This window comes from Mixophyes fleayi, chromosome 12 (assembly GCF_038048845.1).
Source record: "Mixophyes fleayi isolate aMixFle1 chromosome 12, aMixFle1.hap1, whole genome shotgun sequence".
Classification (NCBI taxonomy): domain Eukaryota; kingdom Metazoa; phylum Chordata; class Amphibia; order Anura; family Limnodynastidae; genus Mixophyes; species Mixophyes fleayi.
The window spans coordinates 54033342-54105430 of record NC_134413.1 but is presented as its reverse complement, the minus strand read 5'-3'; the positions used below and the strand labels follow the sequence as shown (position 1 = coordinate 54105430).

Here is a 72089-nt window from a genome sequence, read left to right as displayed (position 1 = left end):
CTTCAGTGTGTACTTCCTCATCCTCACACATTATCAATTCGTCCCCGCTGGACTCCACAATCACAGGTCCCTCTGTAGTCTCTGAAGGCCATTGCTGGTCTTCATTGAAGAATTGATAATTCATTTTGATGAACATCATCTTCTCCACATTTTGCGGAAGCAACCTCCTTCACCGCTCACTGACCAGGTTCCCCGCTGCACTGAAAACTCTTTCGGAGTACACACTGGAGGGGGGACAACTCAGGTAAAATAGAGCCAGTTTGTACAGGGGTTTCCAAACTGCCTTTTTTTCCTGCCAGTACAAGTAAGGACTGTCTGACATGTCTACTTGGATGGTGTCAGCAAAGTAATCCTCCACCATTTTTTCAATGGTAACAGCATCCAATGCAGCGACAGTAGACATGTCAGCAATCGTTGGCAGGTCCTTCAGTCCGGACCAGATGTTCTCTGCATCCCCGCCAGCAGGTCGTTTAGGAAATCTCAGCTGTTTCCTCGCAGCCACAGGTGTGGAAGAAAATGAAGGAGGAGCTGTTGCCATGTTACGGTCCTCTTCAGATGACAATCTCCTGATCAGCAGGTCTTTGCACCGCTGTAGACTTGTGTCCGCCGGAGACAGAGACACAACATACGCTTTAAACCGAGGATCGAGCACGGTGGCCAGAATGTATTCCTCTGACTTTAAAAGACTGACCACCCTTGGATCCTGGCAAAGCGTATGAAGGGCTTCATCCACAAGAGCTACATGCTTTGTAGAATCGCAATTCTTTACCAGCTCCTCCCTCACTTTCTCCAGCTGCTTCTGCAACAGCCTGATCAGGGGAATCACCTGACTCAAGCTGGCAGTGTCGGAACTGACTTCTCGTGTGGCAAGTTCAAACGGCTAGAGAACCTTGGACAACACGGAAATCAATCTCCACTGCGCTTGACTCAGGCGCATCCCCACTCCTTTGCCTATTTCGTAGGTGGGTGTGTAGGCTTGAATGGTCTTTTGCTGCTCCTCCATCCTCTGCAGCATATAAAGGATGGAGTTCCAGTGCGTCGCATCCTCTTGTTTGAGGTGATGGCAGGGCAGGTTCAGGCTTTTTTGATGATGCTCCAGTCTTCGGTAGGCAGTGGCAGAATGGCAAAAGTGTCCCTCAATTTTGCGGGCCACCGCAAGCATATCCTGCACACCCCTGTCACTTTTAAGATAATGCTGCACCACCAAATTTATTGTGTGGGCAAAACATGGCATGTGCTGGAAATTGCTCATATGTAATGCCCGCACAATATTACTTGCGTTGTCCGACACCACAAATCCCCAGGAGAGTGTAAGTGGGGTAAGCCACTGCGAGATGATTTCCCTCAGTTTCTCTAAGAGGTTGTAGGCGTTGTGCCTCTTACTGAAAGCGGTGATGCACAATGTTGCCTGCCTTGGAACGAGCAGGCGTTTTGGAGATGCTGCTACTGATGCTGCTGCTGCTGTTGCTGCGGAAGGCGATGCATCTACCCAGTGGGCTGTCACAGTCATATAGTCCTTAGTTCGCCCTGAACCACTTGTCCACATGTCCGTGGTTAAGTGGACAGTGGGTACAACCGCATTTTTAAGAGCACTGAGGACACTTTTTCATACTTCTCTGTACATCCCGGGTATCGCCTGCCTAGTGAAGTGGAATCTAGACGGGATTTGGTACCGGGGACACAATACCTCCATCAACCGTCTAAGTCCCACTCCACTGATGGCGGACACGGGACGCACGTCTTACAGCAACATAGCTGTCAAGGCCGCAGTTATCCGCTTTGCGATAAGATGACTGCTGTTGTACTTCGTGCTCATGGCAAACGACTGTTGTAAGGTGAATTGCTTAGTGAAAGACGTGGCGGTTTTAAGACTTCCCCTCTGGGAAGATGACCGACTCCCAGCAGCAAGAGCAGCAGCGGCAGTAGTAGGCGTGGCGCTGCAGGATCCTCCGGAAGAATCCCGGATTGAAGAGGACTCAGTCATGCCGGTGACATGGCCTGCAGGACTATCTCCAATCCAGATCGAGGAGGAAATTGACGAGGAGGGTGTTTCTGGTGTGAATACAACGGCACCAAGGGATTTAGGTGTCCCTGGACTGCTGACGGTCCTAGCCACAGTTCCTGAACTAAACACAGATTTATGAAGGTTCTTCAGGTGTCGTATAAGGGAGGATGTCCCTAGGTGGCCAAGATCCTTACCCCTGCTTATTACAGCTTTACATAAGGTACATATGGCAATACATTTGTTGTCTGGATTGGGATAGAAATAATTCCAGACCGAAGAGGTGGATTTATTGGTCTTCTGGCCAGGCATGACGATGGGCTTTTTCATCCCATGGACAACAACTGTTTCCCCCCCCTGGTGCCTCATTTAATAAAACCACATCGTCAAGTTCCTCCTCAGCGCCAGCTACATCAATATCCTCCTCCTGGTGTACAACATTGACACCTTCATTATCCAAATCTGGATCTGCACTGTGGGTGATCCTTCCAGCATATGCATAGGGCATGCTGCAAATGGTGGAAGGAGCCACCTCTTCCTATACAGTGATGGGAAGGTCAGGCATCGCAGCCACCAACACCCTTGGACTCTTCTTGGGGATTTCTGATGCTATGTCTTTAGAAGGCAGAGTTGTTTGCTGTGTTTTTGATGACAGCTTAACTCTCTTAAATTTTTTAGAGGGGGGGGGAGGGTGGCTTAGATCGTTGTGTGAAGTTGAACCACTAGTCATGAACACGGGCCAGGGCCTAAGCCGTTCCTTGCCACTCCGTGTCGTAAATGGCATATTGGCAAGTTTAGGTTTCTCCTCAGATGATTTTAATTTCTTTCTTTTTATCATTTGAGTGACCTTTGGCTTTTTGGATTTTACATGCCCTCTACTATGACATTGGGCATCGGCCTTGGCAGACGACGTTGATGGCATTTCATCGTCTATGTCATGACTAGTGGCAGCAGCTTCAGTATAAGGAGGAAGTGGTTCTTGATTTTTCCCTACTTTATCCTCCAAATTTTTGTTCTCCATTATATGCAGCACAAGAGAGCGTACCCCTAAACCACACACACTCGGCAAAGGCTTTAAAAATTATATGCGGCACAGGAGAGTACCACTGGGCTGGAGTTATACAGCAGTACCACTGGACTTATACGGCAGGATCAGTGAACTTATATAGCAGTACCACTGGACTTATACGGCAGGATCAGTGAACTTATATAGCATTACCACTGGACTTATACGGCAGGATCAGTGAACTTATATAGCAGTACCACTGGACTTATACGGCAGGATCAGTGAACTTATATAGCAGTACCACTGGAGTTATACGGCAGGATCAGTGAACTTATATAGCAGTACCACTGGACTTATACGGCAGGATCAGTGGACTTAAACAGCAGTACCACTGGACTTATACGGCAGGATCAGTGAACTTATATAGCAGTACCACTGGACTTATATGGCAGGATCAGTGGACTTAAACAGCAGTACCAATGGACTTATACGGCAGGATCAGTGAACTTATATAGCAGTACCACTGGACTTATACGGCAGGATCAGTGAACTTATATAGCAGTACCACTGGACTTATATGGCAGGATCAGTGGACTTAAACAGCAGTACCAATGGACTTATACGGCAGGATCAGTGAACTTATATAGCAGTACCACTGGACTTATACGGCAGGATCAGTGAACTTATATAGCAGTACCACTGGACTTATACGGCAGGATCAGTGAACTTATATAGCAGTACCACTGGACTTATACGGCAGGCTCAGTTGACTTAAACAGCAGTACCACTGGACTTATACGGCAGGATCAGTGGACTTAAACAGCAGTACCACTGGATTTATACGGCAGGATCAGTGAACTTATATAGCAGTACCACTGGACTTATACGGCAGGATCAGTGGACTTAAACAGCAGTACCACTGGACTTATACGGCAGGATCAGTGAACTTATATAGCAGTACCACTGGACTTATACGGCAGGATCAGTGAACTTATATAGCAGTACCACTGGACTTATACGGCAGGATCAGTGAACTTATATAGCAGTACCACTGGACTTATACGGCAGGATCAGTGAACTTATATAGCAGTACCACTGGACTTATACGGCAGGCTCAGTTGACTTAAACAGCAGTACCACTGGACTTATACGGCAGGATCAGTGGACTTAAACAGCAGTACCACTGGATTTATACGGCAGGATCAGGGAACTTATATAGCAGTACCACTGGACTTATACGGCAGGATCAGTGGACTTAAACAGCAGTACCACTGGACTTATACGGCAGGATCAGTGAACTTATATAGCAGTACCACTGGACTTATACGGCAGGATCAGTGAACTTATATAGCAGTACCACTGGACTTATACGGCAGGATCAGTGGACTTAAACAGCAGTACCACTGGACTTATACGGCAGGATCAGTGGAGCAGTACTACTGGACTTATAGGACAGGATCAGTGAACTTATATAGCAGTACCACTGGACATATACGGCAGGATCAGTGAACTTATATAGCAGTACCACTGGACTTATATGGCAGGATCAGTGGACTTAAACAGCAGTACCACTGGACTTATACGGCAGGATCAGTGGACTTATACAGCAGCACAGCACAGGACAGCACCACTGGATTTAAATGGCTGTACCACTGGACTGGACACAGGACAGCACCACTGGAATTATGGCAGCACCACCACTGGACTGAGCAGGACAGAGCACAGGACAGCACCACTGGACTGAGCATGACAGAGCACAGGACAGCAACACTGGACTGAGCAGGACAGCACCACTGGACTGAGCAGGACAGAGCACAGGACAGCAACACTGGACTGAGCAGGACAGCACCACTGGACTGAGCAGGACAGAGCACAGGACAGCACCACTAATGAGCAGGACATAGGACACCACTAATGAGCAGGACATAGGACACCACTAACACACCCTCCCTCTTCCCTCTCCAATGCCCGAGTGAAGATGGCGGTGGCAAGCGGGGGAATAATATGAATCCGGATCTCGCAAGATCCGAAGGCGGGATAATGACATTTTGCCTCATTCTGAGTTTTGCGATCGGTGGGAATACCCGAACAGTGCTCGGATCAGGCTCGTATCGGCACTGTTCAGGGGTGTTCGGATTTGACAAATCCGGACCCGCTCATCTCTATTTCTAATACCTGTTTACATAATGCACTTTATAAAATATAGACAGCACAAGCAAATAATTTATATTATATATTTAATTATCTTTACTCTAGTCACATATAGCACATTGATTTTCCCATATTGAGATGAAACCTCATGACAGTTCAAGTACTTACATAAGTAAGTATAAACTACCTATGTATCATTTTCACAAGGTAGTTTTTTTTATCCTGTATATTGTATTCCTGGACTCTGCACAATCCTCAGGGCACGTTCTCTACTTGATTGCCTCTTTTATCATTTGCACAGGAAAAAATAAAAAGAGCAGCACTACGATCTTTGGGAAACAGCTTGATATTTCCGAATTACTAAATATTTTTTTAGCACCTGAAAAGATATATCTTTCATGGTTTATAGAGGCTCTTTTTTCACTGGGCCTATCATTCTAACATCAGTATTCTATTTTACATATAGTGCAAATGGCACTGCCAGTATATACATTGGGGCAGCTGGAAGCAGTTTTTAGTAAAAATTGCATCAAAACTAAACCTAAAAAAGTTTTTGGTATCACTTATGAGTTACATTTGCTTGTGCACTGTTGTATATTATTTGATCAGCGATCAATATTAGAGGTAGGTCATCGACCGGATTGTTTGACTCTAGTATCTTGCAATGATGTGCTTTGGAAGAATTATCTTGTGTGTCTATTGATTTTACGTGTTCTATGATGTGTGCTTAAATAGCTTTATTTACAACTTTTTTTGTATCAATAAACTTTTATTGCCTGATGCTTTGACACTAATAACAATTTTGGGTATACTCTGCTATTCATTTTTGTAGGTAAATAATTCAGCTTTATAACAAAGAGAGCACCCATTTTTCACAGTGAGCGTATATAACTGGGGACGAGGGAGTTACATGTCCACCTGTTAGAAATGGATCTTTATGTATTTCTAAGACTATGCACTATATTTTCAGTATTTATGATATTTTAGTATGATGAGTAAAAATGATGAGTAAAAAGAAACAATGAGCTCATTTACTAACCATAATGAAAAGTGCACCTATGCAGGCATTAATATGTCCATTTGTCACCTAGTGCATAGGCTGCACAAATGCAGGTCCAGCTGGAAATGCACATGGAATAAATAGTAAAAAGGTTACTTCAAAGTACTGTCTACCACCAATTTATTTTTCATTTTACAACAAAAAGAACATATTCAGCACAAATGGTTACAATATGTGGTTACAATATGTAGGAGCAAACACAGCAAATTTGAAGTAATTTTTTTTTTTTTTTAAATACATTTTATTAGTAACATCTTATCTTGAACAATATTACAGAATGGTAAAATTCTTGTGAGGTACATTGGTGAGATAACATATGCACATATAAATTGAGCAATATATATGACACTCTCTCAGTGCTTTACAATATAAACTCAGCTTCGTGTTGGTATGGTACCATGAAGATGTTATTTTATTTTGGGTTGTACAAACTTGAAGTAAATTTTTAATGTTTACATATTATTGTAAATAATAAGTTACCCACAATAATAGAGTAGTGCATAACAATCAAAGTACTCCTTGTGTAGTTCTTACAGTTATCTTTCTATTATGCAGTAAGTGCGTTGGCATAATGCAATGTGTGGTTATCGGGGGTATCTGGCACCAAGACGTCAGCAGCAGATCCTTTAAGTTCTGTAAGTTGCGAGGTGGGGTCTCCATGCCTCAAACTTGTTTTTCCAGCACATCCCACAGATGCTTAATCAGATTGAGATTTGGGGAGTTTGGACGCCAAGTAAACACATTCAACTTTTTTTCATGTTCCTCAAACCATTCCTGAACAATTTTTGCAGTGTGACAGGGCGCATTATCTGGCTGAAAGAGGCCACTGCCATCAGGGAATACAGTTGTCATGAAGGAGTGTACTTGGTCTGCAATAATGTTTAGGTAGGTGGTAAGAGTTATAGTAACATCCACATGAATGCTAGGACCCAAGGATTACCTGTAGAACATTGCCCAGAACATCACACTGCCTCTGCCGGCTTGCCTTCACCCCATAGTGCATCCTGGTACCATCTCTTCCCCAGGTAAATGATGCATATGCACCTGGCCATCCACATGATGTAAAAGAAAATGTGATCCATCAGACCAGACCACCTTCTTCCACTGCTCCATGGTTCAGTTATAGCCCTCACATGCCCATTGTAGGCACTTACAGCGGTGGACAGGGGTCAGCATGGGTACTGTCGAAGTCAGCAAACTGGATAAAGTCATTTCAATTAAAATCGAGCAAACTTGGTTGTCTTTGTCTGAAAAGATGCGTACGGTACGCTACGGCGTACAAGGGCACGCTACGGCGTGAAAGGGCGTACGCAGCTACTACACGTGGCAGCAACAGCATTTGGTCTTTTACCATACATTCGCACAAACACGCATACTTATAAAATAGTACACATTAATGGTAGTTGCAACACATAGTCATTTATGTCGAAATATAGTAGTATTTATGTTTTATATTAAAGTTATATGCATATTAGTGAAATATATGGAACAGGTTGAAGGAATCATATCATTTGTGGTATCATAATAAACCTCTTAACATTTGACACTGTTTGGTTCACTCTGCGAAGGAATCGCAGAGTGCATACGCAAGTTATGAATGATAAGGAATTATGAACTACTTAAGACTAAGGAATCTTGGCGGGAAGAGCCGAGCATACCCCCTGGAGAGATGACCCCCTCCTTTGGATTCCTTAGGATGAACTAGCCAATGATTGACAACCCCTTGGACCTTCCTGAGACCTGGACCAATAGATGCAAGCTATACCATCTTCATTGTATTACTGTATTTCTGTGTGTGTATAAGCAGCAGCTTTACATCTAGTGTTCAGACATCTTGTCCCCAGACTTCAGGATTGAATGACTGCACACTGGATCCAGAGCGCCTGCGATAAGTAACGGCTGTATTTATTATCACTTCGCTTGAACATATTATATTACTTTTTGCGAATAAATCTTTGTGCGTTGGAAACACAAATCGAGGTTTGACAATCGTTATTGGTTAGCGACAATACGCACATAACAGTACTCTGACTGGTCTGCAGCTACGCAGCCTCATACGCAGCAAGCTGCAATGCAATGGGATTGGACTAGATGGGCTAGACTTTGATACCATTTGCGCATCAATGAGCATTGGGCAACCATAGCCCTGTCCCATGACCTTCTTCTCTGGTTGTCCTTCCTCAGACCACTTTTGGTAGGTATTAACCATTGTATACTGGGAACACCCCACAAGACCAGCCGTTTTGAAGATACACTGACCCAGTCGTCTAGCCATCACGATTTGTCCTTTGTCACAGTTGCTCAGATCCTTAGACTTGCCCATTTTCCTTCTTCCAACACATCAACTTCAAGAACTGACTGGCTGTTCATTTGCACTCTAATATATCCCCCCCCTTCCTTGACAGGTGCCATTGTAATGAGATAATCAATGTTATTTACTTCACTTGTCAGTGGTTTTAATGTTGTGGCTGATCGTTGTATGTTCCATGTTAGATATGAACCATATGCGGTTGATTACTCCTGTTACAAAGGTAAATTTCTTTTCTATCAGTAACGTGCTATTTTGAGCTTAGCTGTGCAAAATATATACATGATAATTTGGTAAAAAATGCTTGTCAATGTGAGCTATGGGTGTGCATAGTAGTAAATTAGAAAGAGTTAACCCTGTGACATTGGAGATTAATGTTGTGATGTCATTCCAAGAGGACCACCAAGTGTGTATATAGTTACTACTTTCAACTTTACCTCCAAGACTGATATAAGGTGTGAAGGAAGATGCGATGCATACATTTTATATGAGTTTTCCCTGACTGTTACACTAATGGAGCATTTTGCTATTGTTGTACGGATTTCTTCCCAAGTATCTGTTAGGAACCCCTCCAGCCAGTACAACAAAACCCGGAGTCTGCTCCGAAAGTCTGGTGTTCACTGGAACACCTAGTGGACTTGGCTGCAAACAAGCAGAAGGTCGTGAGATGTGCACTGACTGGGGAGAACCCAGGAAAAGAGTGTAATAGCAGTAATAGCAGACAGCAGAGTGAAATCCAGGCAAGGGTCGAGGGCCGGCAGTAGACAACGTATCAACGTATCCAGAGAACAAGCCGAGGTCAGAGGTCACAGGCAATACAACAGGGTCCAGAAACAAGCCAGGGGTCATACACGGGAAATCAGATCTAGAACACAGCACAGGTGCAGGAAACCGGGAACAGGGAGCCTAGCTACACTGGGAGCTATAACTGGCAGTGAGGCTCTGTCCTCACTGACTTAAGTAGCGAGAGGAACCAATCAGAGCAGTGTGCAGCGAGACTCCTCCCAATACATATCAGCCTATCCCATGTTTAACAGACTATCTTAGCCTGAATGAACAGCGGTAGTAAAGGGCATCTGCCAAGACTATATGGCGAGAGTGTATTATACAATACTGTTAAAATAATATGAAGTTTACCATCCACTGCGCGCATGCGCCCGGCTGTAGGACAGCTGGCCGAGCGCTGCGGCAGGCGAGGCAGAGCGTCCCAGTTGTTGCCCAGGCAACCGGGAAATGGGGGGCGGAAGTGACGTCCCGGTCATCATGGAGACGGCCGGGACGTCCGAGGCACCGGAAGTGAGTCGCGGTGGCCCGGCGGGGAGCTGTGACTAATAACAGTATCCTCTTCAAGAGGTCCTCTTATGCCAACTACTAAAAATTATCTTGTGAGCATCTAGTTTTGACGTTTCCGGAGGTACAGGTGAGTTTTGAATGGGAAAACTTTCTGGATGCGGCTGCTTTGAGACTCATGTGGACAAAGTTGTGTATCTGCAGGTATTAGTGAAACTTTGTTTTAGGGAGAAAGTACTGTTCTTGATATTTCTGTTAATTTTGTCCTAAATGTTTAACATTAGTTCCACAGGGATGAAGAGGGCATAATTTGGTCTGAGCTGTGTTTTAAGCCATTGATTAAATTATAGAGAGTGGCAGAATGGCTGTCACATCTACAGATAAGTAAGATAGCAATGAGCCATTGAGGGGGCAGTAATGACAGGGCCATCTTTTCTATTGGGCATGATGGGCAGGTGCCTGGGGGCCCCATAGACAGGGCTCTTGATTAGAATAAATAATCCTGCAAAAGAAAAAACCTGCAAAAAAACCTTCAAGGGTCACTGAGCAAGTACATCTATCTATCTATATATATATATATATATATATATATATATATAGGGGCCCCAGTGCACGGCTTTGCCCGGGGGCCCATAATGTTAAGATGGCCCTGAGTAATGAGTGAGACAAAAAGGGGGCAGCAATGAGAGAGACACAGAGGGGACAACAATGAGAGTTGCATGGAGGGATCATCAATGAGAGATACACTGAGAGAGGCATGCAAAGGACAGCACTAAGAGAAAGGCATGGAGAGGGCAGCAATGAGAGAGGCATGGAGAGGGCACCAATGAGAGACATAGTGGGAGGTCTTGTCAGAGATATGGAGGGGGCAATGACAGATATACAAGGGTGGCAATGGGAGAAAGACGAAGGGGGCAATGGGAGAGCTATGAGGGCGGCAATGGGATATATATGTGTGAAGTAATGGGAGAGATATAATGGAATCTATGTTTGCATTTGTGTGTATAAGACCCTAGGGCTCGACCTGTCAGCCCAGCCCAACATACCCCATAACATTCATGGGGGGCATCAGTCTACCAGGAAACTCCCAGTATGGTTTATGAACAATCCACCCCTCTTTTGGACCATACCATTCATCCATATAAACTTTTTTTTTTTTTTTCCCCTAAAAGACTGCACGGTATATCATGAGAATGAAGGGATATTGGAATTGTCTGTAGTTCTTGTGATACTATTGTATATTTTAATGTTTTTTTACATTGGTAGAATTACACCTATATATGTGCTTTACTGTATAAGGTGTTCCTGGAAGGTACAAAAGGCTCCGCATCAAAAGTATAAGCCTAAGGCCAAATTACTGCCATCTTGAGAACATGTGAAAATCAAATAGTTTTTTGGGGAGAAAACACTTTGTGCCCCCAAAATGTGTTATCTCCATCCCTTGAATCTTATCTAAATATTTTTTTAATTTGTGCACAATACAAGGTGCAAAAGTGCTCCAAGCCCGCATTCAGAAAAGAATGCCCCCAATCCTCCAAGCTCTTCCCATCAGAAGTTGCAAAAAGTTACCACCATCTTAGCCCACAAATACTGTTACTGAGTTAGGGTCAGAGGAATGCCCATACAGCCGGCTCACGTGATATTACCTCCCGAGAGGCACGGAGTCGAACAGTGAGGGAGGTGTTCGCCACGGATTCCCGCAAGGGAGTTTGAAGTTAGCTGCTCCCAGACCGGCCCTCTTAGGGAGTGATGAGCGAGGCTGTATTGAGAACCAGGATAATAATTGAAGATGCCACGGATGAAAAGTGGCTCAATGACTGAGGAACTAAGAGGCAGTTTCCCAGGTCAACGGTAGAGGCAATGTACTGAGTGTAAGACTGGTAGCAATGATCTGCGGATAGATGTGCTGGTGACTTCAGAGAACAGGTAGCAATAATCTGCAAAGCATTTCCACAGGATAGTGGAGTAGTCACAGAGGCTGTGATGATCTGCGGATACATGTACTGGAAACTTCAGAGAACAGGCAGCAAACAGGAGCCAGGGAACAGGACATCTGAACAGGAGAGTAGACCTGAAGATCTGGCAACTTTGGAGAGAAGCAGGTGGTCTAAATAGACAGAACTGACAGGCAATTAGCCAATCAAGAGGATACAGGACGTATTGAGCAGACCAGGTGTGTGCCTGCTCAGTTCAGACCAGCAAGTGAATGCAGGAAGAGGGAAACAGGTGAGAACAGGTGACAAATACATGCACTTTCCTGTAAAAACTGGTGTATTTACCCAAAAATAGGGACATAATGTCACAAAATGTCATTATATGTGCGGGTCATCATTTCCCCTAGTTTGTAAATCAGCTATACTAATTTTTCTTACAGGTAGGGCTCCTATAATTTTAAGATAAAAATCCAGGACACACGTGTGACCTGAAGTTTGTTCAAGCCTTAAAATCCACCCCATTTTCCTTTTAGATTCGAAACAAAGAAAGTTATAGAGCCTATTCCAACTGTTCCTGATACTTTGGGTTCATCAGTAGTGAAATTAGGTAAACAGTATTGCTTTGTAACTTGGATATAGACAAAAAACATATTATTTACTTGCAATTCATATAAATGAATAGTGCAACTTGGTCATTTTTATTTATGAAACTATGTTGTGCTTTTACATGTACAAAACAAACCATTCAGCCATTTGGCTTCAATGCTGTGTACACTGGTGACCAGCAACTGAACGAAAAGGTCCTTAGACTTGTAGTGACATCCCTAGATAGCACAGCAACAGCATACTTGTCAACTTTAGAATGTTGGCCTCTGGGAGATCCAAGGGGAAGGTGGGCATGTAGGGGCATGGCTTGACAAATTGCATAATTTTGGCCCCGCAACATACTGATGCAAACGCGTCATTTTACAGAAGGCGACGGGCCAAAATGATGCAATTCCCCGAGAATAGCATCATGGAGGCTCCAAAATCTGCACACTTCATTAGGAAGTGGGCAGATGCGGGAGAATGCCTTACTCCAGGGCCCTCTTAACAACATTTGGGGCCCCCGGGCAATGCTCCATCCCTGGTCTCCTCCTCCGTGCTGCGCTCCGCAATGGATGTCGGGCGGGCGTGATGACGTCACGCCCGACATGCACTGCGAGCGCCGCACAGAGGAGGAGACCAGGGAGGGAGCCGGATCGCCAGCTGAGAGCAAGGTAAGTATTTTCTTCTTTTTTTCAGGAACTTTTTTCTCTCGCTGCCTCTGACGGGCCCCCTGGGCTGCAGGGCCCCCGGGCCCCTGCCCATCGTGCCCTATGGAAGAGACGGCTCTACCCTACTCCCAGGAGTCTCCTGGACATTCTGAGAGAGTTGGCAAGTAAGAGTAACAGCAGTACGGTAAATATCTTTACAGAATCTTTATAGGTGTCCACTGGTGGATGTGCACCTGATTAATTTAAACATCCTATTCAAACTAACACTTTGAGCAGTCACTGGGGTCTATTAATGCAGTTGAAAAATTGCATCACACAAACGTCTCTTCTGACTGCATATGATATGTGCTTGATAATGACCTGTTCAATTTAAATTGGATTTTTAGATGTCATAGAGCTTGTAATAGGGTCACACTCTCTGTAATATCATGAAAACTGTCAAGTATCACTGCTAACAACAGTGTGTGTGTGTGGACAGTTTAGGGGTTAAGATACTCCATTTATCCCGTGTTTACTTCCTTGTACTACTGTCTGCGAGTGCTGGGAATTTTACTGATGTTAATACTACCTTTACAACTGTACCTTGGCTGATCTTTTGCTCTCTTCTTGATAAATTATTAAACCAAGCTGTATCCATTAACTGGAAATATGGGCAGTCTTTTATAAACTTCAACAACTCCAGTAAGTGTTAATCTTTGTAATTATTACACTGTGATTTCTTACCATTTTACATTTTACATTTTAAATGTGTAGTTGTTTATGATACAAAACTTTCAGACTTGTTTGTATTTGAGTAATGTAAAAATTGAAATAAACACGCTAAAAAAGGGGCATATTCAACTGTTGGCGGAAACGCCAAAAATCTCCCGCTTTGCGCACTATTACCATTATTACGGTAATAGTGCGCGTAAAAACCGTTATTACGGTAGTTTTCTCGCTGGATTTCAGCTCTCAGCTCCCTGAGCCGCGAGCTGAAATCCAGCTAACTATTACCGTAATAACGGTAGTAGTTTTAATGCCGCGGAAAATGGCGACAATTGAATATGCATTTGGGAAGAAGAAACTTGTGTAGTAAAGTACGAAAATGAGGTTACGTATATCCATTGGTAATGTATGTATTTTATATGTGCTGGATACATTGGGATGTATATTTAATATGTTTTTTCTAACAAGCATCTGTTCCATGTTCAGTATCTTGTTTACAGTTGTTGAATCATCCTCCACATTGGCTGGACATTAATAGAAGTGCCAGAGGCATTAGTGGACTCATCCTCCACACTGCTAAAACGTCCTTTGGTAAAAGATATATAAATAACATAATATCTTTTAAAATAATATAGTGCACCTATAAACATACCCACAAAACTCCATACTTGGTTTCAGAAGCATACATTTTTTTTGGAGCAGAAGCTTGTTTAAAAATAGCAAGCCAATGTATATGTCTGCATTATTTTCTTAAGCAATACTTCAGTGCAACTCTTTAACTGTAAAAGAAGCAAGCAAAAAAAAAAAATACACACACATGTATTCATATAAACTATACCACCTTTGTATCATTTTGTAGCATTGTGTTTCAGATTTGTATCATTTGTACACAACAGACCTATTACTTTGCAAATATATCAACTATTGTCATTTATCCCCTATTTGCTGGCCAGTATGCAGCTGAAAATATACCTCCCAACATCGCCACTGAGCAAATCGAGACAGTAAGCTAGGGCGTGGGCCTGTCACTTTGGGGCATGCCATTCTGAATCATTAGGAACCCCCCCCCCAAGAAAAATACTCCTGCAGCTAGTGTGTGTGGCACCTGTTCACGGATGTGACACACCTCACAACAGTCCTGGCAGGTGGGACAGTCACGATATCAGACAGTTGGGAGGTATGTGAACAGATGTATTTTATGATTTATGATTCATATATATGTTTATACAGAGGTCAATGTGGATGTGTATACGGTGGTAAGTCATACCATAACTTCTCCTACTGTCTTTGTTGTAAAACTATAAAATTCCATTCACTTACTGTACATTGCCATTACATGTTTCATACCACCACTGCTAAACTTTCACTTTGACCACTGTGTTCATAACAAAATACACAAACAGGCCAAAGTTTATTTTGACTATAATAAGCAACTTTTGTGAAAATACAATGCACAATCAATAAACAACCTGACTATCAGCTGCATGACATTTAAAAAGAAAACACATCAATATATGAGTGTGCATAACAAAAGTAAGTACATGCATGATAAACTTTTACTGAGTGAATGCAAAATGAGAATTTACAGTTTACATTAAAAGACAGTTACCTTTCTCACTCTTCTCTGATGTAGACATAGACTCCCAGTCGGACACATGGGCTCAAGCAAATGGTTTTCCAGCTCTCATCCCTCTTGTACTTGTAATGGAGGGGAGAGGATGGGAGGATTCCAAAAGATTTAAGAGTAGCTTTATGGCACAAAGCATAATAACTCCAAGGGGTATATTTACTAAACTGCGGGTTTGAAAAAGTGGAGATGTTGCCTATAGCAACCAATCAGATGCTAGCTGTTATTTGTGGAATGTACTAAATAAATGACAACTAGGGGTAAATGTATGAATCTCCGGATTCTTCATCTCAGGCGTGTTCAGCCTCTTCAGCACTTAAATTTAAAGCGGCGCTGCATTGTAAAGGAGCGCCGCTTTAAATTTAAGAGCTGAAGAGGCTGAACACGCCGGAGATGAAGAATCCGGAGATTCATACATTTACCCCCTAGAGTCTGTTTGGCTGCTATAGGCAACATCTCCATTTTTTGTCAAACCTGCAGTTTAGTAAATATAAGCCCAAGGGTATATAATCTGGGCAGTTCCTCATGACATGAATTGATGTAGGTGCAAAAAACCAAGTAGAGTATTTAAGTGTATAAAAAAAAGTCTGCTGAGCTGAAAAAATATTAGTACCACTGTTCTGCCAATATTGGAAGTATACAGTGGTCGAAGTGGAAATTTAGAAGTGGCGGTATGAAAAATGTAAGTGAATGAAATTTGATAGTTTTACAATTAAGACAGTAGGCATAACTCCGTTTACCGGCAGACACATCGACCACTGAAATTATATATAATTATCCCTGGGTGACAGCCAGGGCCGGATTAAGGGAATGGAGGCCCCCCCGTGATCCAAGCTGCCCGCCCCCTCCCATGATCTGAGCTCCCCGCCCCCCCAGCACTTACCTCCTTCTCCGGCGCGCTGTATGCTCTTTACTGAAGAGATCTCGTGAGAGTGAGACTCACGAGATCTCCTCAGTAAGGAGACTACAGCGCGACAGGGAAAGACCGCAGTGAAAGTGCTCAGCAGCACTGATCGCGCCGAGGACGGCCCTGGCCCCAAACCGATCAATACTGCTGCTGAGCACTTTCAAGGGCCCCCTGGATGCCATAGGCCCCTGGGCTGTAGCCCAGTTAGCCCTATGGTTAATCCGGCCCTGGGGACAGCCATGAAAACTGCTACAAAGAAAACGGCACAAAAATGTTCAGTTCTAGCAGTTATGCTTTAGCTTTGGAAAATAAGAGAATCTGATTGTTGCTTGTGGTTACAGAAACTTCACACAGTTCCACATTCACCAAGTTTTTATGTATGTCCCTAATTATTTTTATTGTATAACAATGACAGTTTGAAACTGTCGTGGACACATTTTTTCCCCCGTTTTTTTACCATGCAAGTTGCCTAGTGTATCAAAGACCTGACCATGTATCCGGGTCACCATTGTTATAGAGTTATTATTATTTACCGTTATTCCAAACTCCGTTATTCCAATATTCATTCTGCATATGGTTGATAATGTGTATGCTAGAATGATACCATATCAGTAGCTTTATGTGAGACTGTAAGAAGTAGTAATGAAGCTTAGAATCACATTGTGTTATCATGTGAGTTATTCCTCTGGGGTTATCTAAGATAATATGTGAACATTTGATCCCTATCTGCTCTGGAAGAGTGAAATACAAGAAGCTAGCAGGGACTTTGCTTCCTGTACCTTTGTCACCAGTCTTTTTCTGCCTCCTGCCTGATCACATGTATTCTGATCCTTCCTTACACCTGGAGATCTGCTTAATTTGGAAAAAGTGGAGCAAAGAAAACAAACATTATCTCAAAAGACTCACAAGGACAGTGACTAGCACGGGTGTACAGGGAGTATCTATGGCTACCAGTGACAGCGGTACTACTCGGGTCACCTTCGTAGACCTGGAAAAACAAGAGGAAGATGTGACACCTAAGAAGTTTGGTAAACTCACAGTGAAATATAACCGTAAGGAACTACAGCGCCGGATTAAACTGGAGGAGTGGATTGACACAAATATTCAGGAGCTCTACCAAACTCAGGTGAGGCTGAACACAAAAATATTTTTTTCCTTCACGTCATTCTGTGAAAGTGGCAAACCTATTAGCTATTACCCCTGCAGAAATGTTATATAGCCTGTAGAATTCTCATTAAATAATTTAAATATTAATTTATTTATTCATTTTAAAGTGCATGCTTGCCTCAGACACTCATTTTAGCATATGTAGTAAAAGGAAAAAAGTGTGTCCAGGATACAAGTCAATCTAATGTGGTGTGCTAATTGTGTCCATCGCTGTTAGCACGGTGGCAAGTTTCTGACACGAACAAAGCTAATATTTGTATTATTGTATTTGTGAGACTTACATGCAAGTCAATAAAACATATACAAATATTTTTTCTTCTCTTTGTTCCAAAATGATGCAGTAAAATTCATCTTCCTTAATGGGTAATTTTTACATAACCAAGCAGCGGCCTTATCTTTCCTTTAATCAATTAATAAATAACAGCAACTTTACATGAATTGACAGTCATATTTCAGGACTACTAGAAAGTGTTACTATTGGCACAATGGGAAGTATAAATGAAAGGCCTTAAAATAAATCTAAAAATACAGCAGTGGGGATAGGACCTTTGATCTATAATGTAGATTTTACATTTAAATGTTCCACAGATACAGAAGCATCCCTGATGCTTTCAGTTAAATACAATGTCCATTCATTTTACCCATAGCTTCATATCTCCACCCAGTGAGATAATGTGGATGACTTAGACTGCTCCAGGGCTGGATTGAAGCTTTGGGTGGTCCGGGACACTTAAGACAGGAAGGTCTCTATGATCTAAAATTAAGAGAGTTACGTACTAACCCAATTTTGAATCACATTTCTAAATATACTACACTATTAGGACCCTTGATTATCTAAATGAATAATGGTGCCAAATGTTGAACTAAATAAAAAATAGCATATTATAGGCATAATTAAAAATGGTGCTCCTTTGATGATCTTAATTAATAATAGTGTCCCCTTGACCCACAACAATAAAATAAATAGATAAGACGGAGTATTTCAGGAAGCGGACTATAACTTTGCTTTGTTTGTTGTCTTTAAAATTAAGGCTAATTAACACCACTTTACGTTTGTTTAACACCATATTTGCCCACCCTCCCGGAATGTACAGGAGGGCTCCCAGGATAGCGGACCATTCTCCACCATCCTGTCCACTTTCATGACACGATTTGTGGTGATATGCAGCATGTTAGCCCCATCAACCCTGGCAAAATGACACAATCACCACGCCACCACCCCCTTTCGTCCTCACACTTCACATCCCCTCTGGGATCTCCCAGAGGGTAAGACCAAAAAGTTGGCAAGTATGTCTATCACTGTATGTTTTCTGTGTATTTCTTTTAAAAAGAAAATGGAAGTTGCTCAATTAGAGCCTGATGCTGAGTTAGAAGTTTGCTTTATTTTTACATTTAAATTGTAAGTTTTAAGTTTATCTAAGATATCTCAACTATAAATTTGTCCCCACATTTACCTCCCCCTCCAGTGCAACATGGTTTTGCCAAGGTGCAAATTTGCTCCTTTTTTTGCTTTTTCAGCATCAGAATTAACTCAGCATAGATAACAAACAGCAGGTGCTATCTAGAACAGAAATGCACACGAAAATCCTCCAGCACACTGCTGTCCGTAATTAAAAAAAAAAGCTATCCACCGATGGTTTACTATATATTTGCAAATGTGTGTATCTAAGACTTCTCCATTTTATTTACAAATAGAAGGCAGTTTTATTTAGAATTTTTAGTTGCTGAGAGCAATATGCTGGTGATTTTTGCGTGTTTTTATTTATTTCCTTTGCAACATTTGGCTCTGTGACCCTATTCAACTGTGTAGGCCTGTTAGGCTGTGTTAGCAAGTGAGGATTTCTTCTAAGGGTAGATTTTTTACAGCAGTATTAAAAATTTAGATAGCATAGTAAGAGTTACACAAGAGTTGAACAAGAGGAGAACAAAAGGAGAATATTCTACCTGGAAACACTGCTACATGAGGAATACATTCAACAATCATCTGGGAGCAGGGGAGTACTGGCAATTATTAGCCCAGGGGGCAAGACTTGACTTTAAAGGAAAACAAATGTAGGTGGCCCAGTGACTTAGCCCTAGGTAGCCCACTATGGGACCGGCTTGGGGGGCAGTTGCCCACCAGCCCAGCCTGTCCCTGTCTGGGATCTCTGAAATCCTCTACCTCCTGCATTGTGCAGTGCCTGCGCACAACCTGCTTATCTGTTTCTCAGCATTAAATCTTGCAGCTGCTGTTTTATTATGACTTGTTGGTTTCATTTCTGCTGTTGTTTGTATTCCCACCATCAAAACACACTTGTTGCTCCACTTACCCAGAATATTTAATTGGCTTCCTTGCTCCCCCTTGCACACTGTTCATACACAGCCACCTCAGTGCACCTTCCACCAGAGACGTAAGTTAAAATTTTAGCGCCTGGGGTGAGAAAGAAAAATGCCGCCCTCCTAGCACTCAATTTTAACTAAACAAACTTAAATTATTCATAAATGGTGCCTCCCTTCAGCGTTGCGTCCTGGGCAGTCGCCCCTATCGCACAGCCCTAGTTACGGCCCTGCCTTCCACTTTGGCTAATGTTTTATAATACCCCTCCTTTCCTGCCCTATGTCACTATCTTGTCTAACTGTTTCCTACTCGCCCATCCCTTATCTCTACTGTCCTAACTACTTCCCATTCCCTTACTGATCCTTTTACATCTTTTCTTCCTCTTCACTCTCCTACTATTTCTACAGTATCTCACTTTACTCACCTGTCCTGTTCTCACCTTTTCCTCACCTCACTTGTAACCTGTCACAGTCCTTTCATTCTGCCATACTCTCATCTGTCTTTTCCACACAAATTTTTTATTTTTTTCTCCTATTTTATAAGTCTGCAAAGTCTCAATTACTACATCTCCTGTACCTTACTAATCTCCATTCAACTCTTCCACCCACTCCCCCTCGTGGCTCCCCACATCATTACTCCATACTATAGACCCTGTCACGGGCACTAGGAGTCTTTACCCAGGTATCACCAGATGATGGACTTACCAGAGCAGTATAGTTGGTAATATGGTACTCTGGTAGCGGGGTGACCACGGAACAGGAGACAGCAGATGGTAAGAGAATGCTCGAGGAAAGTCTATGACTAGCAGCACTGGTAATAGGTAGATAACTGTACACGAGGAACTGGATGGACAAGGAAACGTGAGGGTAGTCAGTGGTCTGCGTATAGCAAGTTGTACCACTGCTATAGTGAGGAGGAATGTCCAGGAGTAACGAGGAGGTGATGAGAGTCAGCGGTCTGCGTATAGCAAGTTGTACCGCTGTCTGGGTGAAGGAATGGAATCCAGGTGAAGGTATCAGGGGAGTCAGTGGTCTGCGTTAGCAAGTTGTACCACTGCTATGTGAAAGGATACTGGAAACTGGTGTCACAGGAAACAGGAGACAGTGGTCTGCATCTAGCAAGTTGTACCACTGAAATATATATGTGAGGAGGAGCACGAGGAGATGAATGCAATGCAGAGTATACACGGACACACTAAACTCGGTCCCACGATGATATGCACAATATAATGATAACTGAGCAGCACTGCACAAATATACAAAGTCACAAGAACTATCCAGGCTAAAAAGAAACACAGTCAAATGATAGCAATAGTCTCAGTGGATAGGGAACTCCGGAGGAGAACAAACTCAGTCCAGCTAGATATGCAATACACGAGCACAGTCAATGAGAAGTATGCATACCGTGGTTCAGGAGAGCAGGCTGTCAGAGAGACGTGCAGGGATACCTGAACGGCTGGAGGCCGGCAGGATAAGAAACCACTGGAGGGTGGAAGCGGTAACCAAGTAGGTGCAGCGCACGGTAGGTAGACCAGCAAGGATTAAACAATACTCAGGAAGCAGTAGTATATAGAACTGGACACCTGGAGAACACGGGAGAGTTGAGGCGATCTGATAACCAATAGCTGAGATGAAAGCAGCGGAGCGTTGACCCGATGCAGACAGGCGAGTTGACATAAGCAGGAACACTGTAGAATCACGGAGACAGCGGATCAGCTGGCTGCAGACACGATGAACACTGGAGAGTTGCGATGAGCAGGACTCTGAAGAAACACGGAGGCAGCGGATAGGAATCAGCTGGTGCAGTCACGATGAACACGGGAGAGTTGAAGTGAACAGGATACTGTAGAAGCACGGAGGCAGCGGATAGCAATCAGCTGGTGCAGTCACGATGAACACAGGAGAGTTGAAGTGAACAGGATACTGTAGAAGCACGGAGGCAGCGGATAGGAATCAGCTGGTGCAGTCACGATGAACACGGAAGAGTTGAAGTGGTTTGGAAACCACAAACGAACAACAGGAATCAGCAGGAGCTGAATACACGAGGAAACACAGGAACACCTTCAGAGGCTCATGGGGAATGAGACTCCAAGATCAGGCAACGAGGTATTGACCACAGGTGCTTTAAATAGGGAGTGTTGCCTGATCAGCCAATTAACTAAAAGGAACAGATACTAAAGGCTTGAAAGGGCTGCACATGCGCAGACCCTCAGGATGGTGGACGGCCACGGTTCCTAAACACACGAGAAGTAGCACTCACAGTCCGGGGAGTGACAGTACCCCCCCTTTTAAAGGTGGGCACAGAACACCTGGAACCGGGTTTGTCCGGATACTTGGAATACAACTTCTTAAGAAGAGCTGGAGCATTGAGATCTTCAGCTTTGATCCATGAGCGCTCCTCAGGACCAAAGCCCTTCCAATAAACGAGGAAACGAAGAACTCCTCGCGAAATTTTTGCATCCAATATATGAGTAATCTCAAAGTCCTCCTCCTGATGAATTTGAACTGGCCGAGGTGCTTAAGGAGGGACCGAGAAACGGTTGATGATGAGAGGTTTGAGCAAGGACACATGGAAGGCGTTGGAAATACGAAGATTCTTAGGAAGTAGAAGTTTGAAACAAACTGGATTTATTACTTGAATGATCCTATACGGACCAATAAAACGAGGAGCGAATTTCATAGATGGGACCTTCAAACGAATATTTTTGGTAGATAACCAAACACGATCTCCGATTTTCAGTAGTGGAATAGCCCGTCTCTTTTTATCTGCAAAAGACTTATATCTGGCAGATGTCTTCTTTAAACAGGTTTTGACCTGAGACCAAATATTTTTGAAGGTTTGACAAACAGTCTCTACAGCAGGAACTTGGGTGGGAGGGAGGGCAGGAAATTCCGGAAAAGACGGATGGTGACCGTAAACCACAAAGAATGGAGTTTTAGAAGATGACTCATGGCACATGTTGTTATGAGCGAATTCAGCCCATGGAAGCAATTCTACCCAGTTGTCTTGATTGGCTGACGAGAACATCCTTATAAAGGTCTCAAGATCTTGATTGACCCTTTCAGTTTGTCCGTTTGATTGAGGATGGTAGGAAGATGAGAGTGATAATCGTATGCCCAAGGTCTTACAAAGGGCCCGCCAGAATCTGGAAACTAATTGTACTCCTCAATCTGAAACAATCTCGGACGGACATCCATGAAAACGAAAGATTTCTTTGATGAAATAGTCAGCCAGAGTAGAAGAAGAAGGCAAACCAGTCAAGGGAACGAAATGCGCCATCTTCGAAAATCTGTCCACCACTACCCAAATAGTATTGCAGTTTTTACTAGGAGGAAGATCAGTAACAAAGTCCATACTAATATGGGTCCATGGCTTGGACGGAATGGGTAGTGGTTGAAGCAAATCCGCTGGAGTTCTGCGGGGGGTCTTGAACTGGGAACACAATTCACATGCGGCTACAAAATCTTTGACATCTCTCCTCATAGAAGGCCACCAGTAACTTCAAGAGAGGATTTTAAAGGTCTTGCGTTCACCAGAGTGTCCAGAAAAACGAGAAGAGTGAAACCACGAAAGGATTTTCTTCCTAAGAGCAGGAGGCACGAGGGTTTTCCCAAATGGTAGCACCTTAGTAGAAGAAGCAGCCAGAGAAACACATTTGGGGTCTAATATAGAGTGGTTGGGAACCTCTTCAACGTCTGAGGACGTCACAAAGGCTCGAGATAGAGCGTCTGCTTTTTTATTCTTTGCAGCTGGTTTGAAGGTTATGATTAACTCAAAACGGGAAAAGAAAAGAGACCATCTTGCTTGACGAGGATTCAAACATTGAGCAGACTGTAGATATGACAAATTCTTATGATCGGTAAAAATTGTCACAGGATGACGAGCTCCCTCCAACAAGTATCTCCACTCCTTTAATGCTACTTTAATAGCCAGCAACTCCTTGTCCCCGATGGTGTAATTCTTCTCCGCAGGCAGAAGACCCCGAGAATAAAAGGCACAAGGATGAAATTTTTGTTGCTCCGATCTTTGGGAGAGAATGGCTCCTAAACCAACATTAGAGGCATCTACCTCTAAGAAGAAGGGAAGCGTCACATCAGGCTGTCGAAGAATGGGAGCAGAGGAGAAGGACTCTTTAAGAACCTGAAAGGCTTGAAGAGCCTCAGATGACCATTGCTTAGTATTGGCCCCTTTACGAGTTAGGGCCACAATAGGGGATGCAATCGAAGAGAAATCTTGAATAAAGCGTCTATAGTAGTTGGCAAAACCTAAAAACCGCTGAATTGCACGAAGAGTCGTTGGCTGAGGCCAATGTAACACAGCATTCACCTTTTCTGGATCCATCTGAAGACCAACTCCGAAGACAATATATCCCAGAAATGGAATCTGGGGCAACTCGAATGAACATTTTTCTAATTTACAGAATAATGAATTTCTCCGGAGTCTGGAAAGAACTTCTGCCACATGTTGGTGATGAGAAGGCAGGTCCTGTGAAAAGATCAATATGTCGTCCAGATAGACGACGACACAAACATATAACAAGTCCCGGAAGATCTCATTAATGAAGCCCTGGAAAACAGCGGGGGCATTACATAACCCGAAGGGCATTACTAAGTATTCATAATGCCCATCTCTGGTGTTGAAAGCTGTCTTCCATTCGTCACCGGACCTGATTCTAATTAAATTGTAGGCACCACGAAGATCCAACTTGGTAAAGATCGGAGCTCCCTTAATCCGATCAAATAGCTCAGTAATAAGTGGAATGGGATACCGATTTTTGATAGTAATGGCATTAAGTCCACGAAAATCTATACAGGGGCGTAATGATCCATCCTTCTTTTTTACAAAGAAGAACCCGGCTCCAGCGGGAGAAGTAGAAGGTCGAATAAATCCTCGCTGGAGATTCTCTTGGATGTATTCAGATGTAGCTTGAGTTTCAGGTAACGAAAGTGGATACACACGACCCCTAGGAGGAGTCTTGCCAGGTAGAAGATCAATCGGACAATCCCACGAATGATGAGGAGGAAGACGTTCAGACTGAGTTTTATCAAATACATCGGCAAACGAAGCATACTGAGGAGGAAGTCCCGGTGAGGAAGGTGAAATGGAGGATTGCTGTATTTTAAGAGGAACGACTTGAGAGAGACAACGAGGATGACATTCAGCTCCCCAAGACGTAACTTGAGGAGTGCGCCAGTCAATCTGGGGAGAGTGACATTGAAGCCATGGAAGGCCTAAAACAATCGGACTAGTAGTAACAGGAAGAATTAAAAACGAAATTTCTTCTTGGTGTAGTACACCAATCTGAAGGGTTACTGGAGACGTACTCTGGGTGATGAGACCATTGATAATGCGTGATCCATCAATAGCAGTCACAGTAATAGGTGTCTTCAAGGTAATCACTGGTAGGGACCATTGATTCACGAGGGATTTAGAAATAAAATTTCCCGCAGCTCCAGAATCAATAAGTGCTTGGGACTTAAAGGATTTGGTAGCAAAGGAAACTGTAACATCAAAAGCGCAGACTTTTAATTTCGTAGAACATGGAGAGGACTCCAGGGACCCTAACTTCACCTCTCCAGAACTAGTTAGGGCCTGGCATTTCCCGATTTTTTAGGGCATGAATTGAGCATATGTGTGGAATCAGCACAATAGATACAAAGTCTATTCTTTACTCTTCGGTTCCTCTCCTCAGACGTTAATTTGGAACGTCCTATCTCCATGGGTATCACAGGAGATGAAGCTGGACGAAGTTGAGAACTTGAGCGAAGAGGTGCTTTAACTGAAGTTGTTTTTTCAGACTCTCTTTCACGAAATCTCAAGTCTACACGATGGCAAAGAGAAATCAAATCTTCTAAAGAAGTAGGTAGTTCTTGAGTAGTCAGTGCATCTTTAATTTTATCAGAAAGCCCCTGCCAGAAGGCGGCAATTAACGCTTCAGTGTTCCACTGAAGTTCAGAGGCTAATATCCTAAATTGAATGACGTACTGGCCTACTGTACGAGAACCCTGACGTAGACGGAGGATGCTGGATGCAGCGGAGATGACACGACCTGGTTCATCAAATACACTTCGGAACGTGGAAATAAATTTGGCACTATCCTGTAATAATGGATTGTTTCTTTCCCACAGAGGGGAAGCCCATGCGAGAGCTTGTCCAGAAAACAAGGAAATGAGATAGGCCACTCTGGAACGATGAGTAGAGAAATTTTGAGGTTGGAGCTCAAAATGAACTGAGCATTGATTGAGAAAACCCCTACATGTTTTGGGGTCTCCATCATACTTTGACGGAGTAGGCAGGTGAAGCGTGGAAGCCGTAGACACCTGGGATGGCACTGGGGAAACGGAGGAAAGCACAGGAGCATCAACAGTAGCTGTGATATTTTGCCCAGATGTTCCTTGGGAGGCTAACGCCTGGTAACATTGCAGCAACAGCTGTTGGCGAGCATCCTGTTGCTCCATACGGGTAACCAGATGCTGCAGCATCTCTTTAGCTGTAGGTTCCAATTCTGGGTCTGTCATGGCCTGATCTTACTGTCACGGGCACTAGGAGTCTTTACCCAGGTATCACCAGATGATGGACTTACCAGAGCAGTATAGTTGGTAATATGGTACTCTGGTAGCGGGGTGACCACGGAACAGGAGACAGCAGATGGTAAGAGAATGCTCGAGGAAAGTCTATGACTAGCAGCACTGGTAATAGGTAGATAACTGTACACGAGGAACTGGATGGACAAGGAAACGTGAGGGTAGTCAGTGGTCTGCGTATAGCAAGTTGTACCACTGCTATAGTGAGGAGGAATGTCCAGGAGTAACGAGGAGGTGATGAGAGTCAGCGGTCTGCGTATAGCAAGTTGTACCGCTGTCTGGGTGAAGGAATGGAATCCAGGTGAAGGTATCAGGGGAGTCAGTGGTCTGCGTTAGCAAGTTGTACCACTGCTATGTGAAAGGATACTGGAAACTGGTGTCACAGGAAACAGGAGACAGTGGTCTGCATCTAGCAAGTTGTACCACTGAAATATATATGTGAGGAGGAGCACGAGAAGATGAATGCAATGCAGAGTATACACGGACACACTGAACTCGGTCCCACGATGATATGCACAATATAATGATAACTGAGCAGCACTGCACAAATATACAAAGTCACAAGAACTTACAAGGCTAAAAGGAAACACAGTCAAATGATAGCAATAGTCTCAGTGGATAGGGAACTCCGGAGGAGAACAAACTCAGTCCAGCTAGATATGCAATACACGAGCACAGTCAATGAGAAGTATGCATACCGTGGTTCAGGAGAGCAGGCTGTCAGAGAGACGTGCAGGGATACCTGAACGGCTGGAGGCCGGCAGGATGAGAAACCACTGGAGGGTGGAAGCGGTAACCAAGTAGGTGCAGCGCACGGTAGGTAGACCAGCAAGGATTAAACAATACTCAGGAAGCAGTAGTATATAGAACTGGACACCTGGAGAACACGGGAGAGTTGAGGCGATCTGATAACCAATAGCTGAGATGAAAGCAGCGGAGCGTTGACCCGATGCAGACAGGTGAGTTGGCATAAGCAGGAACACTGTAGAAGCACGGAGACAGCGGATCAGCTGGCTGCAGACACGATGAACACTGGAGAGTTGCGATGAGCAGGACTCTGAAGAAACACGGAGGCAGCGGATAGGAATCAGCTGGTGCAGTCACGATGAACACGGGAGAGTTGAAGTGAGCAGGATACTGTAGAAGCACGGAGGCAGCGGATAGGAATCAGCTGGTGCAGTCACGATGAACACAGGAGAGTTGAAGTGAACAGGATACTGTAGAAGCACGGAGGCAGCGGATAGGAATCAGCTGGTGCAATCACGATGAACACGGAAGAGTTGAAGTGGTTTGGAAACCACAAACGAACAACAGGAATCAGCAGGAGTTGAATTCACGAGGAAACACAGGAACACCTTCAGAGGCTCATGGGGAATGAGACTCCAAGATCAGGCAACGAGGTATTGACCACAGGTGCTTTAAATAGGGAGTGTTGCCTGATCAGCCAATTAACTAAAAGGAACAGATACTGAAGGCTTGAAAGGGCTGCACATGCGCAGACCCTCAGGATGGTGGACGGCCACGGTTCCTAAACACACAAGAAGTAGCACTCACAGTCCGGTGAGTGACAGACCCAAGCCTATCCCCTCTATCCCCATGTCACACCCCCCCTCCACCACATACCACCCTGCCACCCACCGAACATCCAATCCCACCAACCTTATTCCCATCATTTCTCTTACTCACCTTCCCCTGTCCTGTGCACTCTGGAATGCAAGATCTGTCTGCAACAAACTCACTCCCCTTCATGACCTCTTCTTCTCCCATTCCTTTGGTCTCCTGGCCCTTACAGAAATGTGGATCTCCCATTTTGATACTGCTTCCCCTGCTGCACTCTCCCACGGAGGTTTCTCCTTCTCCCACACTCCCCGTCCAAGGAGGTGGTGTAGGTTATTAAAGTAATTCTATCGTTTTCAAATAAGCATTGCATAGGCGATTGCATTGTGTTTCCAATGCACAAAGTGATTTATTTTAGCAGATGTAAATAGTTAACAGTTCAATACATTATTATATTATGATACAGTACAGTACAGCCAATACCAAAAGATACATACATACCGCTGCGCTTCCACGGGCACCAGTGAACTGTAATTCACCCTTGAATACTGTGGTCAGAGAATGACTGAAGACTGGGAGCGCAGCTATGATTATATATACATTCAGTGTTACAGAGTGAACAATGCAGATGACGTGGCTTGCTTCTATAGGTCCAGACTTCGAGTGGGTCCAGGGTAAACAGGTCATAGGCTAGTTCAAACAACCCCCTTAAAGGCTGAGGTCAACATTCCAGATGATTCTCCCGCCCAGAAACCAGTTACAACTAGTCTATTAGCATTTTATAGTCTGCATCATAAAAGGTTGCAAAATATACATGACAACCTTTTTGACAAGGTTTTGTCAACCTTTTTGCATCATATTAAAGGTCTATTCCCTAACATCAATAACTAGAGTATGCAATGTGCGATCTCTTTGCCGAATGCACCGGACAGCTGCTGATGTAAAGGTGGTTAATATGATATCAGACATGACACATTTCCTATAACCTGAACCTTAAATAACACTGAAGTGTACATATAATCATAATATATAAACTAATAATAAACTAAATATTATCTGCTCATAAATTACTGTGTAACGGAACCAGTATGAATATGAATTATACAAATAACTAAATGTTGTAATGTGAGTGTGTACGTGCGTATTTTACGATCGCCGTATGCCACGTGTAGCGTGGCATACTGAGTGCAATCGGCCAAATAAAACAATATTAACCAATATACTTTCGTTCATCCAATTATACGACTTCGACAAGGTGCCCTACGGTCTCCTAGCTACACCTTCAGCGTTATTCCCCCTGAACCCTCCCTCTCTTTCTCCTCCTTTGAAGTTCACTCCATCCACCTCTTCTCCCCTCTCCACCTTCGTGTTGCTGTCATCTATCGTCCTCCTGGCACATCCTCTGAATTTCTTGATAACTTTGCCTCCTGGCTTTCCCATTTCCTCTCTTCTAATCTTCCACCTATTATCATTAGGGATTTTAATATCTCTACCGACTCTCCTATTACTACTGCTGCCTCTAAATTCCTCACTCTCACTTCCTCCCTTGGCCTCTCCCAGTGGACAAGTTCCGCCACCCACTGTGATGGTTCTCCCTGCACCTAGTGTTCTCCCATCTCTGAGACATCTCCACTTCTCCAATTCTATCTTCCCCCTCTCTGACCACAATCTTACTTTACCCTCTCTTTACCCCTTGCCCCACCTCTACCACCCAAAGTTGCTTGCACACTGCGTCCCATCAACAGCATTGACCCCATCATCTTTGCATCCTCTCTCGATCCCTTACTTGCTCCCATTTTTTCCCTGTCATGTCCCAACACTGCTGTCTCTCTTTATAACTCCACTCCCTCTGCTGCTCTTGATACTGCAGCCTCCGCCACCCCCCTTTGTCCCTGCCAATCTAAACCCCAACCCTGAAACTCCCTCTTACTCGTCTCTTCCAAATATGCTCCTGCTCCTCTGAATACCAATGGAGGAAATCCTGCAAATTAGGTTAAGTAATTCTGTTCTGTCCTCACTATAACTTCCCTTTGGCCTGAATATAATCAGACAAACAGCATAACCACTCCTTACAGAAATGATAGAATGCATTTACAACATGAACAGATGCAAATGTAAAGCAAACATGAAAAACATGGCAAAAGTGCATAACTAGGGAGCAATCTTACCATCGATGCTGTGCTTAGGGGAGAGATATACTGCACCTCTTACTTCTTAAAATGTAATATCTAAAATGGAGACCTCCTGTAATTACCCATGGTGCACTGAAAACTAAACTATAGAGGCCCAGAGAGTTCAATTTTAAGCTAATACCACACTGGCCACTAGATGAAGTTTACACAGAATACACGCATATGTAAATATAAAAATGCTAAAGGCATAACAAATACAATCATAAAATATTTCTTCTATTCAAGGATAAATTATTGCACATGTAGTTGTACCCTCCTTAATGATAAGAAACACGTTATCTCCTGTACTCCCTAATTCTGTACCAAGCATCTAGTTTATGCTATACTCTAAGTGATTTTATGATCTTTATTCTCAGAGAAAGATAGGTAATAGTCTGCTGGACAATGCAGGGCATTGCTATGTCCCTGGATTAACTTTTCCAACACTATCATCCTTAAGGAGGGACTGATGGGGAAATTCGAATGTATGTGTAAACTCTTGACCAAGGGTCCCCAACACCTCCATGGGATTCTTCATTGATCCTGGCAAAACAATACATACATAAAATAATAAATTAAAGCTAAAAACTTTATAAATAATATGGGTTATATTAAACACATTAATAAATAACTTAACATTATCTCTTTCATTGAACTGGTTGACAATATTAATGGGAAGCATGTGGCTGAAGAACATTAACAAGGGCATTGATATTTGGTTGGAGATCTGTGAGTTTTAGTTGTAAGTCACCACATTCTTCCAGGTTTAGTCTGTCCCTTTGCTATGATAATACTGCATTTACATAGCCAAGACCAGCTTAAAATACAAACTTGAAAATGTTCTTTGCTGCACAGTGCTTGGGATATTTTGTAGCAATATTTATTAGCTCCAATAGTCACCGAGGGCCTGATTCATCAAGGAACGCAAAGTGAACGCAACTTGTGTTTTATTAATTGGATAGAATTGCACGCAAGTATTCAAGTACAAGCAGATCTCAAGAAATGTTTCTAGTTGAATACATATATATACGTATATAAATACGCTCTGCCTTTACGACACTTTCCGCATGCAGACAGACACAAATCACTGCAGGATACGCACAATGCATATGTATATATAAAGTCCGAAGAGTACGCACGGATAAAAAAACAATGCATTATTAAATGCATTAACATATGTTAATGATATAATCATTCATAAAAATACATTGAAAAAAGGTTTTTTTTTAAATTTATTTTACATGAAATGCATTTATCAGGATGTTATTAATGTCTACTGTACATAAAATGTATTTTTACAATTGCTCTTAATTGCAACCACATGTTCTGGCATGCATATGTGATGTGACCATCATCTCTAGTAATCAGCACTTACACCAGACCTGTAGCTGGCGGAAGTGATACGGCTAAAAAACACATACCTGAGAGATGCTCTGAACTTAAATCAGATGAATGTGAGTGTGCTTTACCTTGCCTACGTGCATACGCCCCTTCCCTCCCCCGATCCACCTTTGAAATCATAGGCAGTCAGAAGTGCCATTTGCATTCGAAGATTAATTGCAAGCACTTGTGTTCACTGGCATATAGTCCATCTCTGAGCATACGCAGAGCAATTTTACGCTAAATATGGAACGGAATTCATTTAATGAATCAGGATCTTTACTTTTGAAAAGTGATTTACAACGAGTTCATCTTGTAAGCGAGATTCAATGACTGTATTATCTATTGCTATATTAAACAGCAAAATAATCCAGTCAGGCACATGCATCCTCTCCTTAAAACATACTTGAAAGTCTTCTCTTCATTTTTGAGGTGATTTATGCTCCAGGTCGCCATCTGAAAGCTTTTGATCTCCTGCTACCAGTTGCCTTAAGTTTGAAAAACACTGAAAATTTCTACGTGCCAGTAAAGATTTAAACAGGCCTAATGTGATTTGGAAGCTTTCTAGGATTGTCCGACTTATATATATTTAATATCTTTACCTTGCAGACACTTCTGTACTTCATTAAACTTTGAATACAAGTCTTCCATATATAACAGATGGTTCTTATTCTTTATCAGTTTGTTACACAGCGATGGATCCACATTCGTAAGAAAGTCCACAGTTGAATCCTACATGTTGACAAGTCTTTGCAAACTATTACCTCTTAACAACCACCTTACCTTTGCACTTACTAGAGTGCAAAGTAACTGCAAAAAGGTGGCAAATCGGTTGTAACAGCCAACCACTGCTGGTGCAACATCGCTGACCACTGCAGTTATGTTGCTGATGGGAATATTTTGTTTCTGCAAATATTCAGTCAAACATTGAACAATTGTCTCACCTTTAGTATCAACTTTAAGATACTTGCCAATCAAAACTCATCAATAATGCATTTTTGGCTCTGGCTACAATACTTCACATAGACCATGAAAATATTTGAACTGACAAAAGTTGACTCAAGTTGAATGGAGAACTTGCATTGTGTCACGTGTGGAGTCGCTGAAGTTGCCACTGACTGGTATTGGCACAACTAGACTGAGAGGCGCGGAGTCTAACACACCTCCGGTATTCACCAGGGACTCCTGCACTGGAACGCTGGAGATTGGTAAACCAATACTCTGGCAAGGCAGAGGTAAAGGTGCGGTCCTTAAGTAGGAGAAAGTGAGCCCTTATAGGAGGAAGGTGATTTCGGCAGTCAGAGCGCAGCTGACTGCCGACGGAGCCACGGAACAAGCGTCCCGTTGTGTAGAAAACGGGACTCGGCTGTAATGCGCATGCGCGCGCTGCAGGGGGCAACAAGCAGGAAGTAGGGTAGGCGATCGTTCCCCGGCACCTAAGAGAAGTGGACAGCGCCTGACATATTATGTTCAAAAACATGTAGATATCGCACCAGAAGAACCTTATAGGGTCTAATTATAAGTCATCTTCATAATCGTACCTATAAAACCCTGGAGGAGGTGCACCTACACATATATAATATTTTTAATAGACCAAAAGTAGAGGAGAGAAAATGTGTCTATTTGGGCACTCAAAGGTTAGGTTCAAATGTTTATAGTAAAACATTAAAACATTCTTTTAGTGGTATGCATTAAAATATCTATATTGTACAATATGTATTAACCGAATATTCATAGCGAAATATTTTAAAAACAAGGAAAATTGTATTTAACTAATGAAAACTAGTAAACTGTTAAGATAGCAGTAAACAACTGCTAACGCAAGCCACCTATAACTCCTAATAATTATAAGTTTTTTATTTCTTCTGTTCACCTTATATTGATAAAAGAATCACACATTGTTGTTTCTGGCTTAATGAATAACAGAAGGTTCGCTCCCGACATCCAGATATCTATATTAAATCTTACTTTTTATTTCTTTATCATCAATATTCATCAAAGGCATTCAGATTTATTAATTCCTCTAAGTGTCGATACAATAATCTTACATGTCATTCATCATATTCCTTATCAGACAGTAGCGCATTTATATAGTAGTAGCTATTCCTATTATAGTTCGGGGGAATGTATTATACAATATATATGTGTGTTTAATCACAAACCAGATGAGTCACCGCGAAGTCTATATCACAGTACTCATCTTAATATAATACGTATGACATATGTTTTTTTATTTTATACTAGGCACCTATGTGGCCATTCGTAACAACCCCTCCCTAATGTAGATCATTCAATATAACAACTACTTGATATTTTAACATTCCTTTTGAGGTATATAAACAAGTTGGTCTACCCTGTTAGACCACAGAATCTGTATAAACGACAGATATACTGGGTACTAATACGCTGCTATTCGCCGTCTGGTAGTGCCTATATTAGCGCATTATGTGTCGCCTCATAATTATTCTATTTAGCTAATAATCTTCTTTTTGCTTGATAATCTCGCTTAATTATATAAATTATATAAGGTGGAGTAGGTTGCGAGCGTGTCTCGCAGACGCGCGTTTCGCTACAATCTTTTTCAAGGCAAGCCGATGGAGTCACTTGATTGGATATTTATAGTGTAAGGACCTCCCCTTCCGTTGCATCATACTTAGCAACGTTTGTTTGCAACCCTTACCATGTATGTGGGGGCGGGAGAGATCTCAGAACAGTACGATTGCTAAACATGTAGTCCCATATTCCTTACTGTTTAGTTAAAGAGATAGTGTCACGGTTGGCTTACAGGAAATTGATCCCTAGGCTCTGCTGAACATGGCTAGGCCCACCCAAGGGGCGTGGAGTCTAACAGACAGGTGGTTTTTACCAGGAACCCCCACAAGGAGGTATGGTCTTGGCTGCACCAAATCTGCAGGTCGCAGTCCCGTGAGTGAGTGTACAGCAGAACGATGTGGGGGAGCCAGGTGAAGTGGATGGAGACGATGGAGTCCAAAGACGAGTGTTATAACTACAGGCACAACAATAATATAGGCTGATGGTCAGCAGCCAATGAGTCACTAGGAGAATAGGTGCTCTGTGGTATACAACGAGAGGACAGAGGCTGTCACTATGAAGTACTCTAGAGATGGTAATGGAAGTACTGGAGCAGCAATAGTTCAACACAGCCAGAGGCTGAAGACTGACTGGAGTGGTGGAGGTAACTCGTAGTAACAGCTGTTGAGTCCCAGATGAAATAGCAGCTCTGAACGGTAGTGATGAGAGAACTGGAGCTGTCACAGTAGAGTACACTGAAGATGGTAATAGAGGTACTGGAACAGCAATAGTTCAACACAGCCGCAGGCTGAGGCAAACTGGAGTGGTGGAGGTAACTCGTAGTAACAGCTGATGAGTCACAGAGAGAATAGGAGCTCTGAGCGGTAGCGATGAGAGAACTGAAGCTGTCACGATGAAGTACACTGGAGATGGTAATAGAGGTACTGGAGCAGCAATAGTTCAACACGGCCAGAGACCGAGAGCAGACTGGAGTAGCGGAGGTAACCAGTGGTAACAGCTGATGAGTCACAGATGTAGTAGTGGCTCTGAGTGGTAGTGATGAGAGAACCGGAGCAGGATGAGCAGTTAGGATGTTCTTTCTCCACTGACCTTTCGTGGAAGCAAAGGTCCATTTTATTACAAAGAGAGATTATCGCATCCAGAGTGGTAGGAAGTTCTTGGGGTGCCAGTACATCCTTAATTTTGTCCGATAGCCCTTGCCAGAATGCTGCTACCAAGGCATCATTATTCCAGGACAGTTCTGAAGAAAGGGTGGGAAATTTAATGACATACTGGGTGTCATGAATCAATGTAGAAATACAGCTAAGGAGTCATGAATAAGGTGAAAAACATACAAGTTTATTGCTGAAGAGACTGAACAGCTTATGTAATAATGGTCTTGTAGAAATTACCAGGTATACACAGTTGCAGGTAAACGGGAGGTGTGGAAAGATTCCAGGCAGCAAGTACAGGGAGATGCACAGGAAAGTACCAGGTTCACAGATGAAAACAGGTTAGCGGAATGTATGTTGAGATCCCAATGCAGCATAATCACAGGAGCAAAGCAGGAGGAAGAAACCACAGGGTGTAACATCAATAACCAGCCATGTGTGATATGGGATAATTGGAGAATGGGTTAACCCCTAATGCAACATGAAAGGCACAATAGCAGGACCTCTGGTAAATAGAGGTACTGCTGCAATAATAATAAGGACAAAAGACAGGAGCTGCCAGGCAACGCAGCATGTAATGCATAAGCTACAGGAACATCCTGACACTGGGCGACTGTGTTAGCACCTTGACGAAGCCTGAAAATGCTGGCAGAGGCTAAAGAAACTCGTCCGGGCTCATCAAAGATCCGCCGGAAAGTAGCTAAGAAGACTAAGTAGTTGCTGAGTAAAGGATCCTCTCGCTCCCATAGGGGAGAGACCCATGCAAGGCCTGACCGGACAACACAGAGATAATGTAAGCTATTTTAGACCTATCGGAAGGAACATTTTTGGCCTGTAGTTCAAACTGTATGGAGCATTGGTTAATGAAACCCCGGCAGAGTTTGGGGTCCCCATCAAATTTTGCCGGTGTAGGTAGTCCCAGAGAAGAGGACGGACTCTGCAGAGTGGAGCTCTGGTCTTGAGGAAAGACAGCAACAGATGGCTGAGCAGCCTGTAGAATGTCCAGGCGACCGGTCAGAGTCTGGAAACATTGTAATAGTTGCCGTTGGATGCTAACCTGTTGCTCGATGCGTGAAACTAGATGCTGTAGCAAGTCTTTTGCTGAAGGCTCCACAGGGGGATCAGACATTTGGCCTGTTTTTACTGTCACAGTTGGCTTACAGGAAATTGATCCCTAGGCTCTGCTGAACATGGCTAGGCCCACCCAAGGGGAGTCGATTCTTACAGACAGGTGGTTTTCACCAGGAAACCCCACAAGGAGGTATGGTCTTGGCTGCACCAAATCTGCAGGTCACGGTCCCGTGAGTGAGTGTACAGCAGAACGATGTGGGGGAGCCAGGTGAAGTGGATGGAGACGATGGAGTCCACAGACGAGTGGTATAAATACAGGCACAACAATGATATAGGCTGATGGTCAGCAGCCAATGAGTCACTAGGAGAATAGGTGCTCTGTGGTATACAACGATAGGACAGAGGCTGCCACTATGAAGTACTCTGGAGATGGTAATGGAAGTACTGGAGCAGCAATAGTTCAACACAGCCAGAGGCTGAAGACTGACTGTAGTTGTGGAGGTAACTCGTAGTAACAGCTGATGAGTCACAGAGAGAGTAGCGGCTCTGAGCGGGTAGCGATGAGAGAACTGAAGCTGTCACGATGAAATACACTGGAGATGGTAATAGAGGTACTGGAGCAGCGATAGTTCAACACGGCCAGAGACTGAGAGCAGGCTGGAGTAGGGGAGGTAACCCGTGGTAACAGCTGATGAGTCACAGATGTAGTAGCGGCTCTGAGTGATAGCGATGAGAGAACCGGAGCTGTCATGATGAAGTACACTGGAGATGGTAAGTGAGGTACTGGAACAGCGAAGGTTCAACACAGCCAGAGACTGAGAGCAGACTGGAACACAGGCAAACCACAAGGAGAACAGGAACCAGAACCACAGGTTGCAGGAAGTGAGCTTGATGAACAGACATCAGACAGGTGAATCCAGGAGGTTTAAATAGTGCTCCAGAAGTGCTTAGCCAATGAAAAAGAGGGAGGAGTTCCTGAAGTGCAATAGGCTTGCACCTGCACAGATCTGAATGTAGCTGAATGAATGAACAGTTTCCAGATGAATGGACTGCAGGTAACGAGACAGATACTATCTGTAGGACCGGAGCGTTACAGATAGATATAAAAATAAGAAAAGTGGAAGAAAAAGGTAAGTATTGTATCAGAAAAACAGCGTTCCCAAGGGTTTTTAAATTTTATATGTTATCAGTGTTATGACTCACGCCCCAGGTATCAACTCCTAGAACCGCTTCAGAGGTCTTCGCCTATAGCAGCCGCCTTTCCCATCGAGCTGAACTTGCTCACAGGTACTCGGATGCCCCAGGTCTTGTTCTCTAGTAGTAGGAGCTGATAACCTGAGATCGTAGCACAGGTGATTACAAAGAGGAGGAACTTCTGGCGGAAGGTAGTATACAGTCTCGCAGCACTACAAGGCCCAGGCTTGATTGACCGAACACGCCGGAGATATCTGTGTCTGAATCCAGGCAAAGGACCTGGGTAACTGATGAAATAACAGTGTCAACTATCCAGGGAAAGGTTTCAGGGTCACAGGCAATACAGCGGTGTCAGAATTCAAGCGAGAGATCAGGGTCACAGGCAAACAGCAGCGTCAAAATCCAGGCCAGGGATCAGCAACAGTGGTACAGAAAACAGCAGGAATGCAACAGCAAAAGAAGTATGGTTGAGGCCCAGTCCTCACTGCCTTAAATACTTTGATGGACAAATCAAAAAGGAGGAGGACAGGGCTGACAATCGGCCTCAAAAGGCTGCCAATTAATTTCTAGCTTAGAACTAGCATAGGTCATATCCCAAACCAGGAACATGTATGACAATATAAAGAACAGATTAGAATCATGCGAGAGCTCCCCCTGGAGTTGGAGGATGTCCCTACACCCTCCTACTCTATGGCACAAAGATAACAGTGCATTGTAACTAATGCACGTGATAGGCTGCTACCTCACGCCAGGATGCGGCGTACCGCCGCGGCTCGTGACAATCAGGCAATGGGTTATCTTATCATACCCTAATATGATTACTGTTCTTCCAATCATATTTTAAGATTTACACAATCTGCAGAACTGTAAACATTACTCCCCCTTAATTATATCATAATTCATCGGTCATTCTCTATTAAGTGATGTAAACATCAGGAAAAATGTAGTGAAAAGAAAAGGAAGGAAAAACGTGATTATTATTCTAAACAGAAAAAGATGAAAATAATAATAAAATTAAATATAAAAATAAAAATAAAGATAAAAATAAAGAAAAAAATGGTAAATGAATTAATAAGACAGTGAATAGTGCAATAAACTAAAACACAAATATAAATTATTTTTATAAATACTCATTAAACCATTCGTTATATATAGTGAATCTAAAACGTAACATTGATAGACAATACTTTGACTGGCCTAAGGTCTCATTTATACTAAAAGAAAATCAAATAAATACATGACACAACACAGGCTTATAGGAAGACCATACAATTATTATGGTCATTGAGATCATGTGGAGTTAAACTGTTCATCAGAAAAATCCACCTCGATTCCCTTTTTTTTTTTTAACAATTCTTTATTGAGGTCCCCACCTCTTAAATCCATTTTTATTTGTTCCATAGCAAAAGCCCTTAGTACATTAGGATTAGAGTCATGGCATCTCATAAAATGCTTCGCCACCGTAGTTAGTGGTTTAAAATTTTCACTATTTTTCTTAGCTCTTTTAATGTTACCCACATGCTCTAAAATTCTTCTTTTCATTGGTCTACTTGTCATCCCAATGTAAAATAATTCACAAGGGCATGTCAAACAGTAAATCACACTTGGAGAATTACAATTTAGAAATTCTTTGATTTTCCATATTTCTTGAGAACGATCTCTATATTCTTTTGTTCGTATCATAAACTGACAGGCTTAGCAAGTGCCACACTTAGGAAAGCCTATAGGTCTATTAGAAGTATTTTTCTCTCTGATTTTAAAGTACTGTGGACTATGCAGTCTTATTTTACTTCTCCTAAAAAAGCTTTTTTCCAATACACAGAGAGAATATGCAACTATGGCAGATATATATTTACACCCCAATGCCCTACATTTTGAATCCACTGAAGAGAAACAAACTTTACAAATTCTGGAGGAATTAGATACGTCTGATAATCCCAAATACTTTTTGGTTGAATCATCAGAAAAATTACCCATTTAAGAAGTGGGGACCTCAATACAGAATTGTTAAAAACGGAATTGAGGTGGATAATTGTATGGTCTTCCTATAAGTCTGTGATGTGTCATGTATTTATTTGATTTTCTTTTAGTATAAATGAGACCTTAGGCCAGTCAAAGTTTTCTACTGTATAGGGTTATGGGCACTTCATTCTACTTGGCCTCTTATATAAACACTTAATCGATCACTATTGGAATTCGGTGATGACAAAGTATTGTCTATCAATGTTACGTTTTGGGTTCACTATATACTACGATTGGTTTAATGAGTATTTATAAAAATAACTTATATTTGTGTTTTAGTTTATTGCACTATTCACTGTCTTATTAATTCATTTACCATGTTTTTCTTTATTTTTACCTTTATTTTTATTTTTAATTTTATTATTATTTCCATCTTTTTCTGTTTAGAATAATAATCACATTTTTCCTTCCTTTTCTTTTCACTACATTTTTTCCTGATGTTTACATCACTTAATAGAGAATGACCGATAAATTATGATATAATTAAGGGGGAGTTATATTTACAATTCTGCAGATTGTGTAAATCTTAAAATATGATTGGAAGAACAGTAATCATATTAGGGTATGATAAGAAAACCCATTGTCTGATAACATATAAAATTGTAAAACCCTTGGGAACGCTGTTTTTCCGATACAATATTTACCTTTTTCCTCCCCTTTTCTATTTGTATATTTATATCTTTGACTAATCAGTAAGGAATATGGGTCTAAATGCTCAGCATATTGTACTGTAAAAGAGGATAACTCATTGTTTGATAACATATAAATCGGTGTTTTTCTGATACAATACTTACCTTTTTCCTCCCCCTTTTCTATTGTTATATCTCTCTCTTTGACTACACATTAAGGAATATATGTTTAGCAATCGTAAGGGTTGCTAACAAACGTTGCTAAGTATGATGCAATGGAAGGGGAGGTCCTTACACTATAAATATCCAATCAAGTTTCAAGTCAACTTCATCGGCTTGCCTTGAAAAAAGATTGTAGCGAAATGCGCGTCGGCAAGACACGCTCGCCACCTACTCCACCTTATATAATTTATATAATTAACCGAGATTATCAAGCAAACAGAAGATTATTAGCTAAATAGAATAATAATGAGGCGGCACATAACACCGCTAATATAGGCACTACCAGACGGCGAATAGCAGCGTATTAGCACCCAGTATAACTGTGGTTTAAACAGATACTGTGGTCTAACAGGGTAGACCAACTTGTTTATATACCTCAAAAGGAATGTTAAAATATCAAGTAGTTGTTATATTGAGTGGTCTACATTAGGGAGGGGTTGTTACGAATGGCCACATAGGTGCCTAGTATAAAAGAAAAAAACATATGTCATACGTATTTTATTAAGATGAGTACTGAGATACAGACTTCGTGGTGACTCATCTGGTTTGTGATTAAACACGTATATATATTGTATAAGACATTCCCCCGAACTATAATAGGAATAGCTACTACTATATAAATACGCTACTGTCTGATAAGGAATATGATGAATGACATGTAAGATTATTGTACCGACACTTAGAGGAATTAATAAATCTGAATGCCTTTGATGAATATTGATGATAAATAAATAAAAAGTAAGATTTAATATAGATATCTGGATGTCGGGAGCGAACCTTCTGTTATTCATTAAGCCAAAAACAACAATGTGTGATTCTTTTATCAATATAAGGTGAACAGAAAAAATGAAAAACGTATAATTATTAGTTGTTACAGGTGGCTTGCGTTAGCAGTTGTTTACTGCTATCTTAACAGTTTACTAGTTTTCATTAGTTAAATACAGTTTTCCTTGTTTTTAAAATAGTTCGCTATGAATATTCGGTTAATACATATTGTACAATATAGATATTTTTAATGCATACCAATAAAAGAATGTTTTTATGTTTTACTATAAACATTTGAACCTAACCTTTGAGTGCCCAAATAGACACATTTTCTCGCCTCTACTCTTGGTCTATTAAAGCACCTGACATATTGTAGGAGCTCAGACACCAAGGTTGCATCCACTTCATCAGCTTTTACATCAATACATCGCTGTGCTGCATTTCACTTAATGGTATGCATTTTAAAACATTATGACAGTCATTTTTAACAACAGTTTCAACCACTTCTTTAATTGCTGGTATTATGTTCTCTTCACCAATGGTATACGGTTTTAGAATTAAACAGAAAGAGGGCGCAAACAAGCAAAAGAAAAAGGATAAATGATCACAAATGTAAATGTATATTCAAATCATGCAGAGAATATGCACTGGATTATAGCATACATGCATAAAGAGAAATAGCAGACAAAATGGTAAAATCGGCACAATGTTTAAAGCTCTTTAACGGAATATGTAAGTGCTGGTAGCGCTGGGAACTGATGGTCACAATAGAAGGATCAGTTCGGAAGCTCAGAAGTCTTACCCTATATGTCCCTATTGTAGTATCCTGGTTCAAGGTTTTCTTAAGGATCAGGTTCAGTCCCTTCAGAGGACCACGGTGATAGTACTCCCATCCGGTTTTAATTCTTTGCTATATTGAGAGAAATATTGTATGATGCCTTTAGTCATCCGTCATTATCAGCATGAGCTGGTGCTTTTAAAAATGTATTTAAATTTGTACAATTTCTGAAATTTTCTTAAACAAAATCAGGATCTTTGTTTTTCTTAATAGCGTTAACCCTTACAACCTGTAGAATGTAAGCACTCAGGACCAGGGCCCTCTCTCCTAGGGCCTGAGTCATTACGGAGAGCAAAGCAAAAAAAAGTAACTTTGCACCTTGGCAAAACCATGTTGCATTGGAGGGGAAGGTAAATTTAAAATGTAGGGACAGATTTATAGTTGGGGTAGGGCATGTCCTAGACCAACTTTAAATTTCAGTGTAAAAATAAAGTTATCAAGTATTTGTATGCTGCATAAAAAAGCAGCCAGTATTTTCTTTTCTTGCAAAATAATAAACTAATTTACACCCCTTGAATTGTAACATGGTTTGTCCAGAAGAAAATGTACTCCTTGTCTTGCCTTACTTATCTTAACGACTCAGGCCCTTAGAATTACATAACTACTTCCGTAACTATGTAATTCACTATTGTAATTTTGTTGTATTCTCTAACTGCCTTTATACAGCGCAGGGCAACCCTTGTGGTGCCTTATAAATAAAAGATAATAATAATTCAGAATTTTTCATTAATAGGCCCCCAAAACTGAATAAGAGAAGATATTAATTAACACCTTCTGGCTGATGCAATGAATTTAAAGTAACAAACATAAACAGTTAGTAAATAAACCTTTCAGAAGTCCATGGCACCGTCTTGTTTTTGTCCTGAGATATGGTCCGCAAGTAACACATTTTCCACTTGTCTCAAGGTGCCCATAGAGAGACATACTGATAGATCGCACTTACTATAACTTTGTCACGGGTAGGTGTCCCCAAAGTGCTCAATATCGACCAAACTTCATTCACAGACACACATCCAAAGAATTTTGCGATGCGCATTGGATGCACGTAATAACTTAGGACCTAATGTATATGTTTGAGCCTGTAAAGTAAATTGCTGTATTGCACTAAAGGAATTTGACTACTGGCCCTGCAGGCTCCCATTAGACGGCCCTTAGTTGGTCTATTTCCTTTGCACACATAAACATTATTTTAGATTACAAGAAAGGTAAAAAAGCATACGTAGCATGTGTAAACTAGCTTGTAACTTGAATACAACATGTTTTTTGACTCATTTTCTAAACTGAAAACCAGGTACAAAACAACAATCTGTAAAAAATGAAAGCCAAGTACAAGATTAAATTGTAAAAAGTGCATATATGACTCATTTCACTCAGGATTTAAGGAAAGTGTAATACTGAAACTGAACATAACACTTGGTGAGTGACTTGTTAATGTGTGCCAAAGAAGAGTGTTCCTTCCTAAGCATCTGTAGTCTTTCTGTTGCATTTTAGATGGACTTTGCCTCTATACAATTGTAAATACCATATGTAGTACCACTATGTTATAAATCATGCTGTTTGAAGTATACATGGTGTCACTAGACAAAATAATCCAGCATCACATTAAAAGCTACCACTGGTGTGCATGCAGATGAATGATATCTATCTGTTAAGCAGGAGGGACTAAAGACTCAGCATCAATAATAAATGCCTGCCTAGCAGAAATTCAAAAGTGGATTGAGTGGTAAGTGGCTGAAAATGAACACCAATTAAACAGCTGTGGTCAGAATACAGTGGCTGATAATTAATAAAATAAATAATAAAAAGCAGCCAATGGTTATAGAAGTTTGAGGCTTTAAAACTGCAATACTGACCCTTCCCATCCTCTGATTCTTTCCAAAGAAATCCATTAAAATAATTTCTCACCAAGAAATAAATAAATCTGAAATGCATCAACAATTGTACAACTTGGGTATAGTAATTGGATGGTCATTTATCTAGCAAGCTGTCAGTTACCATCCAATCCTCTTTTTTCTTTCTCAGGAATATCACTAGAATTAGGGAAACCCATCGCCTTAAATTAAACTAAAATGTAATTACAAATTTACAGTATTAACAGATTTCAATAACGTCTTTTATACACTACATGTAGAAAAGTTAACAATAGCATACGATAATCACTATATTAAAGGAACTAAATAAGTTTTTCCATCGAAGTTACATTGATGGCCATGGCCAACTTTAATTTTGATAGCTGCTATTGCTTTCACTCAGGATAGTGCAACATAAAGCTGTCCATGTGTAAACACAGGTTCTGGTAACCACTGGCCAACCTTTTGAAGGGTTTGTCTTTTACTCTTGTTTATTGTCATGGGGAATGCAATGATTATGGGGAATTGCTGTTGTTTAAGCAAGAAAGAGAAAAAAGTGTTGCTTGGTTGTAGATCAGTGCATGGTAATAACATGCGTTGTCCTTCAACCTCCCCAGCTAAAACCATTAGATGTAATGTATTGGGATGCATATGCATCACCTGAATCCTTGTTCTGTTAACCAAAACCTTTGCTATTGTCCATATTTCCGATCAACATAACAATAGCGCCTACTTTTAAAGTAAGGTCATGTCATGTTCTCTCATATCAGTCTGTTTTTTTACCAGATAGAAAGATGACTTGGCCTCTTGGCATGTTTTTTGTAAACAATGCGAGGATAAGTGAATAATGAAGTAACACAGCAGTCCGTGATTCAGGTCCCCGCACGATGCAATATGCCTGCAAATAACTGTCACAGTTTTCAGACCACCCAGCAGGTCACATGTTCCAGGTCACCCAGCAGGGGCACAGGGAGAGTTCACTAACTGTCACAGTTTCTAGAGCAACCAGCAGGTGAACAGGTGTATTGCCAACTGTCACATTTTCCAGAGGACAATGGTAATGCATAGTTGTAAATGGCGGGTAGACATTTTGCAAAATAACTCAGAAACGATGCAACCGATTGAAACTATGTCCTGCTCAGACAATGGCATCATAGAAAGAAGTCACTCATAAAAGTCGTACTTATGCTATTAATATATAGATACACATCTGATATCTAGTGACGATATGCCAAAATTCAATTTATACTATTGTATTATCTCAACTGGAATACTGCTGTGCCATCTGCTATGGAATCAGATATAAATTTTCACTGAATATTTATATCTACGTTATATTTGAAATATCCAACAATTGTTTATATCTGATATCTTCAATTCAGTGATTAATTATTGCTGCCCTCAGCAATCACATGTGTAGTAATGTATCATTGGGTCAATCATTTTGTGGGTTTAGCTGCACTGTATTCTCTCACATTTTTAAATTTCTCACTAACTTCTTTCATTTCACAGTTTTTGTAATTTGCTTAAAAGTTAACTGCACTACACGGTGCACTGGTTTCTATGTTTATGTGGGTTTCTAAATATTTATGGCCCCAGTTGAGAAAACTATTTACCCCTTATAAGACAGGCTTTCAGTATTATATGCATGTTTTTAGGCTTTGCTTACTTATGAATTCAGCAAGGCACAGATTTGAAGATACGTGTGCTGTTGAATTCAAGTGTAGGTCTACTACACAAGACGTGGCAGGATACGCCCAATCAGTATGTGGATTATAAAGTGGCAAAATAACGCACAGGAAAATAAAACAATTATTGAATTAATGCCACCTGTTAATAATAAAACAATTTTAAAAAGTGTTTTTTTTTATTTATTTTTCCATAAAATAAATTTATTAGAATGTTGTCATTGTCTACTGAACATAAAATAAATTTTTACAGTTGCTTGTGATTGCAAACACATGTTATAGCATGCATACAAGATGAGTCATCACTACTGATCAGGACTTAGACTAGCTCTATAGCGAGTGCAAGAGAAACGACATAAAAGTAAGTAACATTGACATGCGTATGGCTTGATTTGGACGTTGCTGCGTATGGTTGAGTTTGACATGTTCCTAATGTATATTGCCTATGTCAAAATGTCCCTTCCCCACCCCGTTCACTCCCCGAAATCGTAGGCTGTTGCAAGTGTCCTTTGCACTCGCAGGCACATGGAACAGGGCTGCGTTCACAGATGTTTCTGCAGATTCTGGGCCTGCGAAGAGTGAATTTTGCGTACAACATGCACAAAATTGTCAGATATGTGCCTTGATGAATAAGGCCCCCAGTGTCCACTTATAATCATTTGGAGCCCTCTTTGGAGATTTCTGCACAATCCCCCAACAGGGGTTCTGGACAAGAGCAGAAGACATGCAATAGCAGGCTCAATTGTTAAGGCCAGTTCACACTGTCAGGATTCCCAGTATGAATACTACGGAGAGTTGTGGTAGTGAACACAGAATGTCTTTATTATAGTGCACGGATCACACAGAAAATAAATAGGTACAGTCAATGCGGTAAGCATAGTCCATAGAAGCAGCAGGTACAAGACAGTAGGATTACCAGGTATAGCTTGGAAACTGTAGACGCTGGATACACAACGGTTGAAATGCAGATACAGGTGTCGGTATAAGCAGGTTAGCTGGGAAGCTGGTTCAGGAAAGACTGGTGTCTAGGCATACAGATCATATGCAGGAACAAGGGGACTGGATTACCAGGTTTTACCCACAGGAGCATAAAATACATAACAGATGAAGTACAGGCACAAGAAGACTGAATTACCAAGTTAGCCAGGAGGTATAAGGCACTGGATTATCCACAGGAGAATTAGGCAAAAGGAGGGCAAGGGGAGGTCCACAATATACCAGGGAGTAAGCAGGGGCAGGTTCAAATGAAGCTGGGGTCCTGGTCACAAGAGAAAAAAACGTGGGAATAAAGCAGGAGTCAAATGCCAGGGAGAAGTCAGGATCCAAACAGGTTTCACAGAGAGACCAGCAGCAGGAAAGACAATTGATGAACTGTGATTGCAGGGAAAGACAGTCTCTTAAAGGACAGACACAGGCATGGTCTGGAGAAGGCAAAGCAGCATCCACAGAGAAGATGCTGCAATGCAGCCGGAGGCAGATCGTGACTGCTATGGGCCCAGCACCCCAAGTGTGAGGAACACGTTGAATGGGAGACTCAACCTTAAAATCAGAGCAAACTCTTTTATTTGAATAGAAGTAAAAAAGCGAGTATGGGCTTTATAAAATTGAAAGGTTCAGAGAATTATTCCATGTGGAAATTTGCTATGGAGATGTGGTTAAAGCATGAAAAATTGTGGAAGGTCACATGACCGAGGTGAAGGCCCAAACCCCGATGATGTGAATATGGTCATTGGAACCATTGGCTTTGCTGTAGAACATGAAAGGGAAAACATCAGCAAAACATGTGGATTGCCCTGCAGACAGTGTATGAAGATAAAGGTTTCATGAGAAGGATAAACCTGAGGTGCACTTTGTACGGTACCAAGTTTTGTTCGTACCAGATTTAGAAACCAATTTCATTACCATAAGTGTTCTAGAAAACAAAAGTTACAAAGGAGAAATTGCAGAAGGCAAGTGCACTGTGCATGAGGACTTAAGTATATTTCCTTAAAGCAAAAATCAAACTTATATACAAGGTCAAAGTATACAAAACTCTGGTGGAGACTCATACGGGTCATAAACTAAACGTTTTGAGATCTGATCACAGAGGAGAATACTTGAACAAGAACTTTGCTGACTTTCTTAAAAAACATGGATTCAACATCAGCTGACTATGTCGCACATGCCTGAACAAAATGGTATAAGTGAGCATGCACATCATACGATAGTTGAGAGAGCACGTACGATGCTGAGTGATGCTGGCCTAGAAAATAAATTTATGTCTGAAGCAGTACAAACAGCAGTTTATTTGAAAAACCATTTACCTACTGTTGCAGTGAAAGGCAAATTGAAGTGTGGTCTGGAAAAAGAGCGAACGTCAGCCAACTAAGGTGTTTGGACACAAATTCCTAAAGAGAGAAGGCAAAAATTGTACTTTAAAACACAAGACTATTTTACTTGGAAATTGTCTTGAGAGTAATGGCTATAGTCTTTGGGATGTTGTAAGCAAGAAACTTGTTAAATCCAGAATGTCATATCCCATGAAACAGTACCACCTAGTGGAGAAAAAGAATGTGAAATTCAAGAAAAGGTAGTAATACTTGACATACCTACATCCTCAAATGTGTCTGAGTCAGAGACTTTAAATTATAACAAGCAACAGGAGACAAGAATTTCTGCAAAGGTATTCTCCAAGGAACTACTTTGAGAAATATGCCAACTTTGCGTTCTCAGAACCACAACATTGCAAGAAGTAAAATCCAGTGATGAATGGGAATACTGGAAATCAGCAGTAAATAAAGTAATGACATCTTTGGATGACAACGAAACCCGGACTGTTGTCAATAGACCAAGCCACCGTAAATCAATTAAAAACAAATGGGTTTTATGTAAAAAGCTAAATACAGATAGATTGGTTGCCCGTTACAAGGCTAGCCTTGTTGCAAAGGGATTTACTCAAAGGACCAGAAATTATCACAGGGAAACCTCCTTGACTGTGGCAATGTACAGTACATTACGTTTAGTCATTGCCATATCTATATTGCACGATTTGTTGCTCTACCAATTAGATTTTTAGTTGTGACATAATTAGACTGACGCATCCCTTCTTAGGAGGCCGTTTCCGTGATGACCGAGACATCACTTCCTGTTTTCGCCCTGGCCGCTGTTAAGGCAACGGTTGGAACACTGTCTTGTCTAAACGTTGCGCATTAGGCGCAGCCTGGCGCGTGTGTAATCAGAATTAATTAAACAGTCCCTGAGGCTGATTATTATCTCCTGGGCTCCACTGCTTCCACTTTCATTGGCCAGTCTATGTATTTAAGGCAGGGAGGGATTAGCCTCCCTGCCGGTTATAGCATTCAGGTTCTGCCTGTTTGCCTGCTCCAGCTCCTGTTACCTCGCTAACTCTGGATTGATTCTCCGTGTATCACCCTCTGCCTGTTTCTTGGACCTTGATATCACGCTTATTGCCCTGAGCTCTGCTTGATTACCTGGACTCCCTTTGTTTGCTGCCAGCCCTGACCACTTGCATGTACCTGACCTCGCTACCTGCCTCGGACTGTAGACTTGGAACCTCTGACCACGCTTTGCCTACCATCTTCCGCTACCCTGTGCTGCGGTATAATCATAAGCTTGTACTACTCTGAGTATAAAACCTTGGGCATCTGAGTACCTGTGACCATTAACAGCTCTACGGGAAAGGCGGCTGCTATAGGTGAAGACCTCTTCTATCCTGTTCTACAAGCTTATGATAGTAACTGTAGCTGTTATATTCTAACCGGCCAGTGAAGACTGGAAGAAGTTACTTCCATGAATGAAAGCAGGACGAATCCTTCTCCAGCTCAAGTTCTGGAAGGCCAGATTCAAACTTTATCCCAGATGGTTCAAGGTCAGTCACATCGATTGTCTGCACAGGAAAAAGCCGCTAGAACTTCACAAGCCCAGCAAGCTTCCTTGGTATTCACGGTGGAACCCATATTAAATCTGCCAGATCGGTTCTCTGGAGATAGAACTTTATTTCGCAACTGTAAGGAGAGTTGTAAACTTTACTTTCACCTAAGACCTCGTTCATCTGAATCGGAGCTCCAAAGGGATGGCATCATTATATCCCTTCTTCAAGGTGATTCTCAGCCCTGGGCATTCAGTCTTGCTCCTGCGAGCCCTCCATTTCAGTCCGTTGATGCATTCTTTAATGCCCTGGGTTTGCTCTATGATGACCCGGACAGAGTAGCCTCGGCTGAATCTCATCTCAGGGCCCTGAAGCAGTGTTGACGCACTGCTGAAGAATATTGTGCGGAGTTCAGACGTTGGTGCAAGGACAGCAAGTTGAATGACCTGGCACTCCAGAGCCAGTTCCGCTTGGGTCTTTCTGAACAAATAAAAGACTCTCTGGTGCAATATCCTATATCAGCTACACTGGAGAATTTTATGCAATTGGTCATAAAAATTGTCTGTAGGTTTAAAGAAAGAAAAGCTGAGAGGGTTGTAACCGCTTCCTCAAACTCTCTGCTGACCTCTTCTTCTGCACCGTTTGAAGCCGCTGAGTCCATGCAGCTAGGTGCTTATCGCTTCACTTCGGAGGAAAAAACTAGGAGATGTACCTTAGGCCTTTGTCTATATTGTTGCAGCAGGGGCCATCTCCTCCGAAGCTGTCCCAACAAGTCGGGAAAAGAACAGGCCTAGAAAACGTGGAAGAGGTTCATCTAGGTCTGCAGATAATATCTTCAAAGAATGCACTCCTGGTTCCTGCGGAGATTTCCTTAGGTGCACAATCTACTTCTGTCTCTGCCTTCCTATACAGTGGTGCTGCTGGGAACTTTCTGGATTTTGTTTTTGCCCGTTCCTTGAGGATTCAGTCCATTAAGCTCAAGTCTCCCGTCACAGTCTGTGGCCTGGATGGTGGTCTTCTATCTGGCGGAAAGATATGTTCAAAAGAGAATATACCGATGCACTAGGTAATCATATGCCCAGTCTATTATCACTCATTCATATTATCCAACGACTGGGTTGGTGCACCCTACACATGTAAAACTAATAGTTGCATAATAGAGATACATAGAGTGTAGAGAAACATGTATACTCGGGGCACTCAATGATTATTGAGTAATATAAACCATACATTTTATTAGTTCATTTAAAACGTTATCTAGTCCCTAAATAGTACCTGAGTACCGCTAGTGGCGAAATAAAACCAAAAAAGGAATAACTAAAAATACTCAAGTGTAAATCAAACTATAAGGATTAAAATGGCAGGGTTAGCTGCCATTCCTCACTGTGTTGTTGAATTTTAAATTTCCCTTGATTATATTATATAGGGGTAATTATAATCCTCATGCTGCCAGAATGTCTGTCATTATAAACAGATTGTCAAGATTCATGTGGGTAAACACGATTGTTAGGTGCAAAGAGGATAAAAAATGTGATATTATAGGAAATTCCTGTTTATATACACAGGTTATTGAAGATCTAATATTGATGGATGTAATACCCTCTGAAATACACCTATTCGTTGGGGAGTTACAGGAGATAGGTATTTAATTTATTATAGCGTATGGTCATTCTAATAATGGATCTATATAGAATTGTAGCAAGACAGATATTATGCTATCATATTGCCATCACTATCTTCTTCTGGAGTGCTCTCCGAGATAGCATATCATGCTGTGTCACGTGTTAGTTTCACGGAACTAGAATCTCCTCTCACATCCAGGATTCACTGATTACTGCTATCCTAAACATATAGAGGTTTCTGGTTTCAGTATCGTTCGGAAGGCAGTCCCTAATAAGACATATAGCAGGATTACTTCTGCCCTAATTCCTTCATAATGCCATAACCTCCGGTCATGGATATGACTAATCGCGTCATTGCCTATACAGGTATCAGTATGGTGCCTCCTCTAATAGGTTTAAATAAACATTCCTCCCCTACCCTAAACTTTTTTGCCTGGTTAAAGCGAGTAAGCGAAACGCGCATCGGCGTTCGCCTCGCTGTGTTACTAATTTGAATCCATGCTGCTGAAATAAGTGTAGGGTTTGGGCCGTCTCCGTGACGTCACTTCCTGTTTTCGCCCTGGATGTTGCTAAGGCAACGACTGGGGCGCTGTCTTGTAAAAACGCTGTGTCCCGACATTAGGAGCAGCCTGGCGCGTGCGCAAGTAATCATAATTAATTAAACAGCCCCTGATTATTAGCCTCCCTGCCAATTATAGCATTCAGGTTCTGCCCGTTTGCCTGCTCCAGCTCCTGTTACCTTGCTATCACTGGATTGATTCTCCATGTATGATCCTCTGCAGGTTTCTTGGACTTTGATATCGTGCTTATTGCCCTGACCTCTGCTTGGTTACCTGGACTCCAGTTGTTTGCTGCCAGCCCTGACCACTTGCGTGTACCTGACCTCGCTACCTGCCTCAGACCCTAGACCTCAGCCTGCTTCTGACCACTCTTTGCCTACCATCTTCTGCTACCCTGTGCTACGACATGGGGCATCTGAGTACCTGTGAGCATTACCAGCTCTACAGAAAAGGCGGCTGCTATAGGTGAAGATCTCTTCTATCCTGTTCTACAAGCGTATGATAGTAACTGTAGCCATAACAAAAATATGACTTTCATAAATTTCTTATTAACACTATCAAGGCAGTATTCTCCATAGTGTATATTTCATTATAATATTTTGTACAAATATGGTAATGCGCATTTTGTGCATTTGCTACTAACACTGCCAAGCCACATCTGTATGGTGTAGGTATACACATTTGTATGCTTGACACAGAAAAACTGCAAGAGTTGTATGTATCTGGAAATATGTGTGACTCAACATGTAAGTATGTTTTATTTTCTGATAGAATATTTATGCGTATGTTTGGAACGCAAAACGCCTTAAACTCTAAATGAGGTCCAACTAATCAGACTGTCTAAATTAATCTGTGGCTATGCCTGATATCTGGTGTATAGCCACAAAAATGACCAACAATTACTATTTTCTTTTTACTGTTTTATGGCAGGATTTGCTGAGGGATGAAGCTGCAGAACCTGAGATTGATATTGATGATCTTTTGGACCTTTCATTGGTGGAGCAAAGATCTAGACTTCAGGTACCAGGCCTACAATTTTATATTTCTAAATTGAGTATATAACTTATATAATTACTATGCATACTTCCCAAATCCTAAAATTCTGCAGTAAATATTGTGCAGATTAGATGTTTAATACCAGCAGTACACCAGTTATTCTACACCTAAATGATATATTCAGGTCAGGACTATCATATTCACCTTTACACACCTCTAGGATATATAATAGACAATATTATATCTATAACATTCTATAGAAAATATCTTTATACATTGTGAATTCAGATGTTATTTTATGTTAACCCCTTCATTAAATTGAGGAGGAGATGCTCCTCATACTGTAGCTATATGTGTGTTTGGATTAGTTGTACTTATAAAAGAGTGAAGTAACAGCAGAATTTTGCATGAATTAAATTTTGCAGCAGAACAGATTACTGAGGTGCGATGTTATAATCTTTCAGTTCGGCTTTTGCTCATCATATAGCTTCATCATTTATTGCTATATATAATTATGTCCCCTGCTGTAACATTCTTGGACAGTAGTAATAATAATAATAAGTATTGAAATGCAAACAATTTGACATATTTCCATTATAGGTTTTGGACTATTAGATAAAATAGATTGTAGCTTGAGTATACTTGGCCACTCTCCCGAAATTTCCGGGAGACTCCCATACTACCATGAGAGCATACAATTCTCCTGCATCCTGCCTACTTTACTAGGAAGTGGGCAGGATGTAAGCCTCCACAACGCCATTCACAGGGAATCGCATAATTTTTGCCCAGCCCGTGACAAAATGTCAATTTTGACAATGGGGGCGGGACAAAAATTATGCGATTGGCCCAACAACACCCCCCTCCAGGATCTAAAAGTTGACAAGTATGGGTTTGAGAGAGACATCATTTACACACAATGCTGGTATCTGGCAGGCGTAAACTATCTGATTTATTAAACTGTATCTATGCACACTTGAGAAGAGCTGTTTTTAGTGAACTTAGTGAAATGTGTCCAATTAAACAAATGTTAAACATTTTTACTGCCACTCAACTGCATGTTTTATTACATTCCAATTTTAACTGCATGACAAATGTAACCTCAGAAATGAGAGGGTTTGGTTGCACATCAAGGAGCCTGATTCATTAAGGCAAGCAGAACTAACAAATCACATTTTTTTTTTTTAAAGTAACAAGCGTAAATCTGGAAAATATGTGTGTCCGTAATAGGAACCGATCTGAAGATACGTCTCTTGTTGAATATGGGTCTATGTGCGCTCTGCTCTAACAGACACTGCAGGATACGACCAATGTGGAATATAGAGTACGAAAAGAATGCACAGAAAAAAAAAAATTGCATTAACGTCACCTGTTAATAATAAAGGGCCCAATTCATTTTGGAACTTAGGCAAGAAAGTGAAAATTAGTTTTATGTTTTGCACGTAAGTTAAATACTGTCTGTTTTTTCATGTAGCACACAAATACTTGATAGCTTATTTGTACACTGAAATTTAAAGTTGATATTTGTGTGCTACATGAAAAAACAGTCAGTATTCAACTTATGTGCAAAATAAAAAACTAATTTTCACCGCTTGCATTTTAACATGGTTGTCCAGGAGACTTAAGTAAGAACTTTCTTGCCTAAGTTCCTTAATGAATCAGGCCCATACAAACATTTACAAGAAATTGTTTTTATTTATTCCCCCCCCCCATAAAACACTATTATTAGGATATTATGAATGATTACTGTACATAAAATACATTTTTACAGTTGCTACTGATTGCAAACACATGTTCTAATATGCATACACATCCGTTGTCACTAGTAATCGGCACTTACACCAGACCTGTAGTTGGTGTAAATGATACGACAGAAAAACACGTAATTTTGAAGTGCCCAAAGCTTGAATCAGATGTTGATGTGTGTGCTTGAGCTTGGCACGCAGTTACTGTACATTGACTATGCCTATTCTCCCGTGTTCTAGGCACTTTAGGATTAGAGAGGGGCGGGCTCGGTTCCCCCGAACTTCACCTATCCGAGTACTGAGAATGCTTACGATATTTGAAATCCATAAATACCCACCTCCACAGCAATCCATCGCCATTTGACAGAGGGAGAGAGCAGGGTTAGGTCGCAGGCAGCAGTAAAGCAGGGAACATTAGAGCAGGGACAGAGCAATTATTCTTGCAATTCTTATTGCAATTCTTCTAGCAATTGTTATAGCAGGAAGAGAGGAGGATAGAGGAGGCATTTTTGCAAACATTACCAACTGTTTGGGGTGTCATATTCCCTCCTACAGAAACTATTTTCTGGCTGCAGAAAGTCTTATCTAGCAGCACTATCTATTGAATATTTTGCACTACAAGTGCTTTGGGGTGTCCCATATTCCCCAGTGTGAAACTACAATTTTTCTGTTGTTGAAAGTCTTATCTAGCAGCACTATCTATATAATATTTAACACTACAAGTGTTTTGGGGTGTCCCATATTCCCCAGTGTGAAACCACAATTTTTCTGGTGTTGAAAGTCTTATCTAGCAGCACTATCTATATAATATTTAACACTACAAGTGTTTTGGGGTGTCCCATATTCCCCAGTGTGAAACTACAATTTTTCTGGTGTTGAAAGTCTTATCTCATCACAAAAAATGCAATCAAACAATTAAAAAAATATTCTCCAATAGATATACCATCGATGGTCCGCTATGATAAAAAATGAATACAAATGATCATAATCATTGATATTCCTGAATTTAAGGACTATATAACCAATGAATAGATCTACACAAGGTGGATCATCACGAGAGATTCCAATGATACAATAAAAATGAATGTCTATAGAATAGAGACTAAATAGATGTTTAAGATGTGTGGGACACAATCTTACTGATTTCCATAAAGTCCTCCGATATTGTGGGTAGAATAGAAAGTATCCAGGTCACTCCTCGATCAAATAATGAATCTGAGAGCTAGGTACCTCCAGAATCCTCATAAATTGCAACACTTGCCTTGGATTATAGAAGGGTCCCGATTGTAGCTCCTTAATGGTATTAGTCACAGCATGCCAGCTTGCTAGCTCCGCTGTCGAGAGGTCGGTAGAAGCATGTGCGCACCTGATGTTGGTCCGTGGGAAACAAAATTGACGCCAGAGTGTTCCTGATATGTCCACAGTTAGCGTACTTGCATCAATGGATAAGACTAGGTCCCTACTCGGCTGGTCAAGATGTAGATAAGCATAGATAGCTTACAGCATATGCTGGTGTGGTAACAATGGCAATGCGTTTCGTCCACCATACTGTGGACTTTCTCAAGCCTTAATGACAATTATCTGAAACAGTGGTCTTTAAATAGCCCTTCCTAAGTGGGCTTAATTGATGGAATCCCATCTTGTGCATAACGATCATGATGACATTACCTTTTTAGGGAAGATGATGGTAATAAAGCAGATATATATACTGTTGTGAATTAATCATTATCTATAATGGAAAACTATACAGAAAACTAGAATATAATTATAAGGAAAATAAATGAAAATACAAATAAATATAAAAATATAAAAATAATAATGATAAATAACTCTTTAATAAAAACAATAATAACAATAAATATTGGAAATAATATACTAAATACATAATTTAGATGAGAAATCATTAGTGTGAGAATCCCTACAGTACAAATATCATATATCGCTTGGATAAATAATATCCCAATAATACAAACAATACACAAAATAATACACAAAATAATGTTAATAAAACTTAGTAGAAGTATTTAAAAAAAATTGAAAAAAATAAATACACTACTAGGGATGAGATGCAAATATAATTTTTGTTAGGCCCTACTAATATAAGTAGTGGGTAGAAACCCCCACTAAGGAATGACTGCCTAAAAAGCACCTGACTCACCATAGATTGGTAAGTCATCTAATCACGATCTTCCTTGATCTAATGACACCAATCATTAAACTCAATGGTCTCATTTAAGCCTTCCGAAAATAAAGTTTGTAACCTAAAGATCCACATTGCTTCACCCCTACATAATTTGGAGAATCTGTCACCCCCCCCCTGAGTGTAGCTTCAAATTTCTCTAACCCTAACAATAATACACCTGAAGCTTCACTATTATGCTTCTCCGCAAAGTGTCTTCAGACTCCATGTGTGAGGAGTCCTTTCATGATATTAGTGCGGTGTTCTCTAAATCTAGATTTTAAAGGGCAAGTTGTTCTGCCTACATATTGAAGGCCACATGGGCACTTCAATACGTACACAACATAAGGTGTATCGCAATTACTAAATTGTGGGTTTTTAAATACTGCTCCGTTAGAGGTAGATTGAACCTCTTTAACCCCATTACAAATATATTTGCATGTCAGACAAGTGTTTTTGTTGCATCTAAAGCAACCGCTTAATGGTGATGGAATCCAAGTTTGTTTTGAGCAAGATCCAGGTATTTGTGATTTAAAAAAACTAGGTGGAATTTTTAAATTGGAAATAGAGATGTGTATTTATCCTCTATTGTGTATGTGATTAAAACATTGGAACATAATCTCCATAGTTTCTTCTGTTTAATAATACTTGGAGATTATATTATTGACTGACATCTCACCCATGATGTTTGTCTTGGTCTGAGATTTCCCCAGCACTGTCTACATTTTTTGTTTCCTATTCTACACTGTGGGGGTGTCAGCACCACCCCTTGATAGCTGCAGGGTTTATCTCTTTCCATATGTGACAATTATTTAGCGCCAGGGTTTCTGTATTTTGTTATTGAAATTTTTATCTAGCAGCACTATCTATATAATATTTAACACTACAAGTGTTTTGGGGTGTCCCATATTCCCCAGTGTGAAACCACAATTTTTCTGGTGTTGAAAGTCTTATCTAGCAGCACTATCTATTTAATATTTTACACTACAAGTGTTTTGGGGTGTCCCATATTCCCCAGTGTGAAACCACAATTTTTCTAGTGTTGAAAGTCTTATCTAGCAGCACTATCTATGTAATATTTTACACTACAAGTGCTTTGAGCCCATTTAAATGGATTCAAAGAAGTCCACATATAAGCAGGATCAGCAAGCAGGTGCTGGCACCAGTCCTGATGGTAGTGTTCCCAGTACGTCATCTGGTAAAGCCTATGTAAAAGTACATAGTCTTTTGTAAATCAGGCAAAAAAACACACCCCCAAAAAATTTTCAACGCGTTGAAGCGAAAAAGAAGTGCAACTGAGGAAACGTTAACTGCCGATAAAAAATTTTTTGCCAACATGCCATTCTACACATGCAGTGTCAAAGAAAGAATTTCTCTATTAGTGGCAGATCTAAAAATGTTATTGAGCCTTTTTCTTGTACGGTCACTCGTGACAAAGCAAGACCAAGTAATTTGCAGTCCAAAAGGGGTGCACAACTACTGTTACGCGTGAAAGCAGAGCTGCAAGACAACAGTAAGACAGTAGAGGAAAATATATGCACAGAATCAGAAATGACATATGTGTAATTGTGAGCATTCTGATAGTGTACCCATAAAGAAGGGCCCTTTCAGCAGTTCTGCTGATGTGTGCCTGAACAGCACGAGTGTAGCCGGTGATACACTATTTAAGGGTGCCACTTTGGAATTAGAAGAGGATGAGGGGAGATTTGTGTAGGCGACGAGGGCGCTAATGAAGATGAGGTTGTTTGTGTAAGTCCTGCACCAGTGGCAGCAGTTCTGGTACGTGACAAGAAAAAGGCCATTATCATGCCTGGGCATAAAACAAAAAATCCCCTTCTTATGTGTGGAATTATTTCTACCCAAATCTTGACAACAGTTGTATAGCCATTTGTAGTGTATGTCAAGTCACAGTCAGTCGAGGGAGGGACCTTAACCATCTTGGAACCTCATCTATGTTACGCCATTTGATGAGAGTTCATGGCAAAGTGTTGGGAAAAGCTGAAAGTTCTTCCCAAAAAAATTACAAGCACTCCATCATTAGCTAGGACCCTTCGGTCACCGACATCCCGACGGCTACAAAATACACCCATAACACCATCCTCATCAATATCCTCAGTAGCGCTCGGAGTTAGCCCTGCATTCCACTTAGTAAGGCTGGATGACTCCTGCACTATAATTGATTCCTCTGAAGAAAGCGTTAGTCCCACTGCTGCTGCTGTTGCTGTTGCTGGGGGTGAATCGTCATCCCAGAAGAAGGCCAAGAAAAAGAGCAGTCCTACATTACAACAATTAACTGTGAAACAATCATTTGCTAGGGGAAGGAAATATGACAGAAGTCACCAAGTCGCCAAGCGAATCACAGACACCATGGCTACTATGTTAGTGTTAGAGCTGCATCCAATATCCACAATAAACGCAGCTGGTTTTTCACAGTTAATTGAGGTTTTGTGTCCACGTTACAGAATTCCTTCGCGACACCATTTTTCCAGTCAAGCTATTCCACAACTATATGAAAAAGTGTGTACAAATGTAGAGATTGCACTGAAAAATGCCATTCTGCCCACTGTCCACTTAACCACAGATTTGTGGACAAGTGGAAGTGGGCAAACCAAAGACTATATGACTGTGACAGCCCACTGGGTTGGTCATTCATCTTCACCAGCATGAACAGCAGCAGCATGTACACTACTACGTAACATTTGTCACAGGCAGGCTACTCTTTGTATCTCTGGCTTTACTAACAGGCATACAGCTGACAATTTGTTATGAAAACTAAGAGATGTGATTGATATATGGCTTATACCACTTGGACTCTCCCTAGGATATGTCATTTCTGATAACGCCAACAACATCGCATTCCCTGTTTTGCTTACACCATCAACTTGGTGGTGCAGAGCTTCCTAAGAAATAATCGTGAGGTGCAGTAGATACTTTCGGTGGCCCGTAAAATTTCAGGCCATTTCAGGCATTCTGCCACAGCATGTAGGATTTTGCAGCAGCTCCAAGAACAGTTTAACTTGCCCTGCCACCAACTTAAGCAAGAGGTGTTAACTAGGTGGAATTCCACCCTGTACCTGCTTCAGAGGATGGAGGAACACCGCAAAGCCATCAAGCATATTGCACGAGCCATGACATTGGGAAAGGAGGGGGGATGTATTTCACTCTTGCACAGTGAGGAATCCTTTCAGTGCTGTGCAAGGTACTGAAGCCATTTGAAGTTGTGACATGTGAAGTGAGTGCAGACTCTGCTAGCTTGAGCCAAGTCATTCCTTTAATTAGACTATTGGAAATGCAGCTTGAGAAACTGAAGGAGGAGATGAGAGAAAGCAATTCTGCAAAGTATGTTGGCCTTGTAGATCAAGTACTTAATTCGCTTCACAATGATCCTCAAGTTATTAAAATCTTGAACTCAGATCACTACGTTTTGGCCACTGTGCTTGATCCAAGGTTTAAGACCTACATTGAGTCTTTGCTTCAAAATGAGCGAGATGTGAACTTTTGCAAGGAGCTATTGCTCAGCAAGTTGTCCACTGAACTGGGCCTTGGCTTGATGACGTGTCCTCCTTCAGTTTCTCAAGCAGCTGCTGCTCGGAAAAAATTAAACTTTCAAAAGCAAAACAGGGATGAAGCAGGGGGCAGACCACAACAGTTTATCATCTGGGCTGGTTTGAAAGATTTTTCCAAAAAATGTGTGACCTTGCCCATAACTCAATCCAATCCGAGCATTAACATGCAAAGGATGGTGGAGGATTATTTTCAAGAGGTAATTGATATTGAAATGTCAGTCAGCCCCTTTACTGGGAAGAAAAGCAGGCCATTTGGAAACCCATGTACAAACTTGCTTTGCAATACCTAAGCTGCCCACCCTCCAGTGTGTACTCTGAACGAGTGTTCAGCATAGCCGGGAACCTAGTCAGTGATCGCCGTAGGATGTTACTTCCAAAAAATGTGGAGAAAATGATGTTCATAAAAATGAACTACATCTTCCACGAGGAAGGCCTTCACCATCAAAGACATCCAAGCACTGACAGTTCTCAAATGGCGGATTCAAGCGGAGATGAATTGATAGTCTGTGTTGATGATATACACACTGATGAGGGTGAGGATGATGCTGAAGATGATGACGATAACATCTTTTAAAAACTTTCTATATAAGTGTAGGGTGCAATCTACCCCCAAATAGGAAAGGGACTTGGGTCATTTCTATATTACGTACAGTCTTGACAGTCTGCTGTTTTGTCAATTTCACGATAATGGTAGGGTGTCATACACAGCCAGACACCAAACTGCCTTTGTCTATAAAGGCTGAATTTTTTATATTTCACTAAAAGTGGAGGGGGGTCTGATACAGACTGCCACCAACCTGCCTTTGTCCATTTCTATTTATATTCTACAGTCTATAACGGCTGAATTGTTTTTTTTATTTTACTACTAGTGGAGAGGGGGTCTGATACAGACAGAAACCAAACTGCCATTGTCCATTTATTTTTATATTGTTCAGTCTATGCAGGCTGCTTTTTTCTATTTAACTACAAGTGGAGGGGGAGGGAGGTCATAGACAGCCACCAAACTACCTTTCTCCATTTCGTTTTATATTGTACAGTCTATGCAGGCTGCTTCTTTTCTATTTAACTACAAGTGGAGGGGGGGTCATTGACAGCCACCAAACTACCTTTCTCCATTTCGTTTTATATTGTACAGTCTATAACGGCTGAATAGTTTTCTATTTTACTACTAGTGGAGAGGCGGTCTGATGCAGACAGATACCAAACTGATTTTGTCCATTTCAATTTATATTCTACAGTCTATAATGTCTGAATTGTTTTCTATTTTACTACTAGTGGAGAAGGGGTCTGATACAGACTGCCACCAAACTGCCTTTGTCCATTTCAATTTATATTCTACAGTCTATAAAGGCTGAATTTTTTCTATTTCACTAAAAGTGGAGGGGGGTCTGATACAGACTGCCACCAACCTGCCTTTGTCCATTTCTATTTATATTCTACAGTCTATAATGGCTGAATTGTTTTTTATTTTACTACTAGTGGAGAGGGGGTCTGATACAGACAGAAACCAAACTGCCTTTGTCCATTTCTTTTTATATTGTTCAGTCTATGCAGGCTGCTTTTTTTCTATTTAACTACAAGTGGAGGGGGGGGGGTCATAGACAGCCACCAAACTACCTTTATCCATTTTGTTTTATATTGTACAGTCTATGCAGGCTGCTTCTTTTCTATTTAACTACAAGTGGAGGGGGGGGGTCATATACAGCCACCAAACTACCTTTGTCCATTTCATTTTATATTGTTCAGTATATGCAGTCTGCTTTTTTTCTATTTAACTACAAGTGGAGGGGTGGGGTCATAGACAGCCACCAAACTACCTTTCTCCATTTTGTTTTATATGTTCAGTCTATGCAGGCTGCTTTCTTTCTATTTAACTACAAGTGGAGGGGGGGGGGGGCTCATAGACAGCCACCAAACTACCTTTGTCCATTTCGTTTTATATTGTACAGTCTATGCAGGCTGCTTATTTTCTATTTTACTAAAAGTGGAGGGGGGGGGCTGATGCAGACAGAAACCAAACTACCTTTGTCCATTTCTATTTTTATTCTACAGTCTATAACGGCTGAATAGTTTTCTATTTTACTACTAGTGGAGAGGGGTTCTGATGCAGACAGATACCAAACTGCCTTTGTCCATTTCTATTTATATTCTACAGTCTATAATGGCTGAATAGTTTTCTATTTTACTAGTAGTGGAGAGGGGGTCTGATACAGACAGATACCAAATTGCCTTTGTCCATTTCTATTTAACGTACAGTCAATGCAGGCTGCTTTCCTTCTATTTAACTACAAGTGGAGGGTATAATATACACCCAAAGACGATGGCTACATTGCCAATAGTCAAAGATGGAGGGGAAGACAACCAGGTTTGTCTGTATAATTTGCAGGCAAGTGTTAGAATTAAGGAGGGCCTACCAGGGATTAAACTGTTTTTTTCATAATTTATTAGCTTTAGAATTACCTCACTTATCTAAGACACTGGTGGAGCACTAAATTAGGTTATTTTAGACCAAAAAAATGCTATTTTTTTACAAAAATAGCAAAACAAAACCGAACAAATCCAAAACCAAAACCAAAACACGCAAGGGCGGTTTTGCCAAAACCAAAACCAAAACACGAAGGTAATCCAGATCCAAAACCAAAACCAAAACACGGGGCTCAGTGACCATCTCTACTTAGGATATAGATGTTTCTTATACTAAACTTTCCCTGTCCAGTTCTTTCATGTGTTCCTCTGGGCTTCTTCTGGCCTATAGTTGCCTGAATGAAGTTGGTCCCTTGAGATTCCTGCTAACTGCCATCATCCACAATTACAAAAGAGCATAAACATGTTTTTTTGAATGCGTATGTGTACATTTGTTTGAATAGATTTTATATAACCAAAGAAAATATGTGTAAATTCAGCACTTAGCTTTAGATTACCAGTTAAAAAAGTCTTATTAATTGTTGCAGCTGTAATACAGGACCTTGCTACTGTCCCCACCTACAATAGAAAAACAAAGAGATATCTTATACAGCGCTGGCCAGATTCATAAATATCTATACAAAAATCACATCAATGTACATCAATACTAATGTATAAAATGTATAAAATTGAATTGTATGGGGGGAATTCAATTCCCCACTTTGTTCTTTGAAATTTGTATAGATATTTATGGATCTGATCAGCGCTGTATAAGATATCTCTATTTTTCTACTGAATAGATTTTATGCATAGAGGCTTCGTACACAATCCTACTTAATACACACCTTCATAACAATATTTATTGTACATATTGTCCTTTGCGCTTTTAATTAGTTTAAGAAAATAATTTACATCCAACATTGATTTGAAGGCAAAAATCAACGTCCTCTAGAAGGGGATTATAAAGTTACTGTGACACAAGGACAACTGTCAGAATATTCTCCAATATTACACTGAATACACTGATGCCTATCTTGTATTTTTATTTTGTTTCAGGACATCCTTCAAGAATGTACCAGACCCACAGAAGTGAGTAGTCTAATTTTGTTGAATATTTAAAACATAAAAATAAGTTTGTAAATGCATGCATAATATTGTTACCCTTACAAAAAGTTATTCCCAGGTTAAATTATTCTAAACACTAATATAAACAGTTCCTCTGGTAGATAAAGCAGTTAGAACCTCATGGAATAGAGTGATATATGAATGAAGAAACCTTTATGTTAATATTGAAACAAATTCTTATGTCTTTTAAATCTTGGCGCTGAAATTTCAGATAAGGTTTAGTCATGCTGCTGTAACGGGTGCTAGGGGAGACAAAGTCACACAAACCGCAATCCTCTTCCTGACACCCCAGATACTCACCCGATCCCGTGGGACCACTATTAGACACACAGTGCTTTCCTGCGCGGCAGTCCGGGAACCACACCTCGCATCTGATCACCCTAGTGCCCCCACCATTGCTGAGCCTGGCCTTTGGTTCCTACAGTGGAAGGACACTAACTAGAGACAGGTGGCATACAAAACAATAAACGGTTTAGCATGTTAACTGCCAGTGACCACCTCACCAATGGTCACTACTTCTATTCCGGGAGCGGACCGATCCTGCTGTTGCTCCCTCATCCTGGGCCACCGGAATCTACCGAGACTCAGCCGCTTAGCAGGCCTCCACCCACAGCCTGAACTCCTGCTGTTAAGCCCACCTGTCTTGGGGTTCAGGACTTTAGATGTCCTTCCAGAGAGGATAAAGGGGCCTTATATGCCACTCTCAACAAAATAGAGCTTAACTATATAGGGCCTACTGCCCTCCTAAACCATCCAGAGTCTAGCACCCTGCTACACAAATTTAAGGGCCTACTACCCTGCTATCAACAATGACTTACTGTCCCTCTAACCACTAGGCTTAATGGCCTCCTACCCTATCAGGGTCTAGCACCCTCTTTGACTATCAGGACTTAATGCTCTACCGACATAAGGTTCTAAAACCTTTCTAATACAAGGGCCTACTGCCCTCTAAACACCTAACAGGGGCCTGGCACCCCATTACACAATGTGCCTTGTGCCCAGCTTACCTATGGGCCTTGCGCCAGGCTAACCTATGGTCCTTATGCCCAGCTACTATATGGGCCTAGTGCCCTGTTCTAAGCTAAGGGCCTTATGCCCTGCTCTAGTCTAAGGGCCTTGTGCCCTGTTCTAGTCTAAAGGCCTTGTGCCCAATTAAACTACAGGGCCTTATGCCCCAAGAAACCTCCTGTGTCTTGTGCCCACTAAGTGCCAACAGACCTATTGCCCAACCTACCTAATGGGATTCTACTTACTTGCTCTGCTCAGACTGCTCAACTTGCCCCAGCGTCTTCAGGTCTTCCAGACCCTCCAGCCGGTGGCACCTCTTCTTCGGTTCGATGCGCTGCTCTCCTGTTGTCTTCCTGGCGGGGGTGCTCTTAGCCCTTACAAGGGCTCCCTGCTGTTGATCTCTTCTTTCTCTTGATCTCAGCGTCTTCTTGCTTCTTTCTGGTGAGCGTTTCTTCCAACGTCTTCTTTTCTTGACTTGTCATCCCCTTCTCGTGGCAGGGTAGCTCCTAGCCATTACAAGGGCTCCCTGCTACTTCCACCACCGTCATTGGTTCTTCTGGACATCTCACAACGTCCTCTTCCTTTGGCTCCGCAGTCGGACTAACTGCAAAATGTTGGCGCCCAGCGGCTTATATAGTCATAACACTGTGTGGTGATGCAGCGAGCCATGATTGGCTCGCCACAGCGCCAGTAATTCAGAAAGCCAGAGGGGAGCTGTGATTGGCTCCCCTTTCCAGATGCTGATTGATCGACAGTGAAAGCTGAGCCCTGATTGGCTCAGCTGCCCACTGTTACCAGCGCCGGGACCTGCACGGGAAGATGGAAACTTACTATCGCTGGAATGCAGGAATGGTGAGTCGTCTTCTTTCTTCTTTACTTCCAGCTTCACCCTTTTCACTGGCACCTTTGCGGCTGGACACATCTCCACACTGCCACCTCTTGCTAATATCTTTCTTTTAACCCATTAGTATGCCACTTTAACACAGGGTCTAGGGCAATTGGCTCAATTGCCTTTCTCTCTAGCCAGTCCTGGCTTAAGACATGCACTAGCACCTTGTGCATCATTTGGGCAGCATGATGTCACAGTAGTTAACATTGCTGTCTCACAGCACCAGGGCCGTGGATTTTACTCTGACCAGGGCCCTATCTATGTGGAGTTTTTATGTTCTCCCCATATTCATGCAGGTTTTCTCCAGGTGCTCCAGTTTCATCACACAATCCAAAAGCATACTTGTAGGTTAATGTTAGTGTTTGCGTGGATCTTAGACTGTGAGCTCCACCATGGCTGGGCTTATGTCAATCATTGCATATTTTCTGTAAAGCACTTTGCACTATATAAATAAAAGATTAATAAATAATAAAAAATTCTGTTGTTTCTTTTATTTTCATAATAAATTGTTTTACTAGCAGCATCAACATGAGCAAATAGAACAGAAAAAAATCTTCAGTATATTACATTTGATAGTAATAGGTAACTAAAACTGCACATTAAACAAAACACAAATAAAAAAAAACTATTTTGATGCTTGGTTTTGATTAAGGAGAATGGAAAGAGAAGGATTGGAAGGAGTGGAGAGGTACTGGAACCTCGCAGGCGATAAAGTATCAGTAGAAGTGTGATCGTTTGATGGATACCTCCAAATTTGAGCTAAAAATGAAGAGAAGAAACATTATTAAATTGAGCTCATAGAGACAAGGTTTTAAGGAAGAAAACAGATGAGTTTCTCAGGATGCTGTTCATGTGTTTTATTTTTAAATATAAGAGGTTATTCTCCTCGGTGGTAGTCCCCTTAACGATACTGACTACCCCAACAGTGAATACAACAACATGGCAATTCCGAAGATTACTATCCCAACCTCAAAACGTGACTCCTCTTAAAGCGCCGATGGATGGACCCGGCTGCCATTCATCCAATGTAAGTATTATTTCAGGAGTTAGGAGTTAGGGTTAGGAGTTGAGGTCAGGAATTAAGGTTAGGGTTAGGAGTTAGGGTTAACCTTACCTTTACAAGCCGGACCCGGCTTGTAAAGGTAAGGTTAACCCTAACCCTAACTCCTAATCCTAACCTTAATTCCTGAACTCAACTCCTAACCCTAACTCCTAACTCCTAAAATAATACTTACATTGGATGAATGGCAGCCGGCTCTGTTCATCGAGGAGTCGCATTTTCATGTGACGTCATTTTCCTCAGTGGAAACACTTTGGGTCGTCACATCACTTTATCTATGTCATGGTAAGTAATTTTTTTTTTGAGGTCCGGGGTAGTAGTCTTCGGAATTGCCATGTCGTTGTACTCACTGTCTGGGTAGTCAGTATTGTTAAATGGTACTACACCAATTTTCCTAAGGGTTGCCCTGGTGGGCAGATTTTGCTTCTTCAGAGCTGCCTATCAGGCAGGTGACGGCGTCCCAGTTTTGCCTTTGATACAACTGGTGGTTTTACAAACCGTGCATTAATAAATCTCCCCCACTGTTTTTCTTTCCATAGTCGCTGGTTAATGTAAACAAATAGGGGTACTGCTGTATAATGAGTCACTTACTTGTGCTCATAACAGGCCAAAAGTTACCAGTCCTCCCCTCAGGGGCTGGCTGGGAGTCTTTAGCCCGGGGGGCAAACATAAGCACTGGCCCATAAGTAGCAGCCCATCATTAAAGGGTGGTTTTTGGCACAATATATATTTATCAATAGAAAAAGAGACTATTTTAGTGTTGCTTAACCCAGCAATATTTTATTATTATAGATCTTAAATAAGCAAAATAATAATGCAACAAAAAACAAACCTTACTTTATATTGTATTTTATATTATATGTTCCTTGTCCCTACAGAACCTTTTTTATTTTTACATATATTATTGTTGCATGTTATTTTATTACAGTAAATGCAAAAAGCCCTTTTGCCAGCAAAAGGACTTCTTTTTTCTTTGCCGTGTATACTAATGTAGTTTTATTTGTTTTAGGGTTACCTAAAACACATAATACGAGAGGTGATACTGGGAGGAGGAGCAGAGCACTAGGTGTCAATCCGACACTCTGGCCCAGAGCTGGACTAAGGCTCTGGGGGCTCGGGGTACTTTAGGCAGGGGGGCCCCTATGATGTAGCATGTTTATCATTTTAGACAAACTTTAGACAAATACACAGGCAATACTGTGTACACTACTATTAGGTCCACATAGCTCTGCATTCACAAGCAGTACAGTGGAAAGCAGGACATAACTCCCAATCAGAAGCGGAACTATCAAGATGAGGACCCTGATGCAGGTAGGCGGGGAGGAAGGAACTGGGCCCCCCGACCCTCTGCATCTGTCATGCAGCGAGCCCCATTATCTCCATGGGCCCCGGTGCACTGCACCTGCTGCACTAATGGTAGATCCGCCACTGCTCCCACCTGTCTTTGCAGTCGGACCAAATCCTGACTAATTGCGGCAGTCACCCAAATTTGGGACAGTTGGCAAACTGTCCTGCTCTCTCCTACCTGTTCTTGTCGCTTTCACTACCTGCGGCTGCTGGTGTCTTTAGATCAGTTACTGCTTCTCTGGATCCTGGGATGTTGGAGGCCCTATTTGAAAAAAAAAATGGGTACAGGAAATTTAGAAAACTCCAACCAACCCCATTATTAAATCAACTGCACCCACATTTTATAATTAGGCCTACCTCCAGCCCCAACATTAAAATCATAGTATTTACATTTGATAAGTAGATCTATCTCCCTTCAATCAGTGCTGACATTAAATTAATAGAATTCACATTTAATAAATAGACCTATTTCCCTCCAACCAACCACAACATTAAATTAAAAGTATTCCCATTTAATAAAAAAACATATTTTCCTCCCTCCAAACAGCAAACAAATAAATAGCATTTATGTTTAATAAATATAACCATTTCCAACAACCATCCCCAACATTAATAATTTATATTCACATTTAATAAATAGCCCTCCAAACTCATCCCCATATTCAATTAATAGCCCCAAACCACCCCAGCATTAAATTAAATGTCCTGTCACCTCACCTTAAATTAATAGGAACAACTATTAAATTAAATAGCTCTACATCACCTCACAAATAAATGAATATCACCCACCTTTAAATAAGCTCCGACCCACAGTCCACCATTAAATTAATAGCCTACCTCCCAAATAAATAACAATAGAGACCCCCCACCCTGGCAATACATTAATTGGGATATTTATTAATTTTAAATGCTATTTCCTGCAACCATCACTGCCATTAAATAATTTATATTCACATTTAATAAATAGACCTCATATCCCCAAATAGCCCCACGTTCAATTAATAGCTCCAAAACCACCCAAGCATTAAAGGTCCAATCACCCCATAAATTGATAGGCCCCACCAGTAATTAAATTGCCCCACCATCACCCCACAAATAAAATAGCACCAATTAAATAATTAGCCTCCACCTACACTCCACCACAAAATTAATAGTTTATTCCCCAAACTATATTAAGACCCCCCTCCTTTCCTTCACACATTATATTAAGAACCCCCTACTTTCTTCCCTCACACATTACATTAAGAACCTCCCACTTCCTTCCCTCACACATTATAATGACATACTCCTCCAACCCCCCTCACATATTATATTATCATACTTCCCCTCAGACATTATTATCATCATCATCATTTATTTATTTATATATATAGCGCCAGTAATTCTGCAGCATTATATTAACATACACACCACCACCCCCCACCCCCCCTTCCTCACACACACATTATATTAACATAATTGGACCAGTCCCTGCATCCAGTCCAAAATGGTCTTTGGCTGTCCGGTATGGGAGGTCAGGGGTGCGGAGAGGGGGAGGGGTACAAGTACAAATTACTGGGGCCCCAGCCTGCCTAGGTGGCCCTGGCCTCCCCAGCCAGGTAATTCATTTTTTTTGTTCTGTGTTATTTACTATATTCACCTATTTTACATATTTCATGTACGTTTTCCAACAAGGTCCTAACATTTCAGGATCCATACAAGAATCCAGTACCAGGTTGTGAAAGCTGCAATAACAGCTAGGTGGGAACAACAACACCTTAATACATAATATGTCATGTCTTAGGAGCCGCAGCCACACCCTGTGTTGGCCTCGCCCCATCACTATGTGGACACAACCCCTTCTCCTTCTATGTGTGTGGGGAGGGCAAAAAGTTGCTGGCCCCAAATTCTTTATTCTCTAGGTTTCTTGGGTAAGCAAGATGTAGACATTAATAAAAAGAAATACTACTAATAAAAACTTGCTGAAAAAATCGAAATGACTTGTTTTTCTCCTTGTCTGATAACTGACAATATTTGTGTTTTGTAGTACAAATACAGCACTAGTCTCACTAAAGTTTCAGTTTGTGAGATTTTGTCCTTTAAACTGTGGGATTTACTATCTAGCGGTTTGAAGGGTGTAAAGTCAAACCGCCGGGAAGTGCAACGATGTGCTGTGGATTCAAACCCCCAAAATGTTCATGGGAAACCGCCATTAGTATTTGCCCCAAAGTATATCTTACACTACTCAAGAGAAAAAAGGGGTCATTATTTATTATTAAAATTAAAAAGGGGCCAATATTTATTTATTACTAAAGGTGGCACAATGTATTTACTTTTCCTAAAGGTGGCACAATGTATTTACTTTTCCTAAAGTGGGTAAATTATATTTATTTCTAAAGGGGCCAATATTTATTTATTTCTGAAGATGGCACAATATCTTTCTTTCTTTCTAAAGGTGGCACAATTTATTTATTTCTAAAGCGGACACAATTGTATTCTTTATTACTAAAGGGGGCACACTTTTTTTGTTTAGTAATAATTGGGACACACATATTATATTACTATAGGGGGCACGTGTTTTTTTTCCCCTGATACCTACCTCCCATGGGTACCAAGAGGGGCCCCATGCTACTTAACAATTGGCCAGGCATCCCTAGGTGGCACATGAGGTTTATGAAATGGCATCAATGAACAAATATTTTCTGTACAATACTACATAATATGTTGCTTGATGTTTTTCTACTATAGGAATTTACAATGGAGCTGCTGGAGCGCCTGAAAGGATTACGGAAGATAACGGCCTTGCAGCGCAAATAACATGCTCACAGCAAACCTTCAAATCAGGATACATTTTTGGGTGGGGATTGTCAGCAACTTATTATGGTGCTGACTTATTAAAGCAGTGGTGTGCAAGCTTACCTTTTCTGAACAACTGATATATTACTAGTATTTTGAGAGCAGCAATTATATTTTAAAGCGCACAAAAAATGGATGTACCAAAATGCTAAAAAATATGTATATTAGTTTTATTGTGGGGTGAGACCAGTATTATGGTACTTGTACCAGTGCTACAGTTTAGAACAGAGTTGACCAATGTCTCACATAAGTGTATGTATACAAGACATGACGAGGTTCAAAGAATGCTCAAGACAAAATAAATGGTTTGGATGGACTGACACAAGCCAGAAAGCCCTGATGTTGCCATCTCCAGGCATCTGCTCTGTGCATCCAAGTAAACGTCCATGACAATAGCTGCTCCACTATTTGCTGAAAACAAACTGACTGTGCTTCTAATCATATGACAATGTACAGGTGAAAGTGCAGCATGCATAGGATGTGAACATATTTTCCATATAACATGGCCCAAATAAAACAGATGTAATTTAGCTCATAACAACTAATAATCTATGTGCACCACTTTAATTTACACTAAATTAATAGAGTATGCAGCATATACTGTGAACATTGCTTAACAGAATCATTTTACTTTTCTCCTAACGATAGAGTACAGGAGCTGTTTAGCGATGTGACCAATGTGGATAGGAGTTATGGTTTACAATATACAAAAAAGCCTCTCATATTCATATTGCAGATTTTCCTCATGGTTAGATTTAAGTTCTTCGAAGTCTTCTTTTTTTTCAGTGAAGTTGTCTTGTCATTGTTTTAAGGGAATGTGGGTGTTTGGTTGTTTCAGAAGTGTGTATTGACGGTTCAGAGGTGTGTATTGACGGTTCAGAGGTGTGTATTGATGGTTCAGAGGAGTGGTTATCCAGGGCTTATTTTATCCCAAGTTTGCTTTTTTGACATGTTGGGAAGTATACCTGACTCACACAATCAATCCACGTTGTGTATTTAAAATGCAAGACATAGAAAATGGCTTGTTGCTTTTGCCTAGTTTATATTGTAAGTTGTAATAATAATATGTAAAGAATTATAATAACAGCAAATAAATACAAAACAAAATTGCAGACATCTTCAGACAAATATAGAAGGTCCAATAGTGAACAGGTAATTGTACAATCCACATGACTGTACATATAAAGTAAGAATGTGACATGACAAGTTCATTGCTCTCTTTGGGTGTGACACATTTTCTCCTTAATAAAAGTATTTGTTAAAGAGCAATTCACACAGAAATCATTGTATTATGTAAAAAATGAGAAAAATATAAAATTGTGATCACTGCAATCTTGGAAGGTTTATTGTCAATTCATACTTTACATTTTTCTACATACCTTTTAAAATTGTTACATGTTATGAAATGAGCCTTTTATGAAGGAATTGCTTACACTTTTTCAATCTAACCCTAAATCCCAAACTTATCATATGGAGAATATATG

General features: G+C 41.3%; 1 protein-coding gene across 1 annotated transcript; it reads left to right on the top strand.

Moving 5' to 3' along the window:
* Positions 1 to 17086: 17086 nt before the first annotated feature.
* Positions 17087 to 65078, top strand: PPP1R14D (protein phosphatase 1 regulatory inhibitor subunit 14D). The gene is made up of 5 exons (XM_075191912.1): positions 17087 to 17372; positions 52386 to 52475; positions 63398 to 63430; positions 64674 to 64798; positions 64973 to 65078. Exons 1-5 carry the CDS (start codon positions 17190 to 17192, stop codon positions 65076 to 65078), a joined length of 537 nt encoding a protein of 178 aa, XP_075048013.1. The 5' UTR covers positions 17087 to 17189.
* Positions 65079 to 72089: the final 7011 nt, after the last annotated feature.

What these genes read in the sequence shown, in the direction of transcription:
- PPP1R14D (XM_075191912.1), top strand. Translation starts at nt 17,190, where the DNA reads ATGGCTACCAGTGACAGCGGTACTACTCGGGTCACCTTCGTAGACCTG. An exon ending in AGGAGCTCTACCAAACTCAG is followed by an intron (nt 17,373 to 52,385) that starts GTGAGGCTGAAC and finishes GTTTTATGGCAG; the next exon opens with GATTTGCTGAGGGATGAAGC. An exon ending in CCGGTGGCACCTCTTCTTCG is followed by an intron (nt 64,799 to 64,972) that starts GTTCGATGCGCT and finishes TTCTCGTGGCAG; the next exon opens with GGTAGCTCCTAGCCATTACA.